Genomic DNA, 72,089 nt, shown 5'->3' on the forward strand with positions numbered 1-72,089 from the left:
GGAAGGTGGGAGGGAGACACAAAAGGGAGGAGATATGAGGATACATGTATACATATAGCTGATTCACTTTGTTATACAGCAGAAAGCAACACAACATTGTAAAGCAATTATACTCCAATAAAGATGTTAAAAAAAAAAACAAAACAGATATACCCCTGTCTGAGGATGACTTCAGAGCCGTAGGGGCAGCCAGCACTGTAGACCCAGGCTTTCTTCCTCTAGACATGCCAACAGCCTGTGATGATTTCCTCTGGATAAGTGTGTACAGGGAGCTGAATTCAAATTCTGAACAGCTTGGCTGGTTAATATCCATATAAGCACTGAATACTCAATCAGAGGTGATTCCCTTCTTTGTAACACAGCAGCCAGCACTTGACTCATTCCATCACCTGTACAAATGAGAACCAATAACCAAGGGATTCCTGGATATTTCCCCTGCCCCTGAGTTTCCAGAGATGCTCTGATGTCACTGGCCCTGCTTGTTTTCCTACTGTTATGTTCTTAAATCCACCTTGGGCTTTCTTTCAAACACTATTAGAACATGATTTGGGGCCCAATCCAGGTCTGGTGGACCTAATTGCTAGACAGCAGTGTTTTATCTTACCCAGAAGTATTGAGTTGTATTAAGAGATTTGATATTCACCTTCCATGTTGCCCTGAGACCTAGAATGCATTCACTTATAAAGTACAGAAAAATAAGCTGAGGTTCTAGGAAGACCACAAGCTGGAGAGGCAACCCAAAGGCATGAAAATAGTGCTAGTCTAGGAGTTTAAAGATAGGAGCTAGGGCTTCCCTGGTGGCGCAGTGGTTGAGAGTCTGCCTGCCGATGCAGGGGACACGGGTTCCTGCCCCGGTCCGGGAAGATCCCACACGCCGTGGAGCGGCCGGGCCCGTGAGCCATGGCCGCTGAGCCTGCGCGTCCGGAGCCTGTGCTCCGCAACGGGAGAGGCCACAACAGTGAGAGACCCGCGTACCGCAAAAAAATAAATAAATAAAAAAATAAAGATAGGAGCTAAAGCCCTAGTTCTGGTACTGAGGAGCTGTGTGAACTTTAACAAATAATTCCTGTTACCCCTCCTGTTGCCTCAGTGATCAAAGTCCTGAAAGCTGGCTACACTAGATCAAATGTTAATGTGTACAGGAATCACCTAGGAATCTGTTAAAATGCAGAGTTCAATTCGGCAGGCCCAGGGTTAATCTGAGATTCTGCATTTCTAGAAAGCTCAAGTGAAGCTGATGCTGCTAGACCAGGGACCACAGTTGGAGTAAGAATCTGTTTCAAAAGTTCCCTCCAGCTTCTGTGCTCTAAAAAAATCACACTCTTTTTAGTGACAAGAATAACGTTTCCGAGGGGTTTAAGTATAATCTTACATACACATTTGTTAAATTACATATATGATACAGATGGTTAAAAAAATTCAAACAATAAAGAAACATAAAAACATAGAGTGTGGAAGTACCCTGGTAATCGACCCCCAAGAGACAACCATTGTTAATGGTGTCATTAAAGTATTTAAGAATATGACCACCCGCCAAAAGTCAGGCTCAGCTGTCCTGATTATGGACAGGACCTTTTTTTGAAAGGACTTGAAGTTTCTCCTTCAGCTCAACATCATTGCGGCCCCTCAGTGTGCTAGGGGACGAGGTAGTGAGTTTGGGCTTATTACATGGAGGAGTGGATTTCTTTGTGTTGTATTCTCAGATGGAGATGTAGAGTCTATGGTGGCTTCAGAAAGGGATCTTCGCAGAGCTAAGTGAGAGAGAATGAAAACACAGAGTGCTGGAAATTTGGTCACCTGGGGCTTTCCAAATAGGGGCTTTCTCCTCCTTAATTTCTCTGTGGGGACATTGCCCAGCTATCAGGAGGAAAGTTTGGCAGACGTTTTCCCTGAAAAATGCCCTGTGACATCAAAGAGTGATCTAATGGAACCAAGAAAGATGAGAATTTCTTCGGCAATGGACTTAGGACCAATTGGTCCTGGCTACCTAGAGCAGGATCCTCCTCGTCTAGGGCACCCACGAGAGGGGAAGGTTTTACCTTCTGCCACCTCAAGCACGCAAATGAGCCGGCTAGAGGCAAACTCTGGCTTTGCTGCTGTCTTAAGAGTAGACTCCTGAGACAAAGATTCCCCGAGTGCCCTCAGGACTACATTCAAAATATTCAAGATAGCTGGGTACCTCTCCCCTTATCCTCCAGCGCCTTCCTCTCCGCCCATTCTCCAGGAGGGAGGCTTGATGCACTTACAAAAGCAGTTTCCTTAAATGAACCCTGCTCTTTTTAGCCTCTGGACTTTTCTAGGCTGTGCCCTCTTCCTGGAACACAGCTCTGGCCCTGTCATCCCCTCCCCACAGCCTTCACTGACTTCCCTTCCCTCCTTTCCCTTCCCCTAGTAGAGAAGGGTGGCTGTCCTCTCTGCTGGCATCTTATATCACCCCTAGAATAACACTTCTTACTCACTGTAACTTTTATCTCCCACATTATACTGGAGATCCTTGAGGACAGATAGCCTATTCTGTTTAAGGTTTTATCTTCCTCTACAGCACAGAGTATACTCATCAAATATTTGTTGAATGAATGGATGAAATTTAACTCACTCAAGGAGAATTAAAATGATATTTACTAAATATGCTTACCTGAATTACTTTTTGTTTAATTGAGGATTCTCTAATAAAGATAGGGTCACTAGTGCTTTTACTTTGTGGCCAGATTTTGAGAAGACAGTATGGTGTAGTGAAAGACCCTAGTCATGAGATCCGAGAGACCCAAGTCTACCATTTATATGTTTTATATCATTAATCAGGTGTTTGGCTTTTCTGGGCACCATTATCTTCAACAGGGAAAGAATGATTCCTATCATTCTCAAAAGATTAAATGAGATAATAGGTTTGATCTTAAAAAAAAAGCTACAGTGAGATTTGCAAATGTCAGTACTTATTATAACGGAGCATTTAAAGAAATTAAAGAATAAAGATACCGAATCACTGTCACCAGTGCTGGGGATGGCTCTGTGTGTAAGTTACGGAGATACTGTCTCTGGGTTACAACCCCTCGTTCCCCCACCCCCCAATTCCGTTCTCCATTTTGAGACACTGGGCTGGGACTCTGTCAACCGAATGCCTCCTTTACCAACAGCTCCCTTTTAGGCTCTGCCAATATGGGGTGCTAGAGAAAGACTGTAAGCCTGGCAGAGGAAGAAAGGACTTGCTCCTTCCTGTTTGCTTCCTGTTCCTGTCAGTGTCACCCCAGCCTTGCTTCTTCACTCTGGCAGCGGTAATACCTTCCAGTTGAATCCAGGTGGTGGTTTTCCAATTCTTGGAGAACCAGCCTCCCTGCATCCTCCCAGGCACACCGGCACGAGCCGCTGGCACCCCCAGGTCTGGGCTGCAGCACCGTACAGCTCCTCCTCCAAGCTCAGGGACCTCAGCACCGGCTGAGCATCCCCCTCTTGTGTTTCAGTCCTCAGGGTCCCTCATTCAAGTGTCTACATTTTAATAATTCCAACATCTTCCTTCGTTTCCCAGTGATGGAAGTGGTAACTGCTTCCTGCAATCTGTTACTCCTTTACTCTTTTTTTTTTCTGTTTTAGTCCTTGAATGCCTAGTAAACAATTCTTTACATTAAATTCTCTCTGCTAAGATAGCTGGTGTGCTTTCTGTCCCCCAACTGTATCCTGAACCAATTTGCTCACTGACGTATTAGGCTAGGTTTGGAGAAGGAATAGGAGAGTAAGAAAGAGCTCAGGAACTCTGGTAGTCCTTTATAAAGTCTCCTTGAAACATTCTACAATGTTCCTGTGGTAAACGGCCTCTAAGATAGTCCCCACTGACCCCTGCATCCTGTTATTCATGATGGAACTGATTGGATGCCACTTCTAAGATTAGATTATAAAAAATACTGTGGCTTCCATCTTGGGTACTCTCTCCTGGATTGCTCACTTTGGGGAAAGCTAGCTGCCATGTGGCTAGGCAGTTCTGTAGAGAGACCCCCCCCATGATATGAGACCAAGGCCTGCAAACACAAGTGGATTTAGAAGAAGATACCCCTCCTCTCGAGTCTAGCCCCCAACTGAGACTGTAGCCTCAGCTGACCATTTGACTACAACTTCATGAGAGACCTTAGCTAGAGGCACCCAGTTAAACCACACAAAGATTCCAGTCCCACAGAATTGCAATAATAAATGTGTGCTGTGTTGAGTGACTAAGTTTTGGGATAACTTGTTACATAGCAATAGATGACTAAAACAGTTCCTTTTATTGAGAAACTGTGGAAGGACAAAAGGAAACATTTTTTTCCAAATTTATTTCCTGAATAAGTGACTATGGAAAACTGGACTAAGAGTCAGCAGTTATACATAATTGTATTCTGTTGAGTATTCATTTAGTTCCTACTATTTCGCTTTCTTCAAACTTTGGTTTTCCTTTTTTTTTGTGAAAAGTGTGCTGGTGGAAAGGAAACTGGAACACGGAGAATTGAACTACATATTTCTAAAGAACATTCTGGCTCTAATTTACCTACGGGCATATCCTGGACTATATATTAGATAAGTAAAAGATACATTTCAAACTCTAGTTCTCATTTTTAAAAAACCTAAAATTTAGTGACCTAGGGAGACCAAGAGTAATCAGGATTCTTGTTTGCAAATAGTGTATTTGTCATGGTAAATTAACTTCTTTAACAGGCAAACATAAACTACCAGTACTTTAACATTATACAAGTTCATTTCTTTGCATATGGAGAGGGGAGGGAATTTGCTCTTCATACTCATTTAAGAATCAGAGCCCAGGCTCCTCCCATCTCGTGGCTCTGCCCTCTTCTAGGTGACTTCAGTGGAACAGCTGGGAAAAGAGAGAATAGCGGATGATGTGAGAGATTTTTATGGGCTAGCCCTGGAAGTACATCACTACTTTCCATACTCTGTTGGCCAGAAGTCAGTCATGTGGAACCACAGAACTGCAAGGAATGCTGGGAAATGTAGTCTAGTTGGCTGTGTGCCCAGGAGGAAAAGGAAGTGAGGTTTGGTGAATACATAGCAATGTCTGTCACAAAGAGAAACCAATTCATGTTAAATTAGGTAGAAAAGAAATATATTGGAATGATATTTGCATAGCTAATGCTACCAAATAGAATTGTGGAGCTTGTGTCCTGTAAGGAAGGCACCTGGATGAGGGAGAGTTTCTATGTTCAGCTTGGAGGGATGTTTGCTTCTTTCTAATGATCTTTTAAGAGAGGTATGCCTTAAAGAAATTCATACAATGGCACTGTATGTGCTAGGTGACCTTGTGCCTAGCTCATGGTATTCATGGGAGGCAAAAGGATGAGACTTGGAAATAAGGGAGGGCCCAATGCTAGTATAAGAACAATCTATTTAGGATATTGGTGCTGCTGCTGTCATCACTGAACATTGGCTATCATCCTGACAGCCTCTGCTGGAAACTCACTGTCTCCCCAAAGGACGTCCAGAGTGTGGCACCAGATAGGCTGCCTTGGGCTCTTGAGGCAACACATCCACACAAAAGAATACTGCTCTGGCTTGTATACTGGGTGACACAGAAGGCTGTCGATTTTATTATATATATATATATATTTTTTACATCTTTATTGGAGTATAATTGCTTTACAATGGTGTGTTAGTTTCTGCTTTATAACAAAGTGAATCAACTATACATATACATATATCCCCATATCTCCTCCCTCTTGCGTCTCCCTCCCACCCTCCCTATCCCACCCCTCTAGGCGGTCACAAAGCACCGAGCTGATCTCCCTGTGCTATGCGGCTGCTTCCCGCTAGCTATCTATTTTACATTTGGTAGTGTATATATGTCCATGCCACTCTCTCACTTAGTCCCAGCTTACCCTTCTCCCTTCCCGTGTCCTCAAGTCCATTTTCTACGTCTGCATCTTTATTCCTGTCCTGCCCCTACGTTCTTCATAACCATGTCTTCATTCCATATATATGTGTTAGCATACGGTATTTGTTTTTCTCTTTCTGACTTACTTCACTCTGTATGACAGACTCTAGGTCCATCCACCTCACTACAAATAACTCAATTTCGTTTCTTTATATGGCTGAGTAATATTCCATTGTATATATGTGCCACATCTTCTTTATCCATTCATCTGTCAATGGATACTTAGGTTGCTTCCTGTCCTGGCTATTGTAAATAGTGCTGCAATGAACATTGTGGTACATGACTCTGAATTATGGTTTTCTCAGGGTATATGCCCAGTAGTGGCATTGCTGGGTCATATGGTAGTTCTATTTGTAGTTTTTTAAGGAACCTCCATACTGTTCTCCATAGCAGATGTATCAATTCACATTCTCACCAGCAGTGCAAGAGTGTTCCCTTTTCTCCACACCCTCTCCAGCATTTATTGTTTCTAGATTTTTTGATGATGGCCATTCTGACTGGTGTGAGATGATATCTCATTGTAGTTTTGATTTGCATTTCTCTAATGATTAATGATGTTGAGCATTCTTTCATGTGTTTGTTGGCAGTCTGTATATCTTCTTTGGAGAAGTGTCTATTTCAGTCTTCTGCCCATTTTTGGATTGGGTTGTTTGTTTTTTTGATATTGAGCTGCATGAGCTGCTTGTAAATTTTGGAGGTTAATCCTTTGTCAGTTGCTTCATTTGCAAATATTTTCTCCCATTCTTAGGGTTGTCTTTTGGTCTTGTTTATGGTTTTCTTTGCTGTGCAAAAGCTTTGAAGTTTCATTAGGTCTCATTTGTTTATTTTTGTTTTTATTTCCATTACTCTAGGAGGTGGGTCAAGAAGGATCTTGCTGTGAGAGTGTCGGTTTTAAATGGGACAGAGCTTCTCAGGAGATCTGGGCTGTGGCTCAATCAGCATTGCCCCTGGGGCTATATGTTCTGTCAGATGATATGATGTTGGAGGTAACAGGGTAGGAGAAACTTCACTGTGAATATTATAGCATTTTCCAGTGGGAGAATCACATGCAGGTTCCGGGGATTCTGAAGGAAGGTCATATATCTGCACAGGGAATTATTCAAATAAATTCTCCATCTAAATTTGGTTTAAAAAAATGGGAGCAAGAAAAACAACAAACAAACAAAAAACAACCAAACAAAAAAACCGGGAGCCACAAAGTGAAAATTACCAGAAATGACAGAAAGAAGAAACATCATGCCCACAATAGTCCAAATTATTCAGGAGATGGTTTAACCATTCCTAGTGCATATTAATCAGAGGGGCCTGGTTTATTTAGAGAGACCAAACATTGAGCACATAGTAGGTGTTTAAAAAATAAAAGCTATTGAATTAATAACTGTCTTAGTTGAGCAGGCATTTTCTGGCTGCCTAACATCAGAAAATTCTTTTCATAGTGGAATAGGAGAATGGCTTTGTCTCCAAAAAGAAAGATTTTTACTTTCTCCACCCCAGGCAACTAGAACAGGGTTTCCCAGCATCTTTCCCACACTGTGGTGCATGCATGTCAGCATTCTGGGTTAAACAGGATGAAGGTCAGGGCCCAGATGATGCTGCTTATTATGAACAAAGACCCCAGGTCCAGCTGTCCCTAAAATAGATACCTTATTGATGAGAATGTTCCACACTAGATCATGAGCAACTCACCAGTGTCAGATGCTTCAGCCCTAAACTTCAGGTCTTGAGGGAAAGATGCCTAGGCGCAGGGTCAGTTAGATATCATTGCCACTCCTGAGTAGTAGTAGTAGATGCAAAATGCAGCAATTTGTCTTATACTTTGGAGGGACTATGCCAAACATGCCCTGGACCACTAGATATCTAAAAACTTCACTGAAATGACAGATCCCTGAATCTTTGTAGGATTGATCTCCTCCTCTCTCTGGAGCACACATGTCTTAAAGGTCTCCAGCCCACCAGCCACTGCTTGTACATCGTATCCAACCAACATGATAAGATTGATGTAATGGACCAGTGTCCTGTCTCTCAGGTTATATTAGGACAGAGGCCAGGAGAATTAACGTAGTCCTGAGAAAATGAATATTATTGTCTGTCCCATGCGAAGTCAAATTGTTTCTGATTCTCTTTTTAAGTTGAAATGAAAAAGCTTGCATTCACCAAACTGATGGTGGCACACCATATTCCTGAGGTCTTATTAGTCAGTTCTAGGAGGGATGTCACATCTCGCACAGCTGCTGCACTCAGGGCTGCTACTCATGAAGTCTACAGTAGCATTCAGTCTCCAGGATCTACCAGCTCTCTGCAGGGTCTACACTGATGAGTTATACGGGACCACCACTTCTACAATTTTTTTTTTTTTTTTTTTTTTTGCGGTCCGCGGGCCTCTCACTGTTGTGGCCTCTCCCGTTGCGCAGCACAGGCTCCGGACGCGCAGGCTCAGCGGCCATGGCTCACGGGCCCAGCCGCTCCGCGGCATGTGGGATCTTCCCGGACCGGGGCATCGGCAGGCGGACTCTCAACCACTGCGCCACCAGGGAAGCCCCACTTCTACAGTTTTTAAATGTTTAATGGGGAGTCTAATCCTCCGCTTCCCCAGGACGTGATTGCTTTTGATTTTCTATCTTGGCTGAGGTGAGGAACAGTTCCAGAGTCATTCTCTTCTTCTTCCCGCCATGATAGCCCTTACCTCAAAATCCAAGGAGCTAATGTGGGATTACTCCAATTGCCAAAACTTCCTTGTGAGCTTACTATGAGCCAGACGTTAGACAGAATTTCATTTATCACCTGTCTCCTGTAGGCAGGGCTGGCTACACAATGTGCAGACCCAGTGAAGATGAAAATGCAGGGCCCCCTGTTCAAAGATCAGAAAAAAAAGTGCCATTCGTGGTACATATAAAGGTTTTCCTTTCTTCTGTGTGTTGTCTCTCAATTTGTCCTGGTGTTTTTCTTTGCTATTTAATGTAAGTAAATAAAAATTTGAAATGATTAGCATTAATTTTACCATTCATCATGCCAGCTTTCAATGCAAATATCAGGGAATCACCAAAATTACTCATTTGTATTTCATAGCTTATCCCTAAGGGTGCTTCAAGATGGCCACAAGAGGCAAATATAAGCCAGACTCAGGAAGGTTGGAAGGTTAGAAGTAGAGAAAAAGGATCCCCCCCAGACATGGAGCCAGACGATACAGGTTTTGCGGGTATGGAGATCCTTGCAGCTGAGTGCAAGCCGTTCTTGAAAGCAGGACGCACACTGCCTCACTCTAGCCTGATGGCGCAGGGTTCTCCCTCTTGCCAGCCATGGATTGACGCACCACGTCCTGATAAGGGGCAGGGTGTGAGGAGGTTGAATTGGTGTCTTAACTTCTCAAGGCCTGCCACCCCAGCTCATGGCAGAGAAGCAACCCCCAAGGATCTTTAAACCTTTGCCCCAGGACACGGCTGGTACCAAGATCAGGGGTGAGCAAGAGGCCTGGCTCTGTCAAGACACACCTCTGGCTTGTCACCCACCAGGTATACTATGGTACGTCCAGCCCAAGACAGCGACAGCTGCTTCCATGCCCTGCCCTGAGATGCTATGTGATGCTGAGAGCTGACCTTTCCTCTGCCCACGCTCAGTTCTTTCTCAGGTTGGAGGACAGCAGTGATTGCAGGACATGGAGGGGAAGGCTGGGTGGGCCCCGGAGGGCAAGCAAGCAGGGAAGCAGGTGGCAGAGGACTTGTCCTGAGGAGGCAGTGGTGAGTGGGGGTCGTGCTGGGGTCCACAGTCCCATTGGCCTTCACTTAATGAAACAAATTCAAAGTTAAATTATTAAGAGTTTCAAGGCAGCAATCGTAGAGCATTAACCCTGTGTGCAGGCCCTTCTGAGTATGACTTTATATGGCTACACTGGTCACATGGCCAGTGCAAGAATCTGGCCCCACCCACAGGCCCCCACTCTAACAGGGGGACTGTGATGACACTTTAGACCTCTGGATATTGATATTAACTCAGACCCTGTAACCGATAATCCCCCCAATCCTGATATTCCCTTTCCCCAGAATAGTCACCCAGGTAAATGGTCATAGGTCCATTTAGGAAGGGACCGGGGAGAGCATCACAGTATGTGCTTGTCATGGTGCTACAGGGTGTTTCCTCCGAGGGACCCAGCCACTTCTGCACCAATGAGTTCCGGATCTGAAAATTGGCTCAGGTATGGAACTGAACAAGGCTCATGGCTTTTTATGAGGGTGACAGCCCTCAACCTCCTGCCCCTCCATGCTTGTTTTTCTTGGTAATAGATATTAAGCATCACCCTTGCTGACTGTTCATCTATTTTCCCCTTCGGACATCATGTGCTATTAACCATCTCCTCAGCTCCCTGTGGGTCCATCTCCCTTGGTTACCTCTCTGACCCTGTTAGTCATTGCAGTAATTGTGGTGTCCTGGCTTCTGGTAGTTAAGGACCACCACCGGACCTCCATTATTTGGGTGGATGGGACATCATCCCCTGGGGCTATCACAGAGTCCACCTCTGTGATAGCCTCTCGGCAACTATCCCTGGCCTGCAGAGGAGGCCACCTCTGAACTTAGCAATGCTGTGCTCCTCTCACCAGTGCACTCCTGCTGGCCTTGGGGAATAGCGTGTCTTCAGGTGGAGCTTCTGGCCTTATATATTGTGGTAATCCCAGCGTGCCTCATCTCTCAGCCTTCCTCTACCATTTGCCAGGACGCTTCTGGCAGTTCCACTTCCCTGAGAGTTGACCATCATTTTTCCAGGCTTCTCAACAGCCATTCATTCCTAGGGTGAGTTTGCCTTATCCTTGTGTCCTTCCTGGAACATTAAGTCCCATGTCCCCAGAATGTGCCCCCAAGTCAATGAATTCTTGCTTATCCAGTCTTGCTTTCTGGCTTCCTTGATCAAGCATCCTCAAAATCCAATCTCAGGGGTAGTCCCTTGGCTCCTGTTGCAACTTTTTAAGTGTGTGGTCTCTTTCCTCTCTTACTAGGCCCAGCATACCTCCAGCTGAGTTATGTGGAGATTTAACCCTAGATATTGGCTTGGAAGTCAGCAGAGTCAACATCTTCAGGGGGACCCATCCAGATGTCCCTGTCCTGTATTTCAGGGTCCCAGGTTTTCACACCAGGACTCTGTCCTTCAAGTAACAGATCTTCCTTGACTAAGCATTCAAACATCTCTGGAGCTCTTCAGTTCTCACAGTTAAGGCTTCAGCATGCCCTTTGATTGGAGTTGCCCTTCAGTCACAGGTGATGAGGGCCTCTGTGCAGGCTGCCGTAGAGGCCTGATGACTCTCATACTTGGGCACTAATTGCTTGTTAAATACTCCCACTCTCTCATTATCCTTCTTTTGGGTGTTAATGCAACTTAGGAGTAACCAGCCAACTCCCTAGTCTTTTAGGACTTGTGCTCCCTTGTTTTTCAAATGTTTACGTCATTGAACCTGCCACAGCATTCCCCTCCACCAGGACATTTTTTTGGGTCACCACTGATGAAATCTTTTTAGTGAGACCACCACTTGATTCCAGGGACCATCTGTGCCTCACCTAGCAACCATGCCTCTGTTCCCTTCTCCTGCCATGTTGGGGATGAGCCCATCTCAACTCCCAACTTTACTGTCTGTTTCTTCAGAGCACTCTCAGTGCCACTTATGCTGTTCTGGGTCCTCTGAGAAGGGGACACAAAGTGGATTTATTTATTTATCTATTTAACATCTTTATTGGAGTATAATTGCTTTACAATGTGTTAGTTTCTGCTGTATAACAAAGTGAACCAGCTATACATATAACTGTATCCCCATATCTCCTCCCTCTTGCGTCTCCCTCCCACCATCCCTATCCCACCCCTCTAGGTGGTCACAAAGCACCGAGCTGATCTCCCTGTGCTATGTGGCTGCTTCCCACTAGCTATCTATTTTACATTTGGTAGTGTATATATGTTAATGCTACTCTCTCACTTCATCCCAGCTTACCCTTCCCTCTCCCCATGTCCTCAAGTCCATTATCTACATCTACGTCTTTATTCCTGTCGTGCCCTTAGTTTCATCAGAATTAGAGTTTTCACCTTTTCTGGATATATACCAAGGAGTGGGATTGCTGGATCATATAGTAGTTCTATTTTTAGATTTTTAAGGCACCTCCATACTGTTCTCCATAGTGGCTGTATCAATTTACATACCCACCAACAATGCAAAGGGTTCCCTTTTCTCTACACCCTCTCCAGCATTTATTGTTTGTAGATTTTTTGATGATGGCCATTCTGACTGGTGTGATGTGACACCTCATTGTAGTTTTGATTTGCATTTCTCTAATGATTAGTGATGTTGAGCATCGTTTCATGTGTTTGTTGGCAATCTGTATATCTTCTTTAGAGAAATGTCTATTTAGGTCTTCTGCCCATTTTTGGATTGGGTTGTTTGTTTTTTTGATATTGAGCTGCATGAGCTGCTTGTATATTTTGGAAATTAATCCTTTGTCCTTTGCTTTGTTTGCAAATATTTTCTCTCATTCTGTGGGTTATCTTTTCGTCTTGTTTATGTTTTCCTTTGCTGTGCAAAAGCTTTTAAGTTTCATTAGGTCCCATTTTTTTATTTTTGTTTTTATTTCCATTTCTCTGGGAGGTGGGTCAAAAAGGATCTTGCTGTGATTTATGTCATAGAGTGTTCTGCCTATGTTTTCCTCTAAGAGTTTTATAGTGTCTGGCCTTACATTTAGGTCTTTAATCCATTTTGAGTTTATTTTTGTGCATGGTGTTAGGGAGTGTTCTAATTTCATTCTTTTACATGTAGCTGTTCAGTTTTAAATGTGTGATGATTTATTAGGTAAATTTAAATGTGTGAGAGAAAAGCTCCTAGGGAAGGAGCTGGGGGATCCTGGGAGGAAAGTGTTAGACACTGATGCTGGTCTGACCCTAAATGAAGGAGGGAAAATGAAGGAAGGAAAGTTGGGTGGAAGTGTCTTAGATGATAGGGCAGTCCCAAGGGAAGTTTGGCAAAGTTGTTGGGAGTCCTGAGCCAATGGTACTCATCTATCATCTCCTCACAACCAGCCTATCTTAGTATTCTTGGTGTGCGCCGTCATGGGCGGGGAGCAGCAGGTGGGAGCACGGCTCAGGTGTTAATGCAGTGATGGATTGCAGAGCCCAGAGGTGAGGGCTCTTAGGCTTCATGCAGTCAGTGATCTGAGAAGCCCATTTTCATGGCCGCCATAGTGACAGACAATCAGAATGCTCTACATCAGTAGCTGTACTCAAAGTGTTTTAGAATCAAGCCTCATCCACACTTGCAAAGAGTGAAAAGTAAAGAGCCCACTAGATTCCTGTGTACTATTCATACAAAAGTGATCACTGCTTCCATAATATTCTAGCCAACTGCATATCTTTAAAATCATTAATTTTATCAATAAAAACCTATTTCTAACATCCGTTATGTTAATTAACAAAACTTTTGGCGTTAAATGGAGTGAAGTATAACTGAAATGTTGTCTCTGAAGTGTGACCTCTTAATTAAACACCTCTGACTAAATGCTGACTAAATACCCCCAGAGTGTGTCTTCCTCCTTAGGGCAACAAGACATCCCAGGGTATAGAATAAAATAAACTAACATAGACTTACAGCGCTCACTGAATATACACTGAATCATGTTAAAGCAGATTGGAGATGATAATGATATCTGGCAGAAATAAGTAAGACGGAGGAAAAATGGCTAAAATCTTGGAAATATTAAACTAGTTCACATTATAACCCTTAGAACCCCAGCATAAATGGTAGACATTATTATTTTTATTACTCACCATATTATAACTTTGTAGAGTTTTATAGTTTTACGAAGCCTTAGATGCTGTGGAACAACCAGGATTTCCTCATTTCTCTTTGCCAGCACATGAACAGAAGCGAGCAGAGAATGAAGATGGTAGTTTCCATGTTAGGAAAAGAGGGCTGAACCTTTTCACGTGCTTAACTTATCCAGGATGTGTATGGACAGGTAGCTGGATTAGGTGAGCACTGGAAGGGAAGGCTGCAGCCCTGACTCTGTGCATAGGTGTGTCATAGGAGGAGAGCCAGGGAAACACCGATCCTTTCAGGTGGAACTTCTGATTGATCAGCATCTGTGTGTCGATATAACAATGAATATTTACACAGGGCTTTGCAATTTATAAAGCTTTTCCCCGCAATACATTGTCTCATTTAATCCTCATAACCCTATAAGGCAAGTAGTACTTTTATCCCCATTTCCTAGGCAAAGAAATATGACTCAGATGAAGTGAGCTGGCTAAGGTGTACAGAGTCATTTACTGTGAAGCCTGAATTGGCACCCCATTCTCCAGGCTCCCAGAGCCACGTTCATCTCACACATGCCAGCACTAGTTAATGCTGAGGATACAGCTATGATTAGGACACACTCTGTCCTCCCAAAGAGTCTTTTCTACAAGAATTCCTTGAGAATATTTGACGCTACTAGGAACTCTGAGAAGATAAAGAAAAATATACATTATGACCTTTCCCCTAGAAGAGTTTACACTCTAAACGGTTTTGTGTTTTTGTTTTTACTTTTTGGAACAATTTTAGATTTACAGAAAAGTTACAAAGATGGTACAGATTCCCATGTACCCTTCACCCAGCTTCCCCTGATGTTACATCTTACATAACCAAGGTACGTTTGTCAACCCTAAGAAATTAACACTGGTCCATTAGTATTAACTAGACTATAGATGTGATTCAGATTTCTCTAGTTTTTCCTCCTATGTCCTTATTTCTGTTCCAGGATCCAATCTACCATTCCAGGCTCCTTAGTCTCCTCCAACCTGTGACAGTTTCTCTGTCTTTCATAACCTTGATCTTGATACTGATCAAGAAAGATAAGATTTTACGGAATGATTTTCAGTTTGTTTGGTGTTTCTCTCAGGATTAGACTAAGGTTATGGATCTGAAGGAAGAATACACATAAATGATTTGCCACCTCATCATGTCCTGTCAGTGGGTACCCCATATCAACATGACTTATCCCTGGTAATGCTAACCTAGAACACTTATATAAGGTGGTGTCTGCCAGGTTTCTCTACTGCAAAGCTGCTCTTTTTTTCCTCCTATACTCTAGTCACTAGAATTGAGTGAGTCACTAAGTCTAACCCACACTCAAGGGCAGGGAATTAAGTTCCACCTCTGGAGAGAGGAGTATCAAGGAATTTAGGACATATGTTAAAATCGCCACAGTATGAATACATATTTAGGGGAAAATAGTTTGAGGCTGTGCAAAATATCTTGTTTCTCCTTAAGGTTTCATCCATTCATTTTAGCCTTCCTCAGTGGATCTTACCTGAGGCAATTATTACTGTGCTGTTCTCATGGTGATTTTCTATTTCCCTCATTTCTTTTACACTCATTATGGGAAATGGTCTGTAAAGAAGATTGATCCTTTTCCCCCAACTTATTTATTCAATTAATCATTTATCTATATCAATATGGATTCATGGGTATTTATTTTATTATTTGTGTTCAATACAATACAGTTTATTCTTTGGGTACGATTTAATACAATTTTTATTTTGTTCTTCAAATTGTTCTAGCCTTGGCCACTGGGAGCTCTTTTCAGGTTGGTTCATGGGTCCTTTTGACATTCCCCATCCTTTTTTGGATTAGTTTTGAACACATTTTTTTTTTTTTTTGCTAGTAGATGATACTCTAGGCTCATCTTGTGTTTCTCCAAGGAATCCTGATTTGTTTTATTGAAGAATGGTATTTAGAAACCAAGCCCTGGTCATTTAAGTTGAGCTTGTTGCTCTTGGAGTATCATTGCTTCTGGGCCCTTTTAGTAGACAGAGCTAGGAAAATATGTATGTCTACTAACCTACATGTACATGCATCTCTTTCCATGTGTATATTCATTAAATTAAATGAGCGTTTATGCTGATGTCTCCAACTCCAACCCAGCACCATGGCGTTCACTCTAGCACTCCACTTTTGCTTTTTTTTTTCTTTCTCCAACACTGTGAAAGCTCAAAGGAATTTTGAAAGCTGGACAGATATCCTACAATCTTGTGGTTGATGAACTGTCTCTGAGTGGAAGAAATAGAACAAGAGACCAGAGGACCCATATAGGGGGCTATAGGCAACCCTATTGTGTAGGACAGATTTACCCAAACTGCAGACTCTTTGGGGATGTTAAAGAGCATTCAGGGGAAAAAAAAATCCACATTTAATCAAAGCATTTATGTTGAGGTTATCTTCTGGGTCTTGCTCCTCCATTTCATCACCAGAACAGCCCCAAGTAAATAGCACGGTCTTTTTTCTAGGCCCTGGCTTAGAATCCTACCTGTACAACCCCCTTATTTTATAGGTGAGAGCACCTGAAGCTCAGAGAGGAGAGGCTCTCACACAAAGTCACACAGCAATTCAGCAGCAGAGCCAGCAGGAGAGCTCAGGTCTCCCAACTCCGAGGCCAGTGCTCTTCTGAACAGCAGAACATGGCAGTGGGAGATGTCCACTGTAGATGTGGAGTACAGACCTCGTTTAATTCTGACAAGGGTCTTCAGCTACCATGATAAAAATGGACACTTTTTATTGAGTGCTACCTCTGTGGTAGGCACTAAGTTAAGCATCAATATCTCCTTAAATATACCAACCTTACAACGCAGGTATTACTATTTCCATCCTGCAGATTAGCAAACTGAAAATGGAAAAATGTTCAGAAATTAGCCCAAGGTCATAGGCAGAGCTGGGATCCAAGCCTGGACCCATGAAGTAACCACCAACTCCTGACTCCCACACCAGCTTGTTGCTGAGCTGCGGAAGCTGCCTCCACCATCCTGTAAGGAAGGGGTGTGTGTCTCCATCATTACTGGGGATAAGCAAACACTGGCCTGGAAAAAGCTAATTGACAGTAGCCAGAGAGGCCTTGCAAAGCTGCCACACAGAGGCAGGAAACGCGCTGGGAAGCTGTGCAAGCACTTCTGCCTGCTGCCCTCTCCTCTTTCTCCTCCTTATCAGCCTCGCCATCCTCCCCCTCCCCCACTTTTCTCTCTCTCTCTCACTCACACACACACATACAGACATCATGCACACATACCCTCCCTTGCCACTGTGACTCTCCCCCTCTCACTTGCCCAGAGCCAACCATCTTCAGCTCTGCATCCTTAGCAGGTCATTGGCGAAAACCAGTCTTGGTGGTGCAGGGTTATGAACGGATTAAGAGCTTAAGAGTCCGGAAGATCTGGGTTCCAAGTCCACATCTGTCCTTTATGAACTGCCCCTCCAAGGGAGTTGTGTGTGACCTGGGCAAATTACACAACCTTTATAAGTGAGGTAATAATACCTGACTTGTAATATTGGAGTCAATGGAAAACAGACCTTGAATTTCTCTGCTGCTTCATCTCCCGCTCTCCTGCCCTCAATCCAAGCCGTTGACATTTTTGCTGGGATTATTGCAGGAGCCTCCTAACGGGCCTTCTCATCCCCTCTCTTGTTCCCTTTCAGAATTGCCATGTGGTACCCAGGAATAATCTTTTAAAAACATAAATCTGATCATTAGAGCTTCTCCCCAAGGTTATCAACAAATAAATGCCAAGTGTTTCTCACCGCACTTAGAATTAAACACCCATCCTTATCACGTAAGGGCCTTTGTGATCTGGCCCTTGCCTACCTCTCCACTCACCACCCCTTTCCAGACTCCTCTGCCGGCCCACTCTCCCTTCTATCATTGCCTCCTAAGCAGAGGCTCTCTCCTGCCTCAGGAATCTCTCACCTGCTGTTCCAGCCTCCTGGGATTCCCTTTCCCCTCTTTTCACCTGGTTAACACCTACTTATCCTTTAAGTCTCAATTTGTCCTCCTAAGAGGCCTTCCCTGAATGCTCTGTTTAAATCCAACCCCCTCTTTCATGGTCTCGTGCTTCTCTTCCTTCATAGTCCTTATCACGATTTATAATCGTGCATTTGATTATGTGATTCCTCATTCAATGTCTCCTCCCATAGGTGGAGAGCAGGGTGTCTCTTTGTTCATTTTTGTCCATCCCTGGGGTCAGTCGTGGTGCCTGGGACAAAGCAGATACTCAAGAAATATGTGGCGTGTAAAGCACAGGTGGGCACACAGCGCAGCTTTTTTTTTTTGTACGCGGGCCTCTCACTGTTGTGGCCTCTCCCGTTGCGGAGCACAGGCTCCGGACGCTCAGGTTCGGCGGCCATGGCTCACGGGCCCAGCCGCTCCGCGGCATGTGGGATCTTCCCGGACCGGGGCACGAACCCGTGTCCCCTGCATCGGCAGGCGGACTCTCAACCACTGCGCCACCAGGGAAGCCCTCACAGCACAGCTTTAATAGATCTTTGTGGCTGTGGTTCCCCATCTTCCCTGGCCTGGTGGACACACCAGAGCACAGCTCTTAGCAGTGGGCCCAGTCCCTCCCTCATCGCAGTTCCCCAGCCCTGTGGGGCTGGCTGGGTGCGAAGGCCCCCCTGAGAGCAGGAGCTGCCTGTTGGGAGTGGGGCAGGGCCGCTGGGGAGCAGGCCCCCATCAGGCTCAAACCCTCCCTGTTCTTTCTTCCCCACTGCAGAGAGCAGTCCCGCCTCTGCCAATGCCAACTGAGCTGGGGCTTGTTTGGTTGTACATGCTGCTAGGCAACTGGCCTGTTTTTGCTTATTTACCTCCCCTGGGCCGTTTCACAACACTCTGTAATAGGCTCTGCTCGCTCTGGTGCACATCTGGATTGCGTTAGCCTGTCAGAGCCCCCTCTGCACAGAGAGCTAGTACTTGCCCCAAGTCACCGAGAGGGACCGCATGCTCCAGCTGCCCAGCCTCCATGGTGTGGGACCAGCCAGCCTCGCCCTTCACTCGCCCAGCCTTGCCTCTCCTCTCCGCCCTGAACCTCCTACTCCTTGTTTTCAGCAGGGTACACATTTCAAAGCCTGAAGGTGGCGGCCCTTTGAAAAGGAAAGGAATGATGGGCCTTCAAGGAATACTAGAGTAGGAAATAAGTTTAGAGAGAGTGAAGTCTGAGCGCCCATACGGCTACGACTCTCCTCTCACCCACAGAGAGGGGAACTGACTTACCCAAGGGGACACAGACAGACAGGGACAGATCCAAGACCAAGTTCCTTGGCATCTCCTCTTTCATCCTGGAGCCCTCCCACCAAGAAGACCACCTTGGGGATAGAGGGGGTTAAATTGGATGCTATTAGGTTTGAAGGATATAGTAGGTTTACCCCTCTCCCCATCAAACTCAAAAATTTCTGGAGGGGTTTCTGTAAAGGGACTAAAAGAGAGTTGGATGTTTGGTAGATGTCTCTTTAGAGAGAGAAAATTTCTGATTTCTTTATCTACCTGCAGAGGACGTATTAGCCAAAGCAGGGCAGGGGCAGGGACAGGTGAATGAAGTAGGGTTGTTTGGGAGCAAACATGGGGCACCTCTCCCTGTGTCTTCCTTTCCATTGTTCTAGCAAACACATCACACTCAGAGTAAAACCCAAGATTCTGACATGGCTTATAGGGCTCTACACGACCTGGCCCTGTTACCTCTCCGACTTCATCCTCCCCTCCCCTGCCCTTGTACATTCAACCCCAGTGATTTGTGCCAAGAAAGAGCAAGAAGGCTTCCTCGGGGTGGAAGCAGCCAGCCGCTGGGCAGAGCTAGACGAGCAGAGCAAGGACTGCGTTTCTATCCTGCTTTCTCTGTAAGCCAGGCCCCTCTGGGCAGAGAACAAAATGCCCAGACAACACACACACACTGTTTTATTTTTCTCCACAGCACTTACCTGCTCCTGACATATGGTTACATTTCTCATTTACTGTCAGTCTTTTCCTACTAGAATGTGAGCTCCTTGCAGGCAGGATCTTTGTTTTCTGTTCATTGTTATGTCTTTGTACCTAGAACAGTTTTACATGAAGACTGGGCTCAGTAAGGATTTGTTTGAATAAATGAATGAATGAATGAATGGATGAATCAGTCTGTTTTTCCTCCTCGCTTGTTCACATGGTGATATTTCCTTACACCTACTTCTCCCCTACAAAATGAAATGCTGTCTGAGGGCCCCTGCTTTCTCTCCCCAGCTCACTGGGTGGCTCCCATCTCTGAGCTTTTGGACCACATGCTTTCCCTCTGCCTGGAATGCCCCTCCTGGTCCAAGGGATGGAATGTCCATCCCCAGGTGGGGTTTGACCTAGTAACTTTTAATGCTGGGATGAACCTCTTGGCCGTTTCTGGCTACCTGTCTGTGGTTTGCTATCATGGTGATTTTTACTTGTTAGGCCGTTCCACAGCCTAATAAGGGGACCAGATAACCAGCTGTGTAGCAACTGAGCAGCCGTCCATGGCCTCTGCCCTCTAAGGTTTTCTACTGATTCTTTTTCAGGTTTACTCGGCAGTTGTTGACCTTCGAAATTAAATCATTTTGCTTCTTTCTTTAAACCTGTCCAAATAGCTTCCTGTTACACTTAGGATAAGAACCCAGCGCTTTACTTTGGCCCCCAAAGCCACAGTCTAGCCCCTGCTGACCTCTCCAATTTCAGTCCATATCAACGCCTAATCCCCCTTTTCTCACTGTGCTTTAGCCACATTATTCCTCTTTGTGTTCTTTGAATAAGTAAATTCATTCGAATTTCAGGGCTTTTGAACCAACTGTCGCCTCTCTTTGGAATACTCTTCCCTCAGAGCTTCACATGGCCGATTCCTCCAGCCATTCAGATCCTGATTTAAAGAGCACATCTTCAGAGAAGACTTCTCCGACCATTCGATTTAGAATAACATGACTCCTCCCCCTATACACACATACTTTCTCATATTATCGTGTTTTAGGTTCTTCCTAACATGTACCGTGAGGTTTTCTATTTATTTGTTTATTGTCTGTCTTCCCCCAATTAGAATGAAACTATAGGGCAGAAACCACTGGGACCCCAGCACCTAGAACAGGGCCTGACATATAATAGACACTCAAAATGTTTCTTGAATGAGTGAATGAATGAGTCAATGGTAGCCTGAACATGGACTGAGAGTCAGGAGTCCTGTGTTCAACTCTAACCCGGCTGCCTTCAAGCTATGGGACTTTGAACATGTCATGTATCTGCCCTGGGCCTCCATCTCCACATCTGTAAAATGAGTTCTGATTTCATGATCCTTAAAGTTCTTTTCAACTTCCAGATACTCTGATCCTATCAATCTTTTCATAATGTTGAACGTGAGAAAGCTGTCAAAGATGGTGATGAGAGCAATGACCCAACTAAAGTTGATGAATTGTTTCTTTAATCTCATGCAATGTCCCAGATTACATTGGTTATTTATGATTTGTACTTAAGTTACATATCCAAAAAGGATTTGCGTGGCTTAGGTTTCAGACCCACTTTTCCAAACATACCCTTACCTGTTTCATTTTTACAGGAAGAAGAATAAATGCTCCCATCTAGATTGCTATATTTTACAATGGGTCCTTCTGATCGCACATGATAGAAGCTGAACTGAATTCAACTAGAACATGAGATCCAAGGAAAGCTGAATAACTAAGGTGCTGGGAGGAGAGCAAGAGACCATGGCCTCAGAGGCTGCTGGAACCAAGGACTGAAATCCCACTACTCTTTCCTCAATGTTTTCTCTGCAGCTATCAGTGTATTGGTTGCAGCCTCCTCTGTCGATGTAGCCTAGCTCTTTCCGCATACTCCCAGCACAGCACTGACCACACTTTGCCATAATTGATTTGTTTTCTCACTTAGTTTCAGTCTCTTCAAGTACAATAAAGTTAATTGAGGGAAAGGATCTTATCCATTTGTTAATCCCTTGCCCCCAACACAGTGCCTGGAGCATAGAAGGTGTTCAAGGTATGCTAATTAGTTAAATGAATGGTAGAAAACAGAGCCACCAACTATTCCAGAGTTTAATACTGAACAATTTCAGTTACTGGAGAAAGGCTAGCAAAAGTCTCTAGGACTCTTCTCAGACAAGAAAAAAAAAATCTCAGAGAAGAAACTGTTCGGTCCAACTAGGCCATATGCTTAGCCTTGGCAAACGGCAGCGGCCATTGAACATGATGGTGTCTCAGCGTCCGTGTGAACTGGGGGAGGAGAAGCTTTTAGAAAAGGACCGTGGGAGGACATCCCACAGGTGCCAACACACTCACGAAATTCTTGTAGAGATCAAATGAGACATTGCAGGAGAAGGTGCTTTCAAAAGCTGTTATGGGGCTTCCCTGGTGGTGCAGTTGTTGAGAGTCCGCCTGCTGATGCGGGGGACACGGGTTCGTGCCCCGGTCCGGGAAGATCCCACGTGCCGCGAGCGGCTGGCCCCGTGAGCCATGGCCGCTGGACCTGCGCGTCCGGAGACTGTGCTCCGCGACGGGAGAGGCCACAACAGTGAGAGGCCCGTGTATCGCAAAACAAAAAACAAAGAAAAAGACCAAAAAAACAAAAGCTATTATGAAGTTGCCATTTTATAGGTCAAAATTGGTCGAATATTGGCAACTGTGTATGTTTCAACTTACTATAAAATTGTTAAAAGAATTACATGGATGTAAGATATAATTAAGTTGATTGTATGTCAGCACAATAAGAAGGGATGTTACATTTTCAAGATGAAAGGTTAAATTAATTCCTTTTTGAAATGATGGTAGCTTAATAATCTACTCTGTGTTAGCTTTACAAGGAACAGTGCTAAGTGCCTTACGTGGATATCTCATTACTTCTTCCAACACTTCCATGAGGTAGATCCTATAATTATCCCCATTCTGCAGACAAGGAAATTGAGATTCAGTGAGGTTAAGCTATATGCTCCAGATAACGCAGCTCAAAAAGTGGCAGAACCGGATTTGAAACTGTGTTTCTGAGATCCAGTGCTATTTATTATACTACATTAGGGAAAGGGTTGGAGGTCCAGTTCATCCACAAAAGCTAATCCATTGCTACTAGGATGAATGACTCTTTCTGTTACCTGTGAATTCACAGACTTGGGTATATCCCACTTCTAAGTCATCTGCGTTGTATTATAACTAGTAGTTGAGTGTATCTGCCACCCAAGACCAGACTGATCTCCTTCAGGTGCCATCTTTTTCACCTTTGCACTCAAAATAAGCCTTACATTCTACCTAGCATGTGAAAGGCACTCTCCAAAGGTTTACTGAAGTGAATGGGGTTAGCAGACAAAGATGGTTTGGTATCTGCAAAGTAGTGTATTTGTCGGCGTGTTTGCGGTGGTGAAGGGGCTGGAACGGTAAGAGCAGGGCCAATTATATAAACAGCTCCTTGTGTTAAGAGCCTATTATGTTTCAGAAAGTTATGTCCATTATCTCTAGTTTTCATATTACCTTGCAAGGTAAATGGTGGTATCTCCAGGTCTTACCTCTTGAGAGCAGCAGAATGTATTATTTCCAAAGACTGTAAACATTTCTGTGATATTAAAGCTGGGCCACGAAAATATATTTACTCCAACTAGGGTCACACAGAGCTTTTAACCGAAAGACTACCCTCAGCCAGAATTTCACAGAATTCCATTCCGGGCGGGCCCCCAATTTCTCCTAAATGCAAACCCCACCCACACTCCAGAGCCCTACAACTCTGTCAAGCAAATGTTTGACTTGATTTTGTATGGGAACTTGATTCTGAGCCATGGAATTTCAGAGCTGTGCCTGCAAGTCTGAAATTTCAATATTAGCCTTTCCGACCTGGATAGCTTTGATCTCCCAAGTTTACCCTCACAAGCATTGATAACATGGCTCAAATCACAAGCAGATCTGCAGCCCATGGCTCTAAGTGTGTGCATGTATACATAGATCTCTGTTGAGATCAAAATGGATTTAGATTACACAGGGCTTATCTGATGGGGGGGGAAACCCTGCGTACGGGGCAGAGTGACAGAGCTCACTTTCATGCAGCCAATCACGCTGGCTTCATCCTACAGGACAGAAATCAAGAGTGAACTGCAGCTGAACTCTGGCAAGACCAGGCTCTTGCAATATGGCCCCACCCTCCTTAATTTCTTAGAGTCTGCTTTCTCACTGGGGAATGGCCGCTGTAGTTAGCCACCATTTGCAAAGCATCTATCTTATATCAGGCACCTTAAGTGTTTATATAATATTAATAATAATATGTTAAACTTATACATGCTAGTCACTTCCTTGCTTAAATGCCTTCATGGTTCTTCAGTGCTGCAGAATAGAGTCCCCTGCTTTATCTCCCCATGACCCAGTCCTTTCCTCTCTCTCTAATCTTATTTCCTACCACTCCATCTCTCATTCCCAATGCCTTTGATATACCAAAGTATTCCAAGCCTTCCGGACAATGTGACTGCACATCCTTTCCCTCGACGGGATGTCCTTTCCAGCTCTGCTTTCCAGTAAACACCTGCACCTCCTTCCCATCTGCGCAGAATATCTTTTGTTTTCCCTTTTAGACCCATACTCCAGCTTTCCCCGTTTGTTCTGTGCCCAGGAGATCGATCTGTGCGGACGGCATCAGTGGGTTCTTGGCCAGCTGGGAGTTTCAGAAGGAGACCGGAAGGAGAGAGGGAATGATTCCCTCCTTGCAAGGGCACTGGAGCTGGCCGTGTCCCTCGCTGCTTCTCCTAAGTTGGTCCACTCTCCAGGACTCTCCGTCTCCTGTGGGAAAAGTTCAGCAGCCACTAAGCTGCTATACTCTCCCTTGCAATTCTTCTACATCTACATCCTTGCAGGTAAGCCCTCCTCTAAATATAAATAAATTGATGGGCCATGGATACCCTGACTGGTATACACTGACCCAGCACAAACTCCAGGGAGTCCTTTGTAGGGACCTACCTGTTACATCACAGTGCCATTTGCTTCCCTGTCTGCCTACCAGATTGCTTCATTTCACCTTGTTTTATAGATATTCAAGCTGCCCACCCACACTTTGTGATCAGCTATGACACCCTGGGCTGTGGCCTAGGCACTGCAGATTCAGAGGTTAATAGATGACCATTCCTGACCTTGAAGATCCCCCACTCTAGTGCAGGAGATAAGATGTAGGCCCTGTTTGTGGCTCTGAGCACAGGACCAGTCACCTGTCTGCTCGTGTTCAAATCCCAGCTCCACCACTGACTAGCCATGTGATCTGGGCACATTTCTCTCTCTGAGCCTCAGTTTCCTCATCTGTAAGTGGAAATAACAGCAGCTGTCTCAGAGAGTGGTTGTAAGGATTAAAGTAGCACTCTGTAAGTGTCCATTACTATTTTTATTATAGCAAGTGCTTACTTAGTGTACATGAAATGATGACTGAATTTATTCTCTCATTGGATCTCTATAACAACCCTTCCTCCACCCTTCCCCACTATATGCATTCCAAGTAGAGAAAAGGAATTCCTTTTCCCATTTTAAAGATGGAGAAATTCAGAGTGAATGAATGAATAAATAAATGAATACATGAATATCTAACCCACTCAACCTGTTCTATGTCCCCCACCTCTTCCCAGTGGCCGTAGCTGGGCTGTTTGTCTGGAAAGCTGGGAGCTCTGAGTCCTGGAGGAGTGATCCTGGCTTTCTCTCCAACGTTCCAGCTCTGGGGATGGTGCCAAGAGCTCCACGCGATCTGCTCTGTGTCTAACGCAGTCTGGGGGCAGGTGCTTCTGGGCTTTGTAAACGCTGGGCCTCTGGGCCCTGCCCCAGAAGCCCCCAGCTTCCCAGAACCGGCTCCCCAGTTCCTGTTCAGCTGCTGCTCTTTCTGTAAGGCCTTCGCAAGCCTCACTGCCCCTTCTGGTAAGTGCAGGGGCCAGGAGGGAGGTTCCACTTTCACATTCGCTACCACACCCACAGGAGGGACATTTCTCAACGTGGAGGGGAAATTTCCTTTCTCTTTAGGCCTAACCTCAAGCTTGCTCCTTAACTCATTTTTTTTTTTTTTTCAGGATGTACTTAATTTTCCGCTGAGGCTCGGGTCTCCCCACAGTATAAACTTGACTCTACTCCAGAAATAAGGGAGAACCATTACACTGCCGAGCCCTTACTGCAGGCCTGGCCTGCCCTGTGCTCAGGTGGGCTCTTCGTGCATCCTGATGTGCCCCTTCCCATGCCCCTATTGTACAGATTTGGGGACTGAGGTTCAGGGCAATGGAATGACTAGGGCTGGAATGTTCAAATGGGAAAACCTACCCCTTAGAGCTTTAGAAACACTTAGACATGGCCACAGAAAAGGAGTCCCCAAATGGAATTAATCTTGGCTGCTTCTGTACCATGTACTTAACTCTGTTCCTCTGCTTCCTGTAATCTAAATGTTTATTTGTGTCCATATCTGTCTCTCCTACTGGACTGCCCCTTCTCAACGGCAGAGAAGGTGACTCACTCGTGTTCTTCTCCCTGGCCCCAGCATATAGAGTGAGACAGGAAGGGACTGCTGGTCTGAGAAGTTAAAGCAAGCCAGTGGGCCTGGTGGTAGAGAATTAATGGAGGGGGAATGCAGGGTGGGCTGGAGTGAAAAAGCAAGGCCAGATCATGGAGGACCCTGTAGGCCATGGTGAGGTATCTGTTTAATTCTAAGGGCAAAAGGAAGCCACTTAAGGCTTTTGAGCAGGGCCTTTACATGTTACAAGAAAGTAACCTGGCTGTAGTGTGGAGAATAGATTGGAAAGTAACAGATGACGAAGCTCAGTGAGGAGCTTGTCCCAGTAGACCAGGCAAGAGATAGGAGAGTCTCTCCAGGTCAGTGTTTCTCAGACTTGAGTGGGCATCAGAATCCCCTGGAAGACCTGTTAAAACACAACTTGCTAGCCCCACTCCCAGAGTTTCTGATTCAGTAGGTCTGGCGTGGGGCCTGAGAATTTGTATTTCTAGCAAGGTCCCAGGTGATGCAGTTGCTGCTGGTCCCAGAGGACCACTGGCTTTAGGGAAAGAGAGGAGGGAAAGGGTGAGCGAGACACAGTCTTATCCTCAAAGACCTTTCATTTTATGGGAGCACAGTGTGAATAGTGCAATTCTAGAGAAGTGGATGCACCTGCATTGTGACAGTCCAGGGAGGGACCTCTCCTCCAGTGTGGGGTGATGGAGAGGGTCAGAGGAAGCTTTCTGGAAGAGGAAACTCTTGAATTGAGTTATAATAGTTAAGTAGAAGTCAACCAGGTGAGGGGGATCAGCAAGAGAGATAGGAAGGAGAAGATGTTCAAGTCAGAGGGCAGACCTTGAGCAAAAGCAAGGAAGTGAGGAATAGTATGATGTGTTTGGGCAATTGATCAAGAGACTTCAAAATGAAGCTGGTATATCATGAAGGGCTTTGTATGCCCTACACATTAAAGAGTTTTGACTTTATACTGTGGAGCAGAAGTTTGAAAACGTTTTCGGGGGGGAGGGGTGCATAATGCAACATGAGAGATGTCACAGAGCCCTCTGAGAATCTGATCAAAGTTAATGTGCACACAAGCAGAATATGGTGTGCATTTCAGGGTGTTCAAAAATTTGCTGAAGCCTATCCATGAACTTAAAAAAAGAAATCTCTGCAGTGGATGATGGGTTTTAAGCAAATATTTGTCTTCATTACATTTTAGTTTAGAAGGACCTCTCAGCGGCTATTAAAGAATGGATTTGATCAGAGGTAACTGGGTAAAAAGTAATAAACAGCAGTGTGGGCGGGGACCAGTTTAACACCTATACACAAGTGTTAGGTTGGTAAGTGTCAAGATCAGACTTGCTTTTTAGCAAAGTCACTGCTCAATTCAAGAAGTGTTGCTTGAGAGCTGAGCTCAGAGGCTGTCTTTGCATGGCTTAAATCTAGGCTGATGGGTAATGTAAACCAGCAAGAAGGAGCCGTCTCCACCCTTACCCCACCTACTGGAATCTGCCGGTCATCAGTTAGCTGAGGCCCAGATACCCCAGGCCTCTGAGGGCCAGAAGCCAAGGACGTGAAGGAAGGCAGCACTCTGATGAGCTGGGGAGAGGCCAAAAGGGCAAAGTGGGCTAGTGAGTGTTTGGGAGGTGGCCAGAGTGTCATTCCTTCCAAAGGTTTTGCAATAGCTCTAGGAAGCACACAGAGCTAAGACGATTATCTCTGTTGGACAGATGGGACACCGAAGGCCAGAGAAGGTGAGAACTTTACAAAAGACACGTAGCAAACATCAGGGCAAAACTGGAAGAGGAATCATCAACACCGGGCTCGAGTCAGTGGCTCGCCTTGGGCTGGCCCGGGTGTAAATTTTGCCATGGCTTTTCGTGGTGGCTCTGTGATCCTGTAATTCTATGATTCTAGCAAAAAGGCTCTCCACCATTAGCTCAATTCCTTTACTTTCTTTTGATCTATATCTGCCTTTTCAGCCAAGACCTTACCATCGACCACCTGTGAAGCCTGGAGCCAGCCGTTTGTCCCCTCTGCCTTGAGTTTTCTCCTCACCTGTAAAACAAGATGATGGCACTAAATGTCCGCAAAGCCTTTGTCTTCTCTGAACTACAGTGGTTCTACAAAGGCTTCTGTGATCCAAAATTCTGCCCCAGCTTTGATGTGACAACAGGACGTTCACCAGCCCAACTCCTTTTATATACGGTTACCGAGGAATAATAAGAAGAAGAATGATAATGATTAACATTTATTTCCTCCCATGGGCCAAGAACTGATCTAAGTACTTTTAAGCTTCAAAACAACTTTTTTTTTTTTTTGCGGTATGCAGGCCTCTCACTGCCGTGACCTCTCCCGTTGCGGAGCACAGGCTCCGGATGCGCAGGCTCAGCAGCCATGGCTCACGGGCCCAGCCGCTCTGCGGCATGTGAGATCTTCCCGGACCGGGGCACGAACCCGTGTCCCCTGCATCGGCAGGCAGACTCTCAACCACTGTGCCACCAGGGAAGCCCCCAAAACAACGTTTTAAGGGAACTGCTATTATTGTTTCCATTTCATAAATAAGAAACCTAGAAACACACAGAGAGGTTACATTACTTAATATAAGGTCATACAGTTAACAATTTGTGGAACCAGGGTTCAAACCCAAGCAGTTGGCTCAGGGTCCATGCTCTTTTTCCCAGGAGCTGAAGAGTGAGGGGTTAAGGGTACAGGGAAGGTATGGGAACTACCAAGTGAAGCCTCAGTGACAGGAGGCTCACTACCCCTCAGTGGCATATTTTATCATCATCCCCATCTCCATAGCAAGTTGTGCTATGTCCTGCTACCTCCCACCCCCTGCAAGGGGACACTTGTAAGAAGTTATCTAGTGACTTGTGGAAAGAGTTGCCAGATGAAGCAAATAAAAATACAGGATACCTGGTTAAATTCGAATTTCTAATAAAAAGTAAATAATTTTTTTAAGTATAAGTCTATCCCATGCAACTTTTGGGACATACTTATACCAAAAACTTTTTCATTATTTATCTGAAATTCAAATTTAACTGGGCATCCTATATTTTATCTGGCAAACCTACTTCCAGTACAATAAAAATGAGGATAAGTGATGACACTTTCCCTCTAGAAGACTGGATGTGTATTATTATTCTTTGGCTCACTGGTCCAGAAGGTTGATGTGATGGGCTTGGCGGAATCATTTTCAAGGGAATAGGGATGACCTCTCCTTCCTTATCTCAGTTGGGAAGTCCTGTGGGGCTTCCAAAATCACCCCTGAGGGAACCTGGAACAACCTTCTGAACTGAAGCAGAACTCGCCAGAATGATCTGGAACAGGGCTTGCTCACTGGCTGCCCACGTTCCTGTCTCAGCTTCCAGTGCCCTGCTCACCACTTAGAAGGTGACATAAACGGAGATCTCCCTCCTTCTCTGCTCCCCAATAGATTCCCAGGGCCCTTTAGGACATTCGGGTCTTCAAACACTAATTACTGCTCCTCTCTGAACCTTAGTAATCTCTTCTGTGATAATTAGAGAAAAATTAAGAAAAGCACATATTAGATTCTCAAGTTAGAGTGGGTCATTTCTTGGGTTTTCCTCATACTGAATATTATAGCGTCCTGGGAGAAGAATACCAAGGCCCAAAGATTTTCTGACCTTAACAACATGTTGTGAATTCCCAAAAATCCCCCCTAGGAAATGAGTTTTGAAATATAAATATGTGGGGTTACTCCATATCTGAGACAGCTGTGGTGAAGCTTGCTTTCTCATGGCTGGCATCCCAGACAGACCCCGGGCTTGACCGGACTCCTACCTCCTCATCACAACCTGACCCTGGGCTTCCCTCTCTCCCTCTCCCTCACCACCTCCCACCCGTGCCCTGTGTGGAGTGGTTTCTATCAACAGAGCCTGTTTCAGCTCATTGGGAAACTGGCTGCTCACATGCTTTCAATCTGCTTTGCCTTCCCTGACTACCGAGGTGTCCCAGACCAAATCACACTTAGCTGAAATGCATTTGGGTGGGTGGACCCTGCCTGTGTCAGCAGAAATATTAGAGCAGCCGCCTAGAGCACAGCCGAGACTTACACAAAATGCAGATCAGCATCCCCAAAGCAAGGGGAATTTTGAAAAGTGTTTTGTATTAACGTTCTCGAATATATACATTTATAGGCATTCTGATTAGACCCCAGGCAAATGTCATACTATTTCCTTAAAAGAATTAATTTTAAAAGGATTTAGAACAGAACAAAAACAAAACTTTCTTGGGTTTTATAGCACTATGGGCTGGATAGCAATTTATCTTCCTCCTTGCCCTACCTAAGGTGCAGCACTTCTCACTGTGGGGCTGTGAAGAATGGGGTCCCAGCTTTTTTTCTGAATATTTTCTGATTAGAAGCCTCTAAGCTGACGTTATTAGCCAGACGTGTCCTTGGCTTTGTCAGCTGGAGCCAGAATAGCCTCATCATCATTACCTTCATTATCCCGAGGCTGAGAGTCATTGATCGCTTATTTTGTGCCAGGAATTTTGCTAAATATTCTACATGATTTATGTCACTGAATTCCCTAATGACCTCCTATGAGAGGTACATTTTTTTCATTAAGATTTTATTTTCTTAGAGTAATTTAAGGTTCACGGCAGAACTAAGGGACGGTACTGAGATGTCTTACGTAACCCCCTGCCCCTACACATGTACAGACTCCTCCATTATGAACGTCCTCCACCAGAGCAGTATGTTTGTTTTAGTCGATGAACCTACATTGACACATCATAATTACCCCCAAATCCATAGTTTACCCTTGGTACTGTACATTCTATGGGTTTGGACAAATGTGTAATGACATATATCCATCATTGTAACATTATACATAGTACTTTCTCTGCCTTAAAAATCCTCTGTGCTCTACCTATTCATCCTCCCCGCCCCTCCCAACTTCTGGCAACCACTGATCTTTTTACTGTCTCCATAGTGTTGCCTTTGCCAGAATGTCGTATACTTGGAATCATACAGTATAAGCCTTTTCAGATTGGCTTCTTTCACTTAGTATTATGCATTTAAGTTTCCTTTCATGGCTTGATGGTTCATTTATTTTTAGCACTGAATAATATTTCATTGTCTAGATGTACCACAGTTTATTTATCCATTCACCTTGGTTGCTTCCAAGTTTTGGCAATTATAAATAAAGCTGCTATAAACATCTTTGTGCAGGTTTTTGTTTGGACATAAGTTTTCAACGACTGTTATTGCTAAATGTATTTAGTTTTGTAAGAAACTGCTAAACTGTCTTCCAAAGTGGCTGCACTATTTTGCAGGTTCACCAGCAGTGAATGAGAGTTCCTGTTGCTCCACATCCTCATCAGCCCTTGGTGTTGTCAGTGTTCAGGATTTGGGCCATTCTAATAGGTATGTAGTGGTATATCATTGCTTTAATTTGCATTTCCTTGTTGACATATGATGTGAAGCATCTTTTCATATGCTTATTTGCCATCTATATGTCTTCCTTGGTGAGGTATCTGTTAAGTTCTTAGCTAATTTTTTAATCAGGTTTGTTTTCTTGTCATTGAATTTTAAGATTTCTTTATATATTTTGGATAACAGTCCTTTATCAGATGTGTCCTCTACAAATATTTTCTCCTAGTCATGGCTTATCTTCTCCTTTTCTTGACATTGTCTTTCACAGAGCAGAAGTTTTTAATTTTAATCAAGTGCAGCTTAATGATTATTTCTTTCATGGTTCATATCTTTGGTGTTATATCTAAAAAGGCATTATCATACCCACATCTAGGTTTTTTTCCTATGTCATCTTCTATGTTTTATACTTTTAAGTTTTAAATATAGGTCTGTGATCCATGTTGAGTTAATTTTTGTGAAGGGTATAAGGTCTACATCTAGGTTCATTTTTTTTTTTTTTTGCATGTGTTCATCTAATTGGTCCAGCACCATTTGTATAAAAGACTAAATTTTCTTCATTGTATCACCTTTGTTCTTTTGTCAAAGATCAGTTGACTATATTTATGTGGGTCTATTTCTGGGCTCTCTACTCTGTCCACTGATCTGTCTATTCTTTCACCAGTACCACACTGTCTTGATTACTGTAGCTTTATATAATAAGTCTTGAAGTTGGGTAGTTTTAGTCCTCCAGCTCTTCTCCTTCCATATTGTGTTGGCTATTTGGGGCCTTTTGTCTCTGCATATAAACTTCAGAAATAGTTTGACAATATCCACAAAATAACTTGCTGGGATTTTGATTGGGATTAGATTGAATCTACAGATCAAGTTGTGAAGAACTTGACACTTATCAGTATTTTGATAATACTGATTCTTCCTATGCATATATTTGGTTTTTCTTTAATATCTTTTATCAGAGACCTGTAGTTTTAATCACATAAATTTCATCCATATTTTGTTAGATTCATACGTAAGTATTTCATTTTTTGGGGTGCTAATGTAAATGGTATTATATTTTTACTTTCAAATTCCATTTGTTCATTGCTGGTTGTGGGAAAGCAATTGACCTTTATATATTGACCTGTATACTTCAACCTGGTAATAATCACTTATTAGTTCCAGGAGATTTTTGCTAATTCAGATTTTCTTAGATGATCATGTCATCTGAAGACAAACACAGTTTTATTTCTTCCTTCCCAGTCTGCATACCTGTTATTTTCTTTTCCTTTCTGGTCTTAGTGCATTAGCTAGAACTTCCAGTATGATGTTGAAAAGGAGTTGTGAGAGGGGCGTCCTTGTCTTGTACCTGACCTTAGTGTGAAAGCTTTGAGTTTCTCATTGTGTGTGATATTAGTGGGGTTTTCGTAGATATTCTTTATCAAGTCGAGGAAGTTCTCCTTTATTCATAGTTCACTAAGAGTTTTTATCATGAATGTTGTTGGATTTTGTCATATGCCTTTTCTACATCTATTGATATGATCATATGATCAAGTGATTTTTCGTTTTTAGCTTGTTGATGTAACAGATTACATGAATTGATTTTCTAATGTTCAACCAGCCTTACTTACCTGGGATAAATCCCACTTGGTTGTGTGCATAATTCTTTTTATATATTGTTGGATTTAATTTGCTAATATTTTGAAGATTTTTACATCTATATTCATGAGAGAGATTGGTCTGTAGGTTTCTTTTCTCATAATGTCTTTGTCTGTTTTTGATATTGGGGTAATGCTAGCCTCATAGAGTAAGTTAGGAAGTATGCCTTCGGCTTCTATCCTCTGAAAGAGATTGCAGAGATTTAGTAAAATTTCTTTAAAATGTTTGGTAGAATTTACCACTAAACCCATCTGGGCCTGGTGCTTTCTGTTTTGGAAGGTTATTAACTATTGAATCAATTTTTTTAATAGACCTTGGCCTGTTTGGGTTATCTATTTCTTCTTGTGTGAGTTTTGGCAAGTTGTGTCTTTCATGGAATTGGTTTATTTCATCTAGGTTGTGGAATTTGTAGGTATAGAGTTGTTCATAGTACTCCTTTATTTCCCTATAATAGCCATAGGATCTGTAGTGATGTCGAAGGATGTACAATTTTTAATACCCATTTTATGGATGAGGAAACTGAGAGTTAACAAGATTGATAGCCCAGGATCACAGAGCTAATCAAGGGGAAAGCTGGTGTTCTAACCCCAGACTGTACAACCCAAGGCTGCAACATTCAATCTTGGTGACCCTTGCTTCCCAGGGTTTGGTAGCAAGGCAGTTCTGGGAACATTCTAGGTACTTGGTAACTATTTGGGCAAGGAGATTAAAGAGTCTCACTCATTTTTCAGGGTCCCCCTCAAAACTCTCCTGGATGTATATAGTAGATCCATCCCTCCTCTTTGTACTTCCCTGGTCTATGAAGGCATTTATGAGAGTCTGAGCTCCTTTGAGGTGACAAGAGGACATAATGCAAAAAAGGAAAATACTCTGATGCCAGACAGAGCTGGGTTTAAATGATGGCTCAAATTTTAACCAACTCTATAGAGATGGGACAGAAAACTTCTCTAAATTTTTGTTTCCTCACCTATAAAATGGGTAAAATTTCACTTGCTTCACAGGATTGTTATAAGTGTTAACTAGAAAAATTTAGCCTGCATTCAGGCATCCAGCATTTTTTGAGCACCTGTTATGTGCAGAGGCCATTAGGAACTTATTAATGTCCATTACTGTCCTTTAAGGACAGAGATTTTATATTCCATTCTTTTCATCCCCATGACCCAGTAGAGAACCTAGAACAGAATGTGTGCTCATGAAATGGGGAGCATATGATGTTTACATAAATTAATAAATAAATACAATAAAAGTCAAAACTCATGACATGACATATTTACATAACCCACCCAGTTTATCTCTGTGGCCTCATCTACCACCCCTCCCCTCCAGCTACACATGACTAACTGGCATTCAGCAAACAAGCCATGTCCTTCCATGTCTCAGCATCAACCCAGTCCTCAAATAATTCTCTGTCTTGAATGCCTGCCACACCCCTTTTGTCCACCTGGTGAGCTACTCAGTAGTATTAGTTTTACCTTATGGAAAATTCAGAATAAATCTTCTACTCTGCATGACAGCCTTTCAAATAATTGAAGTCAGTCTTCATGACTCTCTTCCTTGTGCTATCCTTCCAGGTCATATTTTCTTCCTCCTTCCCAATAATTCTTGTAGGTGACGGTCTCTGAATCCCATACCATCTCAGGTCCTCCCTATTTTACCAGTTGCCTCTTAGTCATTCTTTCACTGGCTATTTACTGAGTGCCTACTAGATGTAATATAGTGGTCCCCAACCTTTTTGGCACCAGGGACCAGTTTCATGGAAGACAATTTTTCCACAGACTGGGGCAGGGAGGGGGATGGTTTCAGGATGATTTAAGTGCATTACGTTTATTGTGCACTTTATTTCTATTATTATTACACTGTAATATATAATGAAATAATTATACAGCTCACCATAATGCAGAATCAGTGGGAGCCCTGAGCTTGTTTTCACTTGTCACTCACTGATAGGGTTTTGATATGAGTCTGCAAGCAGTTGATTTATTATGGTCTCTGTGCAGTCAAACCTCTCTGCTGATGATAATCTGTATTTACAGCCGCTCCCCAGCGCTGGCATCATCGCCTCAGCTCCACCTCAGATCATCAGGCATTAGATTCTCATAAGGAGCACGCAACCTAGATCCCTCGTGTGCGCAATTCACAGTAGGGCTCGAGCTCCTATGAGAATCTAATGCCGCTGCTGATCTGACAAGAAGTGGAGCTCAGGCAGTAATGTGAGCGATGGGGAGCAGCTGTAAATACAGATGAAGCTTTGCTCGCTTGCTTGCCGCTCGCCTCCTGCTGTGCGGCCCGGTTCCTAACAGGCCACAGACCAGTACCAGTCCATGGCCCGGGGGTTGGAGACCCCTGATGTAAGATAAAATAGATTTTGTCACAAGAATAAAAGTTTATGAGGCTTCTATTCTCATGAGAGGAGCTGGACAACAAACAAATAAAAATTGAATATATATGTTGGCTGTAGATGTGTCAGGAAGAAAAAGAAAATGAGCATGTGAGGAGAGGAGAAGGCAGAGTGTAAAGATTATGCATAGGGTGGTCAGGGAATACAGTCCTATTTAAACGGGATGCTGAAGGAAATGAGGGAGAAACCGTGTGGCTATCTGGGGGAGGTGTATCCAGATGGAGAGAAAAACAAGCACAAGTGCCCTCTGGCAACAGTGTCTTGTGTTTGTGGCAGTTCCAGGAGGCCTACGTGATGGAGCACAGGGAGAGGGAGAAATCACAGTTAGAGGTGAGTTCCAAGAGGAACTGGAGGCAGATTACATAGGTCCTCTAGGACAGTGAGAAGAACATCATTTTAAGTGAGATGGACATTTAGCAGGGAGTTTATCTGAATCACTTGAAGACTTCTCTCTGGAGACTTTACAAAGTTCAGTTTTAGAGGAACAAACATGGAAGAAGAGAGACCTAGTTAGGGGCTATTGCAATAACCACAGCAGGAGATGATGGTTGCTGGAAACAAGATAGTTATGTTTCAAATGTGTATGATGCACTAGAATTCTGGATGTACTTTGAAAGCAGAGCCCACTGCATTTGTTAAAGGATCAAGCATGGGACAGAAGACAGTGTACCTCAGCCTCCTTCTCTATAAAATAGGGATAATATTTGTACCTCACAGTTGTTAAGGTTCACAGTGGATGCTCAAGAAATGTGAATTTCCTCTCTCAGCAGCACAGTGCTCCGATTGGCAGTGATCACAGGACCATTAATCATGGTAGATTATTGTGTCTGGGTGGGGAGGAGAGATGATGAATTTCAAGTACCTGTGGGACCCCCAAAAGGAGAGGTACGATTGGAAAGATGTAGTGCATGATTTAGGATATAGTTCAGGGTAAAAGTTTGGGAGGTGTCATTGTATGTAGCAGCTGAAACCACTGGGATAAGTCAAGAATAGTGTCCTTTCCATTACCATAGTAATACTGTGCAATATTCATGGAACTAATATATACCTTAAAGAAGAAATCACAACATCATTAAAAGCAGAATGAAAAATCTGGTATCATATGAAATGAGGGAATAATTGTTCCAGAGTTTTGGAATAAGGGAAGCCAGGGAAACTGAGCTGACACATTGTATGAGCTTCTTGGAAATGTAGTATAAAGGGAACCGAGCATCTCCATGGTTGTTAGTAATCAAGGAAAGGAAGAAAGTTTAGGCAACATGGATATAAATCAAGGAGGTGTGAGTCTTCATCCAGGCCTTCCCTTTACACTGTGTTATCGGCTTTTTAACATTAGCCATGGAATTGTTACCTGTTTGATTGGCTGATAGCACATCTGGTTGCTCAGATCTGGATTCTGTATCTATGGGCATGCTGGCTTTGTGCAGATGTGTGGTCCACGGGAGCCCCCAGGGATGGTACCCACATGATAAATTCTATGCAACTATTTGCGTGTTGCAAAGGCTAGTCCCCTCCCTCGCTGGTTTACTGGTATCTCTCCATCTGCCCCAGGTACTTGGGAATCAACAGAACTGGGCTCTTTCCTGGCTCTGTCATCACCCAGTGGCATCTGTGTGTTGAGATGATTGATCTGCTCTGCACTCTTGCACAACCATGTGTGGTCTGACCCCACACTGTGTGAAGGTCACCAATACACTATGATCCCAGAAGAGGGGGGTCAGGATGAGCCAGAGGGGATGGGTGCCTGGAAATATTGTATAAGGATAGACTGAAAGAACTAGGGATTTTTTTTTTTTCATGGGGAATAGGAGATTCAAGTAGGATGTGTCTTCAAATGCTTTAAGGGCAAATATTTGGGTGAGAAATTGACTTGTTCCTCTTCCGTACTGACTAATATATGGATGTGTCAAAGAGATATACTTTGGCCCATCATTATAAAAGATATTTCTAATAACATTTGCCATCCATCAGTGAAATGAACTGTCTTTGGAGGAGGATGACTGATGGAACCCTCTTAGTTTGGGTTCAAGCATTGGATCTGAGATTGGACTAGATGAATAACACCTTCTTGCCTCCTCTCCCCACCTTCCCATTATCTCCCCTTCCTGTCTCTGTGGTCCTCTGGCTTATCCTCAGAGGAACAAACCTACATGGACTTTTACTAAGTGGGAGTCAAACCTTAGGCCCCTTTGTGTGCAAGATGCAAACTGTCAATTTGACCCAAGATGTTCACAAACTTTTTTGAGTGATTAATAGGAAAGGCAAATACCTTTCATTCCTCAGGGCTACCAATGACCATGTGGTAAATGACTTCATCTGAGCACTGAATAGCACCCCACCCCCTGAGGATTACTTCTCCCTGGTTGACCCCAGGTCAAGGCTGATCCATTTTGCTTTGAGGGGAAGAATGTGAAGCATGTCCTCTGTGAAAGTCCAGAACAGATGTTATGTTTTGTTTCATGACTGCCTTTGCTAAGTGGCTTGTGAGCTGGGCCCTTGGACATCAAGCCAGGCTTGGCCAGCATAGCTAATCAAGAGATGATCAGGTCCCTCAGACAAAGGGGGAAAGTCCAGTGGGTATGATGGAGGAAGGTGAGCTGTCCCCAAAGCCAGGGGAGCATAAAGGAGTCCTAAAACCAAAAAGAACCTAACAGGCCAAATAGTTTGACCTCTTGATTTTACAGATGAAGAAACTGAAGGTCAGAGAGACAGGGAATTCCTGAAGTCATGCAGAAAATCAGACCCACCAGGACTAGGATTAGAGCGAGGTGAGTGAGGCACCTACATGACCCTGTGACCCCTCCTGAAATTTTGCACCCTAGGTAACTCATTTGCTTCACCCTAGTCTCAGTCCTGAACCCTGTACCACCCAAGCTAGAGAACTCACCTGCCACACTCAAAGTCCCTTCGGAGAGGTTCTATCCATGGAAGGTGCCATGTTTTCTTGCATATGATCCTGCCCCAATTGGACCAAAGAAGGACCCCTGACCATAGGCAGCCAACATGCAGCCTGGCCAGCATCTTGGGCTAGTCTGGTGTGGGCAGCTGTCCCATGGGGCCTAAAGGGATTTAACTGGACAATCAGATTTTCTCTGGGGAATTTGAATCAGCAATAAGACGACACAGTCTTTAGTGTTTGAGAGATAAAGTCAAGGGCATTCTTGCACCTCAGTTCTGTTACTTTCATTGTTCTGTATTCATTCCTGTGATGTTCATCCTGGGAAGGGAGAGAGGGATGACCAGTCCTGTGCCTCTCCCAATTTCTGCCTGTTGCTAATGGGTACACTAATGTGTACCCATTAGTGTACATTAGTGTACACTAATGTGCCACTGTTCAGACTTCTCGCCACTGTGGAGACGACCTGCCTCCCATCATCCATTTATCAAACAATGAGTGAACAGCTCCTTTTCATTAGGCACAAAGGTGAATAACACTTGGTCCCTAATCTTAGGAGTTTACACCTTAGCAGGAGAAGCAGATGCAAAAGAGATAATTATAGTACCATGTGATGAGTATAACGATGGAAAAAAGCTACATATCGTTGGGGCACCAGGAAAAGGTGCATAACCCATCTGGCAGAACCAGGAGTGAATGAAAAGAAGACTTCCTGGAGGAGGTGTTGCTTGCACTGAGTTCTAAGCCATGAGCAGGATTTTGCCACATGAAGAGTAGGGGAAAAGCATTCTAGGCCTGATCAAAGTATACAGCTAAGGACCAGCACATGAGGAGGAACTGCGAACATTTGGACAGTTGTATGAATTTCAAGTCAGGGCAGAGCAAGGAGGAGGACGCTGATCCTTGTGAGCCAGGCTAAGGAGCTTGGACTTCGTATACCAGGTGAGCTCTCACACACTGGTAATCCGAGGCTACACTCAGTGCCAGGACAACTGTACTTGGCCCATGGAGGATTTCACAGAATTCTGAGTTTGAATGCCTTTAGACAGCTATGCTTCAGTTCACCATAATCGCCACTGCTCCCCATTGCCTACCCATGGTCCTGGCACTTTTATTTCCTACCTCCATCTGTAGGCGCTGAGGACATGGTCTCTGCTCTGGATGGTGGAGAGACTCTGAAGAGTTTTTGGAGGCATGATCAGGCCTCTGCTTTATAAAAGTTCCCTTGGATGAGGCAGAAGAGGGGTTTTATGGGCACTCTGGAGGCAGAGGAGTCGTTTGCAGGCCATTACGATAATCCAGGCCAGACATCCCTGGTGGTGCAGTGGTTAAGAACCCGCCTGCCAATTCAGGGGACGTGGGTTCGAGCCCTGGTCTGGGAAGATCCCACGGGCCGTGGAGCAACTCAGCCTGTGCGCCCAGCTACTGAGCCTGTGCTCCAGAGCCTACAAGCCACAACTACTGAGCCCGTGTGCCACAACTACTGAAGCCTGCACACCTAGAGCCTGTGCTCCACAACAAGAGAAGCCACTGTGATGAGAAGTCCGCGCACCACAACGAAGAGTTGTCCCTGCTCACTGCAACTAGAGAAAGCCTGTGCGCAGCAACGAAGACCCAACGCAGCCATAAATAAATAAAATAAAAATTGTAAAAAATGAAAAAAATTCTGTAAAACATTAATTAATTAAAAAAATAATAATCCAGGCAAAAGATGTCAAGGGCCTGGAAATATGCCAGAGGAGGGCTAGTAAGCACTGAGCGATGGCCCCTCCAGCCGCTCTTGGGCATTTTGGAAGCCATGTGGGAGAGGGTGATGGACCTGGAGCCAGCAATTCTGTGTCCAGCACCACTCTACATGACAGAATGCTGTGAGTCCCTAACCTGCTGGGCGCCTCCTATGCCCCCAGGCTTAACATCCATCATCTCTGGCCAAGATCCCAACAACCCTGTGGAGCTATGCCCCCTCCCCAACCATTCTACAAAGGCTTAGAGAGGTTGGGCAGCTCCCATGAAGGGTCCTTGCTACGTGGTTGGTCAGGAATTCAGAACCAGGGTGAGGTGTCTGCAAAGCCGGGACTTGCTCTGCTCTATTCCCCTCACACGCTGCCCAGTAGGTTTGTCTGGACATTGTCCGGAGCCCAGAGGCTATGACAGCAACATCTTTGGGAGCTGACCCAGCAGAGAATTAATATGGACTTTGGGAGAGAGAAAAATAACTGAGGGTAAACTATCCAAGAGGCCAAGCTGAAATGTGTGTTCGAGTATGTGTATTTGGTTTGGTAAAGCCCTGCTACTTTTCTCTCAGAAAAGAAGAAAAATTCTAAGTGCATTTATATGTTAGAACACAAATGCCAAAGCAAGGGTAAGTATTGTTGTTTGGGATCCACTAGCTACAAGAAGTCTGAAGGGGAAACCAGGCTGGAGAGGATCCTTCTGGAAGGGCCCCAGATGTCCCGGCCTGGGAGCTCCTGTACCCAGCTCTGCTCTTTCTTTTCTCCTTCATCAGCTTTGAGGAAGTTTTAGAAAACACTCCCATGGCCCTAAAAGTCCCACCCAGAGACTCAAGCACCCCTTCGAAGTCAGTTATTCTCGAAGTATGGTCCTCAGACCAGCAGCAGCTCCATCACCTGGGAACTCATTAGACATGCAAATTCTCAGACCCCACACGAGCATACTGAGTCAGAAACCAGGGTGGGTACAGGGCCAGCACTCTCTTTAACCAAGTCCACTAGGGGGATTCTGATGTGAGCCCAAGTTTGAGAACCCCTGCAATAAGTGATAATGTGACAGTGTGAATGTTTTATTGATGCTTTAATGAATCTCATGTATGTTTCCTGCGATGTCCTGGGCTTCTTCCAAATGAATAAAGACTTTCTGCAACATCACTTTGGGTCCAGCAGAATCCCAATGTGGCCAAAGAGTGGGCATGGGCAGGTAGACCAATGGTCGGTTCAAATTCAAATTCAAATTCAAATTCCATGCTGGCTTGTTTTGTTTTGCTTTGATGTTGCTTGATCTGAACTCAGCTTCAGGGGCACCTCCTCAAGGAAGCCTTCCCAGATTTCCCAGGCTAGGTTAGAGTCTCTTGTCATATTTTCCCAGAAGTCCCCAAGTTCCGGCTCATCTTCCTGGTGCTCATCCATCAGTCTGTGTCACAATCATCTGTTTAATAAATAGTCCTTTTCTTCCACTTCAAGTGCAGTGAGGGCAGAGCCTGTGGGTTTCCTGTTCATCCTCCCATTCGTGTAGTAGAGCAGAGGGATACACAGTAAATATGTGTTTAATTAATGGAACACCGAACTCACATATATGCCTTAGTGGTTCCTTCAGGCTGGATTGTTTCTCCCCAGCTTCACCTGTGGCTTTCTCTATCTTCTCATTCCAACCTAACCTACCCAGTCACCATCATCAGACCACCCAACCCCACCCAACCCAGCTAGTCTCTACCATCCCTCTGCTTTGTCTTCAACAGAGCACTTAATCACTATTTGACAGTCTATTTAATTATTTTATGTTCTGACCCCCGAGTACCCACCCCCTGAGAATACAAGTTCCAAAGTCAGGGGTTGGTTTATCTAGCTCAACTGTGTACCCCCTGCACATCAGATTCCGTCAGTAAGTGATTTTCAAATGATGCATGACTTTTTACTGACTCATTTACTCACTCAGACATCTTCTATGTATGATCATTTATATACGGAGAAAGCTAAACCCAAGAGGAGAGCCAGTTGCCCAGGTCACACAGCTAGTGGGAAGCAGAACTGAGCTAGAATCTATGACTTCTGGCTTTCAAGCCCATCCTCTTTCTACCACATCACTTACCTCTTTGCTTGACTAAAAAGTTTGGTATTTTTCCTGGAAGTTGTGTGGAGCCATTGAATTCTTGAACTTCAAGGAAGTAGCAGAATGGGTGCTGTTTTACTATATAAGGTAGGTCTCTCTCTCCTCCTCTTGCCAAATTGACTAGTCTTATTTCAAAGGCATCTGCTTTTCCATCTATGGGTCATGAAGTCACTGCCACACACCATAAATTCATCACTGACATTTTCTTGCAGCTGTGTTAATTGACAGCTCTGAATCACCAGTGCTGTGAAGATGCCAGAAGGGCTGGTACCATCAGATCATATCAGCTGGAGACGGCCTGCGATTGCCGATGGCTGCATTAATGTACCTGTGCTGCGGCAGAGGTCCCTCCACCCTGCCTGACGGCTGCAGAGACAAATCCAGAGGAGATGAAGGGGTGTCACTCCAGGAGGCAGCTGATTTATGTCAGAGGATTGAACCTGTCCCTGTATCAAGTCCAAGCTTTGCTCAATCAAGCCAGAACCCCATTAGCTTTAAAGAAAGCCTCTGTGCTGGAACTTTGGACCAAGAGGGAGGAGAAGTGGGGCTACATGTGTATGTATAGCTGATTCACTTTGTTATACAGCAGAAACTAACACACCATTGTAAAGCAATTATACTCCAATGAAGGTGTTAAAAGAGTACCCACGTTCGTTGAAGTATCTTTGATAATGGCAAAAACAAGTAGGGAATTGTAGTATCAACTCTGGTACTTTCCACAGAAATATTATGCACCTACTAGAATCTGAGTTAAAAATAGGTAGACATAACTGGATTCTTATAATAAATTGGTTAGAAAATTAGGTTACAAAATGTAAAGTGCCGGATGAGCATATTTTTGTTTTAGTAAAGACTAGATGGATTGAAGGATGAATAAATAGAAGGACCATAGGTAGATATGGAGGAAAGTAGGTATATAGTTAGATGGACAGACGGATAAGAGAGACATAAAGGAAAGACTGGAAAGACCTACACCAGTATATTAACAGTGGTTATATATGGATGGGGGGATTAAGAGTAGTTTTTAAAATCGCTAACCTTTGGTTCCTGATTATTAAAGAATACATTTACATTGCTTTTGTCAACACATAGTTATCAATACCAACAATTCTAGTATTCGGAGTCAAGAGTTTATCTTTGACTTATGTTTCCTCTTTATTCTGAGTGGATGTTCGTATCTTCCATCCATCCATCCATCCATCCATTGAGGAGGCAGAATCTATGTGGACTTCAGGATAGCACTTAAACAATATCCCATATTATCTTCAGATCCATTTCATGTCTTTTCATGACTCTGGGCTGTGTTTGGTTTTTATTCCTTCTGTAGACCTGGGAGCCCCTGTCTACACTCTGCCTTGCCACCCCTTGTTTTCCTGGTCAGTTCCTTCTCATGCTCCATGGCCTTCTTCAGATCTCACCACTGCCCCTTCCCTTCGTTGGTGCTTCCATCCCCTCCATCTACCACCTGGGTTCTCCCATTACACCTTACTCCCATTGTATCTTACTCTGTTTGGAACTTTCCAATCTGTACGGTTATTATCCATGTGCTTGCTGTCAGACTCTGGGCTCATTGATGCTCCATCTCACTTCCACCTTCAGGACCTCATTGCCTAGTAAAGGCTCTTCTACTTCTCCTGCAAGTATGTTCCCATCAGCCTAAAAGGAAACTTGGCTAACAACCTTGATGCCATTCACTTAATCAACAGGCATTTACTAAACATCTACTATATGTCAATGACAGAGATTAACAAAGTACTCTCCCTCCAGAGGCTCACAGCCAGGTAGGGAAGGCAGACATGGGCACATGAAAAAGACCAAAAGCTTCTGCCAGAGGATGTCAATGTCCTATTACAGCCTAGACAGTGAATCTTCTTGGAGTTCAAGAGACTCCTGCCGGCTGTGTGGACAGGGAAAGACTCCCCAGGGGAGTTAGGGTTAGAGTAGCGACTTCAGAGAAGAGAAAGATTCAGACAAACAACGAGGATGGGGAGGGCATTTCGGGTGGAGGAAATAGTATGGCAAAGGTGCAGAGGCGGTGGGCTCCCGGTTTGTTCATGGGGCGTACAGACTATGAGAATGGGAAGGCATCAGACTTAATGGGGGCCGCATCTAGCTGATATCACACAGAAGCTGTGTGGTTTTCCTGAGCCTCAATTCCCTCACCTGTAAACTGAATTTTATTTTACCTGCTTTATCTGCCTCACAGGGAAGTTGGGAGAATTGAATAAAACCATTATATGGTGTGGAAGCCCTTGGTGAATTGTCAAGCAGTGCGCTCCTGGAAGTCAACAGTACAGCTAGAAAAAGGGAAATGCTGAAGTATGTTGGAAATATTTAAGGCAGGATTTGGGCATAGGCCTTCAAGATTCTGAATTTGTTTTTGTTTTTGGATCTCATGATCCCCCAGTATCACTTCTGTGAATCCTTCCTCACTGATCTAGCCCCTCCGCCCCAGTCTGGGTTAGGTGCCTACCCCCGTGTTCCTAATCCCACTTCCTGGTAAAACAGCCTGTTCATTTCTGTTACTGCATCTGTCTCCCCAATAAGGCTGGGAGTTCACTGACAACAGATACCATTCCTTATTATAGGGGACCTAGTGGGCAACCAGTAGACGTGTGCTAGTGATGACTCTCCTAATGGCTACGATGCGTGGAGCCAATCATTTTGCTAAGCACGTATCAAGGATTTTCTCATCCCCACAACAACCCTGTGAAGCAGGTCTTATTCCCATTTTACAGATAGAAACAGTGAGTATTGGGAAGCAAAATAACTCAGTTTCATTTGCCCAATCCGTAAGCATTGGAGTCAGCATTTAAGCTGAGGCAGATAAGCTTCAGAGTGCTACACCTTTCCTGGGAATTCATTCACTCATTTCACCAATAATGACCATGTGTCTACCATGTGCCAGGAAACAGTCCAGGTAGGAATATGTCTGGAAGAAGTAATAAACAGGATCTCAGATCATCACAGAGTAGGTGAAAAATGTGAAACAGATGTGAGACCAAAGTACAGAGCATCCCAGAGGCGTGGACAACCTGGCTGTGGGGAGGGATGGAGGAGGCCTCCCCTAGAGGAGAAAGGGAGACAAGGGCGTTCTGTCCAGGCAGAGGAAAGGTCGAGTGCAAGGACACGAAGGTGGGAAGCAGCAGGTCTGGTATGGCTGTTGCGGTATTTCTTCTTGACTAGACAGTGTGCTTCTTGGGGGTAGAAGCCATGTCTTGAGCACCTCCATTTTCATAACCATGCACAGTGCCTGGAACGAGGCACCCCAAAGCAGTGAAAGTTTGGTGAATGAATGATATTGGTTTGTACATTTTTAAAAGAAGAGCAAACTTCAAATTTCGGGAGGACATGGGAAGGCTGAAGGGGAAGATGACCCCAACTTGCAAGGGGCAGCCAAGGATGACCAGAAATTAGAGAATTCATATGTTTACCAAGATACCTCTTTGCTTGGCTCAAAATATCCCCAGGCCCCCACCTCAAACCTACTCTCCTGCGAACAAAAACACAAACAAGCCCTGGCTAGGGTACTGTGGCTTTCGCAAGTTGCTAGGATATCCATATATTTACCCACAACCACAAACCTACGGCGCAAGAACAGCCCACTGGTCCTCACATGAGGCAAGATCATGAGGATTCAATCTACACGAGATCCTGAGGGGACTTTGAAATCAGCCAGGGAGTTGATAATTGCTTGGAGATACCACAGCTGAAGTTTTTCTCCATGTTTTTCTGTAATAAGCTTTCTTGTTGTTAAGTTGATTTTCTCTGGCTTCCTCTGGGGTTTCAAATTCAGTTGTGATTTGCACCTGCTTTTTTTGAACCTTCCGAAACTTATGAGGAGGAGAAGGGTCATATTGTTCCACTCCACAGGCCCTGGGCTTCCAACATGTAGCAGCTTAGGTCTAGAGGCTCTCGGGGGAAACAAGACATTTGGGTTTGGGGCCCTTTAGGTATATGTGCAGGAAATGTGTCCTAGAGCAGGTTGAAATCCTGGTCTGAGTGCCAAACACTAGAAGACCACTGCTTCTGCAATGATTTCACGGCGGGGGTGGGAAGGACAGTCGTTGTCAAACTGAGGGACACAGGGCTACTCAAGACCTATACCAGGACCAAGCGCTTAGCTTTCACCTGCCTCAAAGGCAAACCAATTTGATCGCAGCCAGGGAAAGCAAAATGAACTCACTCCCTGATTTTAAAAACTCTTCCAAATTATTACATTCTCTAAACAAACACAACAAAACAAGATTCTGCTATTTCAACTCTGTCCTTTTCTAAAAGAGCTGCAACCTTCTCTTGGCATCACTGTCACCCAGTATTTTTTGAGATCCTTTTCATGTAGACCCCTGAGCTACAAAGGCCAACGCTGGATCCTGCCTATCATAGCTGGATGCTAATTCACAAACATGCCCCATGCCACATTCCCATAGAGACTGGGGGAAAGGATCATCTCTTTGGCTGAAGTTATTACTTCAACGGGCAAGTGATCTTTTATCTAATTATTAGCAGCAAGGACAGCTTAATAACTATACTTCTAAAACTCTGTTTTGGGCTGATGACTACAAAAATGTAATTGTCTCATAGCCCATAGCCCTTACAATGGCTCCGTTTTTTATGGTAATTTTAGTGAAATAATTTGCAACTAATTCAACCTAAAAAATCTCAATGACAAGTTATATTGCTCAAAACTGCATGTTCTGTAGTATATTATTAAAATCTTTTCTGCAGTTCCACAGTTCTAGTGGACAACTGGCAATCCCTGCTTTAAAAAGTCTTCAGTTTATATCATACTGACTATATTCAAGGGCATATATTAGCTTTTCCCAGAGCTTCCTTTGCCAAAACACAGTTCCATGAGAAGAACATTTGTGTGGGGAGTTCTGTAGTCTAAATCTGTGATTGGTTCTGACCACGAAGCTGCGCAGAATCAAATGGATAGTAGAAATCATGGGGGTCCTTATGGTCTGCAGATATGTATTCCGGGGCCACCCCAATTTTGACATTTATAATAATTTTATTTTTTGAACCTTCCTGATTTTTGTTTCATACTCAGATTTTAACATTAAGAATACTTCTTATAAAGAAATACACAAATGTATGACATTTTAAAAAATCACCACTGGCTCTTCCATCCTCTTTCCCCCATCAGAGCCTGAAATGAGCCATTTTATGTTTCACTGATTGTTGAATTTAAGACATAATAACTGACTTCAAAATGGTCATGGAGAAAGGGCAGGAGGGAGTCATTTTCTGTGTTTCTGCTTTTGCATGGGGAAATTGGAGAAGTAGAATATGCTCACAGAAACTCGGGCCTGCTGTAGACATGCTTTGTCCGTTCATGTGCTACACAAATGTCTATTAATTGTACAAGTATAAGTAATGTGACAGGTCCACAGGGCAAATCAAAAATTCTTCACCATCGGTCCTCTACCTACTTCCCAGCTATTACTTCCTTACAGGAATGCTCTGTGCCAGCCCAGCTGGTGTCTTCCAGTGGTGGACATGTCTTCTGCATCACCACCTCTGCCTTTTGTAGGAAGCCTTCTCCTCAGCCATCCACCCAGGACTCTCTGCCTCCTTTATATGTATTCACATATTCAATCACTTATTCATTCATTCTATTATATATATATGTAATATACAAATCCACCTCCACACCCACCATCCACAAGCATATCGAATATCTACATCCACATTCACATCCGCATCTATATCCACATCCACACCCACATCCATATCTGTATCTATTCTATATTTATATCATCACCCAGGTACTATCACTGGTTTTCGGGTCTCATCATTTGCCTCATTTTGATTTGTTTATTTTTAAAGTGGATATCTTTCCTCTCCTATTAGACCATGAGCTCCTTAGAGATAGCAATATTGTTTACTGAATTTTGCATCTTACACTGATGCACAGTAGGTCCTCAAGGTATAGATGTTGTTGAGGGAAAGACAGCACTCATCAAACACACCCCCAGTGTCATTGTTCTGGACAGTCCGGTCACACCATCTCATTTAATCCTCGTTACCTTCTGAGCTTGTCTCCTTCACTGTGCCCCAGCCACACCGGTCTATTTTTAATGACTTAAATATACAAGCTTGTTCAACCTCTGACTTTTGCACTGGTTGTCCATTTGCCTGGAATACTTACCCCCTACCCAGATCCTTTCATGGTTGGCTTTTTCTCTCCATTCTTATTTAAGCTCCAAAGTCACCTACTCTGAGAGTCTCACCCTGACCACCTTAGTCAAGGAACCCAACCCGATCCCCCTACAGGGTTATTCTATATTCCAGTATCCTCCTTCATTCTCCCCATAACACTTATCAACACCTGAAATTAGCGTATGGATTCATTTACTTATTATCTGTCTCCCCCCACCAACTAGTTGCCCCTTCCCCAACTAAAATGTAAGCCCCATGAGGGCAAGGGTTATCCTGCCCTGTTTGTGGCTATATTTACAGCCTAGAGTAGTGTCTGACACATAGTAGGTGCTCAATTATCATCCAGTGAGAAAATAACCTTGAATGGATACCAGTTTGGGAGATGTGGAAACTGAGGCGATGGATGTGGAGTGACATGCCTCCTGTCAGCAACTTGTAATTGACAAATCTGAGATCCAAGGCCCTTCTCAAAACCCAGGCCTCTCATGCTACAGGAAACTGCTGCTTCATGGACACAGGTGGATACATTAATGGAAACGTGGTGCTTCATCTGCTTTGATCAGATCTTCTGATGTTTCTCTTGTGTCCTTGTCTATTTTGAAATTATAGACAAGTAGGCAAGTGGGTTTCTAATTTCAGAAAGTTTTATTCAGCAGTGTAATAACAATAATAGTTTCTGTGTTTGCTAATATGCTAAGGTCTTTGAATAAGCTAATCTCATCTAATTACCATAACAACCCTATAAGGAGGGTAATTTTTTCTCCATTTTTATGCATGAGGAAAATACAGCTCAGGAACATGAAATATCTTACCTAAAGTTAGTGGTATCGAGACTAGAATCAGAAGATACTAACAGGGTAATGTGAGAAGTGATGGATAAAAGGCTAAGGGAACCAAGATTCATCTCCTTGCTGCCAAAGCCTATATTTCTAACTCTCCTGCTAGACTCAGGACTCTCTAAAAGGCAAGCTCTGAGCTGGGTACCAAGGATATAAAGACTCATTCTCTGACCACAACAAGCTCTCAGTCTGAAAAAGAAAGACCTGGTTTGAACAAGAAAGGAACCACCATATGGGATGGGGGAGGGCTGTTCTGGTGCTGGGGCTGCACACGTGAATGGGGGTAAGTATCGACACAACTGAACTTCAAGTTCTTTAGTGTCACATCAGGGCTATAGCAGGAGAAGTCCACTTGCAAACTCCATTTCAGTGGTGTTGCCGGCAGGAGAGAGCCTGCTCAAGGATGGGGCTGGAGAAGCGTACGGATGAAGGGACCACACAGCCCTGGAGCGTGGTCAGAGTTGGCTCAGGGCAGCAGGGTGACTACAGTGGTCCCTAGATCCACTGACCTACTTCCCCTCTTGGCCTCACACCAGTCACTCTGACTCATGGCCCCTTGGCTGCTGGAAACCCACAGCAACCCAGTATTGTCCCTGGGCCACTTGCTTTTGGTTTCATTTTCTGGCACGGAGTATGGTCATCATGTCCGTTAAGATTACAAATTTCCTTGATACCGCCAAAGCTTCTTGCAGAATGAAAAAGAAGTGGTCTTGTGACAATGTGGTCACCCCATTGAAGGTTCCACAGCTGACCAGGGGGACAAGGGCTTCCTTAACAGGATGAGGTCTTATTGGCCTCTTAAGCCAGCAGGCCCAATACCTGAAAGAAAGTTGTCTTGGTCAGCGTTCCAGCAAGAATGGAAGGCATGCTCAAACGGGGTCATTTGGGGGACATTTAATGAAAGGACCATTACTTAGGCGCAAAGGAAACCAACAGGAGATGGTATGAAGGAAACCTTGGGGCCTGCAAAGGTGGGAAAGCCATTACTATCACCGGGTCTTAAAGGACAAGAAGAGGGAGAAGTTCCTGGAACCAGAAGTGGGTAGTTGTAGGGAGAGGGCCTCCAGAGAAGAGGCCACCTTTGATAAAGGAAATCAGCTGAGCCCCAGAAACCCTGAAAGGAAGGAACCAAGGAGAACAAATGCCCCAATCTACTCTCCGGACCTCCTGCTGATGCCTCCCATAGGCTGGAGTCAACTGGAAACTAAAAGGCCAGGGGGACTTCCCCGGTGGTGCAGTGGTTAAGAATCCGCCTGCCAATGCAGGGGACATGGGATCCAGCCCTGGTCCGGGAAGATCCCACATGCCATGGAGCAACTAAGCCCATGCGCCACAACTACTGAGCCTGTGCTCTAGAACCTCTGAGCGACAACTACTGAAGCCCCCGTGCCTAGAGCCCGTGCTCCACAGCAAGAGCCACCAAAATGAGAAGCCCGCGCACCACAACGAAGAGTAGCCCCTGCTCGCCGTAACTAGAGAAAGCCCGCGTGCTACAACCAAGACCCAACACAGCCAATAAATAAATAAATCAGAGGGCCAGGGAGCTCACTGACGTGGTCCATGGAGGTCAGCCTCTTGGGGTGCAGAACGGTGAGAGGGACCTGGAGGACCTGGACACTTACCAGCACAGTGGTTATGGCTGGTTGAGGATAACTATACCACGAGTGATGATTTTGGCAGATGGCTGCCATCGACTACATGATGTATACCTAGCACTTTGAAAGCTCTCTCATGGACTAACTCATTTGATCTTCACAGAAAGCCCATGAGGTAAGCACTATCCTGATCCCATCTTACAGACTGAGAAACTAGAGAATACAGAGCTACTGACTTGTAAATAGAGGAGTGTGGACTTGAACCCAGATGACCGTGATTACAGATCCAGTGTTCTTCGTCTACCAGACCAGCCCATCTTACACAAAATGAAAATAGGTGATTTAGGTAGTAAAGCATTGCTAAAATGGAGGGAGTGACTGAAATATAAGCTGCAAGACAAGAATGAGATGTTTCCATAAGCTTTATTTGACTTAAGTGAGACTGAATATACACATTCCATTTAAGAGATATTAAAATAGAAACCAAGAGGGGCTTCCCTGGTGGCGCAGTGGTTGAGAGTCTGCCTGCCGATGCAGGGGACATGGGTTCGTGCCCTGGTCCGGGAAGATCTCACATGCCGTGGAGCGGCTGGGCCCGTGAGCCATGGCCGCTGAGCCTGTGCGTCCGGAGCCTGTGCTCCGCAATGGGAGAGGCCACAACAGTGAGAGGCCCGCGTACCACAAAAAAAAAAAAAAATAGAAACCAAGAGAAAAGGGAGAGAGAGAGAGAGAGAAACTCCCCCCAGAAAAAGAGAGAGAGAGAGAGAGAGAATGCCAATTGCATATAGGATACAGGCCAAATGTCTAATTATAGCTGATAAGGCCCCTTATGGTCTGTACCTTGCCCTGACTCATCTTTCCCCATTCCCTGTGGGGCACTGTGTCCCAGCCAAACTAAATTTTATTTAGTCCTCTAAATAACCCTCAGGTCTTTGTCCATGTTGTCCCTTCTGCCTGAAACACTTTCCCATGCTTTGTATTCACCCATCTTAAACCCTATTTATCTATCAAGCCCTAGCTTTGTCTTTTCTTTCATCTTTCTTCCTTCTCTCCCTCTCTCTTTCCTCCCTCCAACACATATTTATTGGACACAGTACATGCAGGTACAGTGGTAGGTGTTGCTGACATTGGTCAGCGTTGGTCCCTCCCTCATGGAGTTTCTACGAGAAAACCTTCCCTTCGTTCTCAAGTCTGGGTTGGGGGGCTCTCCTGGGTGTTTTCTCAGCAGGCTGAGCTGATCCTATTATAGTCTTTTTATTCTGCATTCTAGAACCTTTGTTCTGTCTCCTCTACTAGACCATGGGCTCCATGGTGGTAGGACTCTGCCTGTGTGGGTATTAGTTTCCTATTGTTGCTGTAACAAATTACCACACACTCAGTGGCTTAAAGCACCCAAATTAATGATCATATGAGTTCTAGAGTCAAAAGTCCAACGCACACCTCACTGGGCTAAAATCAAGTTGTGCGGAGTCTGTGTTCCTTTCCAGAGTCTCTAGGGCAGAGCCTGTGTCCTTGCCTTTTCCAACTGGAGGCTACCTGCGTGCCTTGGCTGATGGTACCTTCCTCCATCTTCAAAGCCATCAGTGGCTGGTGGAGTCTTTCTCACATTGTGTCACTCTGACACTGACTCTTTTGCCTCCTCTTCTATCTTTTAAAGACCCCTGTGATTATATTGGGCCTACCTGGATAGTCCCGTCTAATGTTCCTATCTTAAAGTCAGCTGATTAGCAACCTTAATTCCATCTGCAATCTCAGTTTCCTTTGCCATGTAACATAACATACTCACAGGTTCTAGGGATGAGGTCGTGGGCATCTTTGAGAAGCCATTATTCTGCCAGCCACACTGTGTATCCCCAAATGCTAGTCCAAGGGCAAAAGTAGAATATCTCGGTATGCAGGTAGGTTTGTTTGTGTGTAGAACATATAGACTCTCTCTATGTGTCTAAGGCTTGTGTCTGTGTGTGTGACGTGTGTATGTATGCTGGGTGTTCACATGGGTGGATGTGTTTGTGTGTGGTTCAGGGGGTATACACTGCCTGACTTCATTAGCTGTGGTCAGTATGTATGTGTTGGAAGGTAGGAGGACCACCCAAAGGGGGAAATATAAAGATGAACCAGGCAACCAAGTACTATTTTCCTGACAATTCAAGTTGTGAAACATTTAGTTTATCCTCCATACGTATACTTGTGTTTAGAGACCTGGATTTCTGTGCTCTATGCTCACATGTGCTGGTTACCACATTCACAGTGAAGGTAGCATCATACCTGAGCCAAGCAGCCCCTCTAGAAAGGCCTGGATGAGTCAGCATACAGCTCAGAGGCACATTCAGTGCTGCCAGCAATGGGCGGATCAATCAAATTATTGCTTCCCATCTTTCCTGCGAGAGTAACAGCTTCTGATAAGGAAGCCTGATAAAATCGCCAGCCCATCCCTTACCGCAAATCCGAGAACAGCAGATCCTGGCAGAGCCCTTAGGGATCTGGCCCGTACCCTTCACTTTATAGATCGGACAGGGCCAATGAGTGGGCACCTTGTGCAGGTTCATACAGCCATCCCGAGACAGGACAAGAATGGGGACCGCTACTGCAATTAAGATCTTTATGAGGTGACTGTCAGGTCCTTGAGGATAGGGACTCTGCATTAAGTGCTCCTAGAGCATCAGGATTCCTTAGAACTTTCTGCTTCCCAGGTCTTCATGTTCCTAAGAGATAAAACCCAGGGAATGTGTTTTTAGACACAGCCTCTTTATTCTCAAGAGATGCTTCTACTCAGAATCTGTCAGATTTTTCACATAGGAATCTGGGCTGGAAATCTAAAACTCTCAAGGGATGTTTTTCTGCCCTTTCCCTTAAAGCTTAGACTGAAGCCAGACCCAAGCTATAGCTTCCCTGCTCAGAGTTTCCAGGCCCTATTCTGACCCTGCTCAGCCTTCCCAAGCAAACGTATCTTCTCCACGTATTCAATCAACAATATTTGGGTGTCCCCACTGAGTGTAGTCTATGCTAGATGTCAGGTACATTGCAGTGAACAGACAGATGTGGGTTCCTGACCTCAAGGAGCCTGTGATCAAAGAACTTCCAGGTTAAAAGTAACCGCAGTCAGTTCCAAAGTCGTTTCATTTCGAAAAGAAGAGAAGAGAGAAAAAGAGAAACACCTCCAACCAGAGTGGGAGTGGGCAGGAAGAAAAGACATCATGAGAGCAAAAATAAAAGACAGTCAGAGGCACACCAAGACCCAGAGGGAGGAAGAGAGGAAGGTGAAATATCTAGAAATACAAATATCTACAAACACAGAAGTAGAGACAGGGCCAAAGAGTCTCCCTACCACAAAAACCTCTTCTCCATTTGCAGAGGACCCCAAGAAAGGGTCTTGTCTCCATGATGCACAATCCCTGTGCATCTCCCTGCCATGCTCAAGAAGAAGGAGGCTGAGATGCAAGGAGACCCTCCCTGGAAACTCTGCTGTACTCCAAGGAGCCTTGGGGGGAGGGTTCAAGAGTGTATGATCCAACCTTACCATAGGGCTGCTCTGAGCTCCCCTCCTCCATGGAGCCTTTCCCAGCATCCCTGAACAGAAACTGCTGTCCCTCCAGTGGAGAAGGAAAGCAAACCATTTGCTCCACATGGAGCCTCAACTTATGCTATATTGTCCTGTTATCTGTGGTAGCATATGCTATGTTGTGACATAGGCAAAATACAGCAAGCATTCTATAAGTGAATGGCCTTTCCCTCTAAGGCTGAGAACAGAAACCACTCATTTGTTCTCATTTATTCAACCAATATTTTTTGAGCACCTATAGTAGACACTGTACTGGGTGCATGTTTGCATCCCTAGGCTTGACCACATTGCAGGTGCCTACAATCCTGTAGTGTGAATAAGCAAGGATGCAGGTCCCTCCTTTATGGACAAGGGAACTGAGGCGTTTTGAAAGTAAGGACCCCAGATGATTGCAAGAATCAGACGTTCCTGGAACTAACCTTCAGCTCTCTCACTTCCCTAGCCCCAGCCCAGCTCTACCCATCCTGTATGTGTAGCCTGACTTTGAGCTCAAGAGACTTCCTGGTCCTCAGACTGAGGCTGGGATTAGGCAGGTCCCAGAAGGGAACCTCCCACACAGAGTCAGGAGATGCTGTCTTCTAAGACAAGGATGCTATTTAACTCATCTTTGTATCCTCATCACCTAACTCCAATCCCTGGCACATAGTAGGTTCTCTGAAAAGTGAATTGAATTAAACTCTGTAGTTTTGACCTCTCAGATCCTAGAATCTTTCCTGCCTCATTCAAGTCTTAGCAGAGGAGACACTGCCCTCAGCCTCATAGCCTCTTTGCTGCCCTATTCCTGGATAAAACATGTACCATCAGTCAAAAGCAGTATCATCCTTGAGGCATGCTGGGATTTCCTCATGTGTGAAAGAAGCCAAGTCAGGGCAATATCAGAGCTGGGGGAGAAGGACCTTGAGCCAGGGTGGCCCCAGTTCAATTCCTCCTGTTGTTAGGGGTGTGGCAAATTCAGGCTTGAAAGGTGGGGCGGGAGGGACCAAGATGGTAATGGCATATAGCAGGAAGAGGTTCTAGACTGAGCATGGTACCTGAAGTTAGATGGGATCCAAGATGATTTCCCCCTTATTCTGAAGGGAGAACCCTGAAGGGGATACCATGAGAAGCCTATGGCAGCAGCCTCTGCCCTGTTCAATTCAGAGTCTTGGTCTCCCCCAGACCTGGATCAAAGCTTTGTCCAGGGTCTTCCAAGCAATGCTGGAAGCCATGTTTTCACCTTCATCACCACAAGTACATCCCGGGGCAGGGGGTCTGTGCTGAAATGGACTTAATAACAACTCCATGGTCATCTCAGGCTGCCATGCAGAATACCATAGACTTAAACAACAGGAATTTATTTCTCACAGTTCTGATGGCTCGAAGTCTAATATCAAGGTTCCCCAGTGAGGAACCTGGTTTGCAGACAGCCAGCCACCCTCTCACTGGGCCCTCACATGGTGAGAAAAATGAGAGCAAGCAAGCTCTCTGGTGTCTCTACCTATAAGCACATTAATCCCATCAGGAGGGTCCCATCCTCGTGACCTCATCTAACTTAATTACCTCCCAGTGGCTCTGTCTCCAAATACTATCACATTGGAGGTTAGGGCTTTAGCATATAAATTTGGGTCATGGGGATGGGGGGTACAATTCAGTCCATAAAATCTTTCCACACCCATCCCTGGTCCCTCCCATAGGCCAGACTCTGTCCTAAATAGAAGAGATATAAAGGTAGGAAGGACTTACATCCTGCCCTCCAGGGACTCATAGTCCTTGTAAGGGCAGGGGATGGGGGATGGGGAGTATAGGTGAGAATAGGCTAAGGCAAAAATACAGTGTAAAGCTGTGTACAGACTGCTTTGGAAACACTTGAGAAGGAGCAACAGACATTCTTCGGGGTATCTGGAAAGATTTCACAGAGGAGCTAATGTATGAATCGGGCCTTCAAGGATTAATGGACTTTTGCCAGTTAGACAAGGGGCAGAAGAGTACTCCAAGTCAGAGAGCAGCATGAAGTATGGAAGAGCGTGGTGTATACTGGGGGGACAAGCCAGCCATGTGGATGGGTGGGTGGATGTGGGCATTGAACAGCAGAACAAGCCTGGAGAGAGGGCTGGAACCAGCCATGCTTCAGGGCCTGGACTAGCCTGTGTGGACAGTGGGGTGAGAGGGACATAGGTGATGTCTATGATCTGATCCTGTGGTCAGAACACTCTCATAGCTTGGGAGGCAATTCTTTTAATGAGGGCAAGGAAGTGAGATTTGTGGGTTAGACTGTCTTAGTCCATTCAGGTTGCTAAAACAAAATATCACAGACTGGGTAGCTTAAAAACAAGAGAAATTTATTTCTCATGCTTCTAGAGTCTGGAAGTCCAAGATCAAGGTGCCAACATGGTCAGGTTCTGGTGAAGGCCCTCTTCTGGGTTTCAGACTATAGACTTCTCGTTGTGTCCTTACATGGAGAAAGGGACAAGGAAGCTCTCTGGAGCTTCTTTTGTGAAGGCACTAATCCCATTCATGAGGGTTCCATCCTCATGACCTAATCACCCACCCCCGCAAAGGCCCTACCTCCTAACACCATCATACCAGGCATTTGGATATCAATATATGATTTGGGGAATGGTGTGGGGGACACAAACATTCAGATCATGGCAGAGATCAACAAGAAGACTATAATAGTGGTCTAGGTGAGAGGCAATGAAAGTCTGAATAAGGCAATGGCTGTGAGAAAGATGAAGGCAAGGCAATTCAAGAACCACTGGGCAGCTAGAGTGGACAGGACTAAGGCCAGATCAGATAGGAGAGAGAGAGTTCAGATGCCTCCAGGCTTCCCACAAGGGGCCTTAGCTTATGATGGTGCCCCTCACTGAGGTGGGAGATGTGAGGAGAGTGTAGACTGAAGGTAAGGACACAAAATCCATTTTAGACAGCCGTAGCCACGGCAATCAGAGAAGAAAAAGAAATAAAAGGAATCCAAATTAGAAAAGAAGAAGTAAAACTATCACTGTTTGCAGATAACATGATACTATACATAGAAAATCCTAAAGATACTACCAGAAAAATTACTAGAACTCATCAATGAATTTGGTAAAGTTGCAGGATACAAAATCTTGTTTTTTATAAATTTATTTTATTTTATTTATTTATTTTTGGCTGCGTTGGGTCTTCATTGCTGAATGCAGACTTTCTCTAGTTGCGGCAAGTGGGGCTACTCTTTGTTATAGTGCACGGGCTTCTCATTGTGGTGGCTTCTCTTGTTGCAGATCATGGGCTCTAGGTGTGTGGGCTTCAGTAGTAGTGGCACGCGGGCTCAGTAGTTGTGGCTCATGGACTCTAGAGTGCAGTCTCAGTAGCTGTGGCACATGGGCTTAGTTGCTCCACAGCCTGTGGGATGTTCCCGGACCAGAGATTGAACCCGTGTCCCCTGCATTGGCAGGTGGATTCTTAACCACTGCGCCACCAAGGAAGCCCCAGGATACAAAATTAGTACACAGAAATCTCATGCATTCCTATACACTAACAATGAAAGATCAGAAAGAGAAATGAAGGAAACAATCCAATTTACCACTTCATCAAAAAGAATAAAATACCTAGGAATAAACCTACCTAAGGAGGCAAAAGACCTGTACTCAGAAAACTATAAGACACTGATGAAAGAAATCAAAGATGACACAAACAGATGGAGAGATATACCATGTTCTTGGATTGGAAGAATCAATATTGTGAAAATGACTATACTACCCAAAGCAATCTACAGATTCAGTGCAATCCCTATTAAATTACCAATGGCAGTTTTCACAAAATTAGGACAAAAAATTTTACAGTTTGTATGGAGACACAAAAGACCCCGAATAGCCAAAGCAATCTTGAGAAAGAAAAACGGAGCTGGAGGAATCAGGCTCCCTGACTTCAGACTATACTAGAAAACTATAGTCATCAAAACAGTATGGTACTGGCACAAAAACAGAAATATAGAATAATGGAACAGGATAGAAAGTCCAGAGATAAACCCAAGCACCTATGGTCACCTAATCTATGCAAAGGAGGCAAGGGTATAAATGGAGAAAATTCTCTTCAATAAGTGGTGCTGGGAAAACTGGACAGCTGCATGTAAAAGAGGTTCCTATCAGATACTAGGAGAGACGATAGGGACAGACCTGGAACCTCAAACAATGGCCCACTGGACGTGTGGATCTGAAATTCTAGAGATATAGGTGGTAATGCTATTGGGGGATAGATGTAGGGAGAGGTTGTACTGAAACAAGCAAGACCCTTAGGACCATACAAGGATGAGAGGAACAAACAACCCACCATCCTTTTGAGCCTCAATTTCACCCGGAACCAACGATTGCTACTGTTAGACAGATTTTTCAGTTTTCAAACTAGACATGCAAACATCAAGATTAGATTTACACTTCTTGGTGAGAACAAGCCATTACCTATTCCATAATCCAAAATTCTGCTAGGAATATCAGCCTTTGATTTCCTAAATTCTTATCCTTAAAATGCACCAACTTTCCATCTGTGCTTGGAGGCAGAAAGATCTCAACTTAAATGAAAACTCAACTTTTGAGGAAGGCTTTTTCTCAGCTGAGTCTTTTTTTTTTTAACTTTCATAGTTCATTTACAATGTTGTGTTAGTTTCAGGTGTACAGCAAAATGAATCAGTTATACATATACATATATCCACTCCTTTTTAGATTCTTTTCCCATATAGGTCATTACAGAGTATTGAGTGTAGTTCCCTGTGCTATGCAGTAGGTCCTTATTAGTTATCTATTTTATATATAGTAGTGTGTATATGACAATTCCGATCTCCCAATTTATCCCGCCCCCGCCTTTCCGCCTTGGTAACCATAAGTTTGTTTTCTACATCTGTGACTCTTAGCTGAGTCTTGCACACAGAGCTGTCAAAGAAGTCCCCTTGTACAAGATCAGCAGAATTTCCCCATCTTACCAACGTACCTATTTTTCCTCCAGCCATCCAAAGAAGCACTTTAAGATTTCCACATTTCCTTCGGGCACTTTATAAGAAAAGGCAACATGGCTTCCAGTCACTGAGGCTCCCAATTGCCTAGGAGAAAATGTTTACAGCACAATTTCGCCTGAAGCAAATCCACCATCAGCATTTTTATAAACCTCAGAGAAAGAAGAAGAAGCAGAAACTGTTGCAATGTGAAAATAATTAGAGAAGAGACTTTCCCAGGGAACAAACATGGCCCACACTGTACGGAGGAAAGAACAAACAAACTTCGGGGAGGTTATGGAGCGGTAAGATTCTTGTTTACTTCTGAAGAAAGAAATAAAGTTGGAGGAGAGCCACTGGATCTGCACAACAATAAATCAAGTTCCAGGGGGTGAGGAAGGAGGGGTTGGACTATAAATCCGGAGTCCAAAACTAAGCAACATTCCAGCGGTCCCTGGTGGCCTGTGAACCTGTAACGTCTGATTTCTGGAGAGATCTGGCTCTGCCCACTGTCACTGTCTTCACGAAGTCAAAATGCCCGGGTTCTCCACAGCGTGGTCCCTCTCCACATTAGAAGAGCATTTGGTTTGGGTTAAACTTTCTGAAATCAAGTCGTGGGTTTGTTCGACTTTCAAACAGAAGGGGGAAAAAAAAAATCAAAACAGCCCAGTTCCGTCTTCTTCTCAAGCTGAACTTTCCACAACAGTTTCAGGGGTGACAGAAGCCACAAGGAGCCCAGTCAGGCACAGCAGGGTAGGCCCAGGAAGGCCAGGAGGAAAATCCCACAGCTGTGCACTTGGGAAGGGGTAGGCCCAGGCCTCTCCCCTCCGGGCTTTGGGTAAATTTGCCTGTGAAAGGTCACCAGTGAACAGCCTCTGGCTCAGGGATTTTTCTCCAGGCCAGTACCTCAGGTTTCTGGAAGAGAGACGTCCTATTTCCTGTTAAGTCAGTCTCCTAGAAATAACTCTACCTTTTTAAGTGGCACAAATGCCAGGCATGAAGCTGCAGTTTTCACCTTTGGTTAATGGCCCAATAACTTTTGTTGCCTTGGACCTTCAGACTTCTTCCCCCCCCCCCATCTATCTATATATATATTTTTTTTTGTGGTACGCGGGCCTCTCACTGTTGTGGCCTCTCCCGTTGCGGAGCACAGGCTCCGGACGCGCAGGCTCAGCGGCCACGGCTCACGGGCCCAGCCGCTCCGCGGCACGTGGGATCTTCCCAGACCGGGGCACGAACCCGTGTCCCCTGCATCAGCAGGCGGACTCCCAACCACTGCGCCACCAGGGAAGCCCTCCCCCTCTATTTTTAAATGAAAATGAAAGCAAGGGAATTTACTCTGCTGAATATTGACTAAGGGCCTACTGTGTGCCAGCTAGGCTAAGCCCTTTAAACGTATCATTTTGAATAATTCTCTTCACAATTCTGAGAGATAAATACCAAGATGGTGCATATTACAGATGAGAAAATGCAGGCTCAGAAAGTTCCCATGATTGGCCTGATACCACACAGCCAGTGGTGTGAATAGGGTGCAAACTTAGGTTAGTCGCTAACTTCATGTCTCTTATCCACTAAGCTCTACTGCTCCAATATCACACGGTTCTTGTGGGAGCTGTAGCTAACTGGTTAAAGAATATAGGGGATGAAATTTTACTATAGTTAATTAGCTGGGCAACAATAATAACAAATAATAACCTTGCTAAGAAGCTGCCAGTTTCTGAGCACTTTCTATACCCACTTTACATATATTATTTCAACCACCCCACAAAAGTACCCTTCGAGGAAGGGGGCATCCCCATTTTACAGATGAGGTAACTGAGTCAGAGAGAAGGTGAGGAGCTTCCCTAAGGTCACCTAACCAGCAAGTGGCAGAATGACCTCTGGGGGTCAGCTAGTTTCTAGCAGCGGTTCAAAGACTGATTCTGATGCAGAGTCTCAGGGTCTTGGTTGTTTCTGCAGAATATCACCTAGAGGCAAAATGTTGTTTTACTTTTTTATTTTATTTTTTTTAATTTATTATTTTTTTTGCCGTACGCGGGCCTCTCACTGTCGTGGCCTCTCCCGTTGCGGAGCACAGGCTCCGGACACGCAGGCTCAGCGACCATGGCTCATGGGCCCAGCCGCTCTGTGGCATGTGGGATCTTCCCGGACCGGGGCACGAACCCATGTCCCCTGCATCGGCGGGCGGACTCTCAACCACTGCGCCACCAGGGAAGCCCTGTTTTACCTTTTTTAAACTTAAAATGACTAAATGTATAATTTTGCACTAAGATGCCATCCTAACTGATTTCTGGTTATGGGCAAGGTCAAAGGCCTAAAGGAAAGTATGAGAACAAAACATAAAATTAATAAAACTATCCCTCTCGCCTCCTTTCCCTCCCTGTGAAATGAGTAAAAAAGGGCTCCTATTCAATTTCATGAGCAGGTTGCTTCAGCCCGGCCCTCGTGTTCCAAGGAAGCATGATGGGACCCCACCTCTGCCAGCTGGCCATGATATTTTGTCATTCTTTAACATTAAGATAATAGCAGCTGGCCTTTATGAGCTTCTCCACATGACAGGTAGGTTATTATCTTATTTTCCACATAAGGAAATCCTGGCTCGAAGAGGTTGAGTGATTTGCCCAAGCTGAAATAGCCAGATGATGAAATGGCTGGGACGAGCACTCTGGTCCTCTGGTATTTTCTGGAGGGCTATTTCAAGCACCTCGCATGAGTTCCACACCCCATCCTTGTTCCTTTTCTGCTACTTCTTTCCCTTGCTTGCTCTAATTCGTTTCCTAGGGCTGCTATAACAAATGACTACAAACTCAGTGGCTTAAAACAACACACATTGATTCACTTACAGTTCTGGAGACCAGAAGTTGGAAATCAGTATCACTGGGCTGAAATCAAGGTGCTGGCAGGGCCACGCTCCCACCGGAGGCTCCAGGGGAGAATCTACTTCCTTGCCTTTTCCAGCATCTACAGCTGCATTCCTTGTATTCCTTGGCCCGTGGCCTCTTCCTTCATCTTCACAGCCAGCAGCACACCATCTTCTCTCTCTGATTCTGGTTCCCTCTTCTTCCAACACACTCCTTCTTCTCTTCTGTCACAGTCAGGCCTTGTTCTCTGCTTCCAGCCACACATGACCTTCTTTCTCTTCTTTTCTGCCAATGGTGAATCTCCCTGTGCCTCTCTCTTATCAGGACGCTTGTGATTGCATTGAGAGCCCGTCTGGGCCAAGATAATTTTCCAACTCAAGATGCTTAACTTAATTACATCTTTTTCCATGTAAGGTAACAGTCACAGCTTCCAGAGATTACGACCTGATATCTTTGGAGGACATTTTTCAGCCTACCACACCTGCTTTCTCCCTGGAAATTGCCCTTTGCATTATTTCCCTAGGAGCGGAAGTGAGGTTAAGTTTGATCATCGACACTCTCTTGCCTAGTCTCCTAGGTGGCCATGAACACTGTACATTTACCTAGGTCTTTCTAGTTATCCAACTTTGTTGCCAGCTGCCCCATTGGGATATCCAGTCCATGATGCTCTTTCTCATATGCAGTTGTTGTGAGAAAGCTTGACACAAGTCAGTGCCTGGTGGAAACTAAAATGCAAGGAATTAACCTCATGAAAAGGGAAAAAGAAGGTCCTTTGGGGAGTTGATGACCTAATTGAGGCAAAGCATCACGTACATATGAAAAGTTAACTGGGAAGGCCAAGGATTGTCCACTAAATGTCAATTATAAAGGGCAGCTGGAAATTATAAGTGGAAGGCATCCTGTGGTCAGGAGAGGTCATGAAAGCCTTTCTGGGAGGGCTGAAGCCTGCACTGAACTTTGAACGTAAGCTAAAGTTCATAAAAAGAGAACGGAGCTGCCATATTTGAGCATCTTTTATGGGCTACGCCTTTCATACCTGCCAGCTCATTTCCTCCTTTCCACAACCCAGGGTGGTGGGTATTTTATGTTTACAAATGAGGAAACTGAGGCTTGATTGGAGTGATTATGTCCCTTGTTCAGCTGGGAAATGGCAGAGCTGAGACCCAGTCTTGGGCCACCTGCCTAGAGCCTATGCACTTTCCATACCCTGACACACTCGGCCTACAACCCTAGCCTCAGGGGTAAGTAATGGCAACATGGTCCTGGTGTCTAGTGGACTTAAAGAAGAAGACGCCCGTATTGTGCTAAGCAGGGGAACAGAAGCCACCAAAGTTAACACCTGGACGAACAGAGTATGTTCACTGGTGTCCCACAGCCTGTATCAGGCTCGCAGGTGTGTTTTGGAAGGGCTCAACCAAGGTTTAAAGAAAATCTGGAGGCCGTCCTTGCACCTAAATATAAAAAGTAGTCATCAGCATGATAAAGGGGGCAAATTTCCATTCCTGTCTGGCAAAAATCAGCTGGTATTAGAGCAGATTTCACCACCCACAGTGAGGCATTCATCTGCAGATTTCTGGATGGATGTGAGTTTGAGGGTCCTGACAAACAGTCTCTCTCAACATTCAGGCACCCATTTTGAGAACCAAAATCAGATATCCCCTACCTTCAATGTTGATTACAATTTCTAAGCAATGTCAATATACTGACTGAAAACAAATGGAAGCACAATTATGTTTTCAAGCAAGACCTCCCCATGGGCCCATCACACGTTGCCTCCTTGGCATCACTGGTATGACTCTGTCTATGATGAATGATAACTCTTGTCAGATGCACGCTGTTTCAGTGTACAAAACATTTGCATAGGCTTTAATTCTTATTATCCTCAGAAAAATGATACGAGTTAGTTACTATTCCCATATGAAGATGAGGGAATACTTTAAAAGGCAAGACCTACTGGAAAGAATGCTGGTGTTTTGGTTCAAGCCCTCATGAGGTCTCAATCCAGGGTTTACCTTTCCTGGACCTTAATCTTTATACCATGAGGGGCTTGTCAGACAAGATGGCTTGTACGGACCTATTTACTCTGAAATTTTGTGAAAGAAGAGCACAATTTTCCAGCTCCAAACATATACACTATTCTTGGTAATGACTTAAAACTGCCCACATTTAAAATAAACTGTGAATCATGATGGGAGAGTTTAAGTTTTAGCAGCCACCTTGCTCTTCAGCACTGGTCCTGTGTCCCTGGAGGCCCAGAAGACCCAGCTGCGTCCCCTCGCAGCTAATCAGGTTTTTAGAAGGAATAAACTCCCAATTGTGAAAACCTAAATTAGTTTTCTGAGGAAAGCGAGGCTCAGAGAAATTCTGTCACTTGCCTAAGGACACACAGCTCGTGTGTGACGGTGAATCAGAGTTCAGGACACCAAGCATGCAGGACAGCAAGAGTCTATGGAGAGGTGTTCCAGGCAAGAGCATTTTCTCCAGCTCTGATTCCTTTTGGGGTTGAACATGACGTAAATTCAGGTCTGTCCTTCAGGCTGGGTTCTTTTATGTCAGATTCAATCACCACCTACCCCTTGACTTTGTTTTTGGCGGGGGGAGAGTTGTAGAAGACCTCTCCTTTAAAAATATGCATAAGAACTGATGGTATCACCAGGCAAAGCTGTGGATGTATCAGAGCCGAGGTGGGTGCCTGTTTGGGTCTGAAACAAAAGCTCTGTGATTGGTTGATGTGGCCTGGCAGGTGGTGGTCTGTCCACCTGACCAGCTGGTACCATTTGTGAGACGCAGCCACGGACCTGTGGACGGGCCCTGCCTGGGGGGCATGCTGAGTTCTGCATTTGGTCCAAGTTCATCCCCAATTTAGCCAGTGGTCTGGAGTGTTTCCTCCATCTCTCTCTACTTTCCTCATCTGGAAAATGGGAACATAACACCAATCCCCGGAACGGTTCTGAAGCACAAGACACCAACTTTGCCATGAGCCTGGGTTCAAATCTCAGCTTCTTCCTCACTAGCCGCGTGATTTGGGGCATGGTATTTATCTTCTGAGCCTCAGTTTCTTCATTTGTCAAGTGAGGATAAGTACTGGCTCCAAAATGAAATAAAATCATGAGGATAAAAAAAACAAGTACTTAGGATAAAGGCAGCCATTTTTGTTACAATACCAAAGAGTTTGGGAAACGGAGAGAGCTACTAAAAGCTAAGGTGGAGGCGTTATCTTAGCTACATTATTATCACTAACCCTCGCAGATGGGCCTGGATGAGAGCAGGGAGGCCGTAGGAGGTCAGAGAAGGCATGACTGCAAGGGCAGCTCCAGGAATGCTCAGGACAAGGGGCACTACATTTCTTTTTTTTTGAGTCATGACATTTTAATAAAAAAACGTTATTTAAAGGACATTTATATATACTAAGAAATTCACTAATCATTCTCTTTGAATTGTTGGACTATATGTATTGCTATCACTCACTGTGCTTTTGGTTTTTTTTAACATCTATATTGGAGTATAATTGCTTTACAATGGTGTGTTAGTTTCTGCTTTACAACAAAGTGAATCAGTTATACATATACATATGTCCCCATATCTCCTCCCTCTTGCATCTCCCTCCCACCCTCCCTATCCCACCCCTCTAGGCGGTCACAAAGCACCGAGCTGATCTCCCTGTGCTATGCGGCTGCTTCCCACTAGCTATCTATTTTACATTTGGTAGTGTATATATGTACATGCCACTCTCTCACTTCGTCCCAGCTTACCCTTCCCCCTCTCTGTGTCCTCAAGTCCATTCTCTACGTCTGAGTCTTTATTCCTGTCCTGCCCCTAGGTTCTTCAGAACCTTTGTCTCTTTTTTTTTTAGACTCTATATATATGTGTTAGCATACGGTATTTTTCTCTTTCTGACTGACTTCACTCTGTATGACAGACTCTAGGTCCATCCACTACAAATAGCTCAGTTTCATTTCTTTTTATGGCTAATATTCCATTGTATGTATGAAGGGGCACTACACTTCTGACCAGTTGTAGAATCCATCCCACTGCCTACTCCAGTCCCCAAGACACACACACACACACACACACACACACACAAATTGGAAAGCAAACCACAGCGTTTTAAAACCTCCTGTTGGTTTTGCCTTTCCTTCCCCATGTATTGTTTTTGGGAAAGGCCGTTTCAGCCACAGCACTGCCAAGAAACAGGGTGGTTTCCCTTGACCGCCGGCCACGAGTATGTGCCTTTTCCTAAGCTTTGTGCAGGAACCCACAGTGATTTTAAAAAATAATAAAATTCTTCTCTATAAATAAACCCTTATGCTTTCTGCTGTGGGTCTTGGAGGGATGAGTTTCCTCTTCTTTTTGAACTCATTAAGGCCTCCACTCCCCTCCACAGAGGAACTACATTGTGTAGCATGAGTTATTCTGGGTAATCATCCTCCGTTGTGTTTTCCATCAATGCAGGAATGGCAACATTCAGGAACTTTTACTTAAAGATCTGCCTCTCCTCCAGAGACACACATCCTTCCACAAAATACCCCATTCCCACTTCCCCTAGAGACTTTACTATTACAGCCCTCACTGATTTTCCAGAGCCTGGCAAACTAAACACTTACAAGGATTTACTCTGTGACATAGAACAGTGGAAAGATGATAAGTTTTGTAGCCCAGAGACCCAGGACTTTGTTCCTGACTAGCTGTGTGATTCTGGACAAGAAGCTTACACTGTCTTGGGCGAGGTACTTAACATCTGTGTATGTGCCTGCCTCAGATTATCCACCTTGAAAATGGATACAAATGATCTATAATTCATGGGCTGTGGTGAGAATTAAATGGGAAAAAATGTATGTGAAGCCCCAAGCACACAGTAGGTATTCAGTAAATGGCCATTTTTATGAAGTTCTTGGCAGAACTAATTATGGCAAGAAGAAGAAGGCTGATTCTGCTGGGATTCTGAAGAGGATGTAACGAAGGGATAATTTATAGGGATGGGCGGGGTTAAGGGAACCATTAAGGGATGTTGAGTCACCCAGAGACCTGCAACAGTGGGACCTATCACCAGTCCTAGACCTGATGGGACAAGAGGAGGGCCAGGCATTGCTGGAGCCCAGTCAGAGGAGGAGCCATGGAGGGGGCCATGGGCAGGAACTGTAGTTTTAGAGGAACGAAGCCACTGACAGAGAGAGGCACAGAAGCAGGGAGGCAGCTGAGGGGAAGTGTCCCAGCCTCTCCTGTTCCCACCCTCTAATCCCTTGCCTTTGCCTGTCACTGGCCAAGCCCAGCTGAAGACAGAGGCAAGGGAGTCCCCGGATGCAATCCTAGGGGTCAGCCTGCCAGGACACAGTGCAAACCAGAGAATGAATCTCAGTGGGAAGAGGGTGCAAATGGCGAATCACTAGGCCGTTTGGAGAGAGGAATTCCTTGTGACTTACATCTTGGCTAGTATTTGCCAACCCAAACCATGAACAAAACTGCAAAAATCCTAAAGCGGTCATTGTAATCACATCACTTCAGACCTAAAAAGCCTACGGTGGTTTCCCAGTACCTAAAGACGTGAGCCCCCCCACCCCTGGCAGCCTGTCCCAGACCCTCTCTCCCAGCTCATCTCCTGCCTCTCCTCTCCTGGAACCTTCTGGAATGCTTTTGTCCTGACGTGCTTCTCAACTTTGCACTTGAAACTTTTGATGGGTGAACATTTGATTGGTGAGAGTCCTTACAAATCCTCCGCCCCTGCCCTCTGCTTGGCCAACTTCTTGTCATCTGCCAACATGCAGGTGGCACCTCCCCTAGGTGATGCACCTTACCCACGCTCGCCAAAGTTCTCACGCAGAGGCAGCAGAGTGTTACAAGGCTCTGGAGCTGGACTGCTCAGCTTGCTGTTCCTGGATACAACATTTCTTTGCTGCTTTGTTTTCTTGCCACTTAACCTCTCTGTGCCTCAGTATCAGCATCTGTAAAATGGGGTGTTGCTAATACCCACCTCACAGGGTTTTCCTAAGGATTAAATGAGTCAATGTTTACAGATCACTTCGAATAGTGCCTGGCACAGAGTAAGCACTTAATAAATATTAGCCAGCTTATTTTTATCTCTTTATTATCAGTATATCACTGTCCTTAACACACCTAGTATAATTCCAGGTTTATCTGTCTGATTCCCACAATGATTCTTTGAGCAACTCAACGACAGGGTCTAGAATAGTGCTTGGCACATAGTAGGTGCTCAAAAAGTGATTAATGAATAAATGAGGGAATACATGAATGACACAGGACTCAAAGTGAGTTGGGGGAATCTGGTTTGGGCTTTCACATGAAGCATAGCACAGGCCTTTTCTCAAGGATATGAAGAACTAAAGAAGTCAGAGCCAGAAAACTCAAGCTCCTCCAGGGCAAAGCTGGACCACCCACAGGGGCAACTCCCATGTAGGCCTGGAATGGGTGGGTCCCTGCCCGGAGCAGCCACCAGCTTTCTAATATAATTGTGTGATCAAAGAAACCACTCCCCCACCCTTCACACTTCCTCCTCCTACATTAGAAACCAAGAGCAGTGATGTGTATTCAGTGATCTCTGGGGAAAACAATACTTCCCCTTGTCCAGCCAAACTTACCATCAGGACATTCAAGGGTGGAGGGGTCTAATCAGAGGATGCCATGAGTTCCCAGGGAATGCCTGCACATCGTCTGGTCACTCTGTCCAAGGGGCAGGTGTGTGCTTGGGGAGGAGGGACACAGAAGCTCTCATACAACAGCCCTGCCCCTCTTCCTGGCTTCCAGGATGCCCCCCTTCCTCTCTCTGCTCATATGTGTTCCCTCCCATCATATTGAGTTAAAATAAAGTGCAAGGGCCTGCAAAGCTTGTGTGATCTGCCTGGCTGCCCCTCAGCCCTCATTTCCTCCACTCCCCGCCTCACTCACCCCATCGCAGGCCAGCAGGCCTCTTAGCTGGTTCTCCATGGACTGAGCACGCTTGTTGGCTATTTCCTTGCTTAAAAGACTCTTGCTTCAGTCATTCTTGTGGCTCTCTCCTCTCCATATTTACTTATCAGTTCCTTCATTTAACAGACAATTTTTAAACTTTAAAGTTTTTATTTTTAATTATGGTAAAAAAAACCATGCAAAATGTACAGTAGTAACCATTTTGGAGTATACAATTCAGCGGCATTAACTGTGTTTACCTTGTCGCGTGACTATCACCACCATCCAGCTCTATCTTGCGAAACCTTTTCCATCTTGCAGAACTGAACCTCTATACCCATTAAATACGAACTCCCCATTCCCGCTTCTCCTAGCCACTGGAGCCGCCATTCTACTTTCTGTTTCTATGTATTCGACTACACTAGGCACCTCATATTGACTCATACAATATTGTCCTTTGTGATTGGCTTATTTTGCTTAGCATATGTCCTCAAGGTTCATTCCTGTTGTAGCGTGTGTCAGATTTCTTTGTTTTTTCAGACTAAATAATATGCCGAGCGTGTATATACCACATTTTGTTTATCCATTCATCTGTTAACAGACACCTGAGTTAATTCCACCTTTCAGCTATTGTGAATAACGCTGCCCCCAATATGGGTGTACACGTATCTGTTCAAACCCCTGCTTTCATTTCTTTTGGGTATATACCCAGAAGTGGGATTGCTGGATCCTATGATAATTGTGTGTTTAATTTTTTGAGGAACCGCCATCCTGTTTTCCATAGCAACTGCACCATTTTACGTTCCCACCAGCAATGCACAAAGGTTCCCGTTCATCCACATTCTCTACTTCCTCACCATGACTTCTTATTTTCTCTTTTGGAATTTTTTTTTAATAGTAGGCATCTTAATGGGCCTGAGGCGGTATCTCATTGTGGTTTTTAACAGAGTTTTTGAGTACCGACTATGATCCAAGTCTCAACTAGATAATTGTCAGGATATACAAATAAAGTCCAGTCTCTGCCCTCCAGGAAGACAGAGGGCAACAAAATAAACCTGAATTGATCCATTCATGGATATGTACTAGGCCTACAGTTATCTCATTTAATCCTCATACTGTTTCTAAGGTGAGAATAATTATCCTATTTTAGTGAAGGAACCAAGTTTCACCAAAGTTCAGTGACTTCCCTCCCGTTTATATAGCTGATACATGCGACAGAACTGAAAACACTTGTTTTTGAGACTCAAAAGTCCATGCTCTTTCTGACAGTTGTTCTCAGACATTTTTTTAATTTAACTGAGCAGAAAAATATAAAAATAACTTTGAGGCACCAACAGACTTATTGCCAACTTTTTATCTGGCAAAACAAGAACATTGGAAAGCAATTAATTCACCATCTAGTGTCACTATTCTTTTTTTTCTTTTAAACATCAAAGGTCACCATTTTCATTTTCTCTGCTCTGGTTCTGACGTCTCTTTTTTTTAAAATTAATTAATTTATTAATTCATTTTTGGCTGCGTTGGGTCTTCGTTGCTGCTGCGGGCTTTCTCTAGTTGCAGCGAGCGGGGGCTACTCTTCATTACGGTGCACGTGCTTCTCATTTCAGCGGCTTCTCTTCTTGTGGAGCACAGGCTCTAGGCACAGGGGCTTCAGTAGTTGTGGCTCGCAGGCTCTAGAGCACGGGCTCTAGAACGCAGGCTCAGTAGTTGTGGTGCACGGGCTTAGTTGCTCCGTGGCATGTGACATCTTCCTGGACCTGGGCTCGAACCCGTGTCCCCTGCCATTGGCAGGCAGATTCTTAACCACTGCGCCACCAGGGAAGTCTCAAATGTCACTATTCTTACACAGGAAGAAATTTAACCACACACACAATAAAGTTTAGCTGAATAAACTTAGCTTTATGAAAACCTTACTGCACTGCTGATGCTGTTCTCATTTCCCTACCCCAGGAGTAAGGAACATGTCTCAAACCGTGACCAGTCCTTGGCTTCTAGATGTCAAGTGCTCCAGCCCTGTAGACCCTCAGCTAGGTGCTGTGGGAGATGCCAAGCCCAGCATAAGTCGGCCTTAGGAGGAGGTTAGACTTGAACAGAACAGAGAGAATTAAGCACCCCTGCAGGTTGGCCAGCCTCATCTCCAAGTGATGGGAGGCAGGAAGCTTCACCAAACACTGCCATTTCCACTGCCTTCACGACCTCTCCCTTCTATTTTTTAATTTGTTTTTTTAATTGAAGTAGGGTTGAATTACAATGTTGTGTTAATTATTGTTATATAGCAAAGTGACTCAGTTATACATATATATACACTCGTTTTCATATTCTTTTCCATTATGGTTTGTCACAGGATATTGAATATAGTTCTCTGTGCTGTACAGTAGGACCTTGTTGTTTATCCATTCTATATGTATCAGTTTGCACCTGCTAATCCCAAACTCCCACTCCTACCCTCTCCTACCCCCACCTTGGCAACGACCAGTCTATTCTCTATGCCTCTGATTCTGTTTCTGTTTCATAGATAGGTTCATTTGTGTCATAGTTTGGATTCCACATATAAGTGATATAATATGGTATTTGTCTCTCTCTTTCTGACTTACTTCGCTTAGTTTGACAATCTCTAGTTGCATCCATGTTGCTGCAAATGGCACTCCTGGGCATATATCCAGACAAAACTATAATTCAAAAAGATACATGCACCCCTACATTCATAGTAGCACTATTCACAGTAGCCAAGACATGGAAACAACCTAAAAGTCCATCAACAGATGAATTGATAAAGAAGATGTAGTACATATATACAATAGACTACAACTCAGTCATAAAAAAAAAAAAAAATCACAACCTCTCTTGAATTTCTCTCCTCCTAGTTTTCACCACCAATTCAGGTCCCATTTTCCAGAGGAAATGAAAAACCTCCATAC

General features: G+C 44.5%; 2 long non-coding RNA genes across 3 annotated transcripts; one reads left to right on the plus strand and one right to left on the minus strand.

The window, feature by feature from the left end:
• Positions 1–4,701: 4,701 nt before the first annotated feature.
• LOC132516162 (uncharacterized) lies at positions 4,702–13,827 on the minus strand. The gene is made up of 2 exons (XR_009539274.1): positions 13,698–13,827; positions 4,702–4,837 (listed from the first exon to the last, which is right to left on the minus strand). It is a non-coding gene; the product is annotated as an uncharacterized LOC132516162 (long non-coding RNA).
• Positions 13,828–25,447: 11,620 nt separating this feature from the next.
• Positions 25,448–40,076, plus strand: LOC132516163 (uncharacterized). Of its 2 annotated transcripts, XR_009539275.1 has the most exons (4): positions 25,448–25,578; positions 25,728–25,853; positions 31,442–31,532; positions 39,602–40,076. It is a non-coding gene; the product is annotated as an uncharacterized LOC132516163 (long non-coding RNA). The 2 variants fall into 2 exon arrangements; XR_009539276.1 differs by lacking the exons at positions 31,442–31,532; positions 39,602–40,076 and adding an exon at positions 28,120–29,229.
• The last annotated feature ends 32,013 nt before the right edge of the window (positions 40,077–72,089 follow it).

Source organism: Lagenorhynchus albirostris, chromosome 2 (genome assembly GCF_949774975.1).
Source record: "Lagenorhynchus albirostris chromosome 2, mLagAlb1.1, whole genome shotgun sequence".
NCBI lineage: Eukaryota > Metazoa > Chordata > Mammalia > Artiodactyla > Delphinidae > Lagenorhynchus > Lagenorhynchus albirostris.